Genomic DNA, 72,089 nt, shown 5'->3' on the forward strand with positions numbered 1-72,089 from the left:
ACTCTACACTGACACTCCTCCTCCTCAAATTCTACTTAGAGAGACCTTGGAGGACAATTAGCCAATCACAGAACACCAATTAAAACAGTTTATACAGAAGTTCTCCCTCCAAGGATGAATTCACTGTTTTGTCAGTGAACTTGGCAGGGAGAATATAAACTACTGCAGGTGGCTGGGGCCAAACACAGACCAAAAGTATCAGCATAAATTCACCCTCTTACAGCTCTGGTGGCCTTAGCATAGGTGTCTAATAGCATCTTGTAACAGGCTTTGGATCTTTGCTTCCACCCAGTCTAGCCACTGATTTAGAACTTAAGAATATTACAGTTATTAGAAGGAAAGAAACAAATGACCTTTTAGAGTCACTGGTGGGTGCTGTGTGGGGCTGTTTATGAGACCGGCAACAAAACAATATATTAGTACATGAAGTGATTTCTGAGTGTTCCAGCACAAAAAACTTTCATAGATAAAACCTACCTATGGAGCTATAATTACTAGTGCTTTCAGAGCAGTGGTAGTACTGAATACAGCCACTTTCTACAGAAAACAATTCCGAATAAAAACATTTTAAAGTTTTTTAGAAATAAAGTCCTGTAATTAGAGTAACTACCAGAAAATATACTACAGTAAAATAGCAGGTATGTTAACTTTTTTCTTTTACTTGGCAACAACATCGGAATACATCTTAACTATGGCAGAGGTAGTGCTACCAGGGGAAATGTGTGGGGAAAGAAAAGTATATTATGGAAGCTAAGCATTTGCTTTCCATCCTTGGTCAAAGCTGAGCACAAATAAGAGCAGAATATTGTCCCAGTAGGAATGACCAGGTTGCCCAGAAACCCAGGAGTCCACAGCATCTTTCAGTAGCTTAATTATAGAAGTGGCTGGCAGCACTCAGAGAATTGCAGGTCTGATACTTTTCCCCATGCATTGCCTTGATTAAGACCACCTTTACTCACCCCAGTGGCTTCTTCTAAGTGTCTATCCATGCCATTTGTAGGGTAGATGTAGTAAGCATTTTCATTCTTCATGCTCTCTCTGCTGCCCATTTGGTTCACTCCTTGCTTCAGATCAAGCCTCAAGTCCCCCAGGCATCTATGCTGCATATGGCTTTTGGCTTCTTCTTTAAGGAAACTTGGACACTGAACAGAGAGCTGTTCCAAGTCCCATTTCCTATAGGCTATATAACATTTGAGCTAGCTCATATCACTTGTTCAGAGACCAGAACTTGCTCCTTGAGTCCCAAAGGCAGTATAGATTAATAGATTTATCCATAAATTCAAGATTGTTTGTAGCATGTCCCCTTGAATTCATTTGCTGGGAAATCAATATTAGGTTATAACTTGTGGTGGGTCTCTGCTTACAGCAAACATCTGACAAATTCTTCACAACAGAAGCGTGGTGAAAGCATCTCGCATGACCTCTGTTACTTCCCCAAGTTGGTGGTGGCAGTGCTGCTCACTGTGCTTGATACTCTCTCTCTGCCAATGCCCAGACTAGCAGAGGACCCTTCTCCAGCCATTGTGAGAAGAACTAATGCTGCTGTTTGTTAGTCTAACAGTTACCAAGATCATTGCAGAATATAAATGGTAATAACATGCTTTTGTGTTCAGTTCCTGCGTATTGGGAAAGTGTCTGTGGTTTGGTAAGGCAGAGGAGTACTTCTGTCTAAATTGACATGAAAAATCTGTGAGAGGAAAGATGAAGAACGAACTGAGAAGATTTCAATTTCTGGAATGCTTCAGGGTATTTTAGGATGCTTGCAAAGTGAGTATGGACCACATGAACAGTATGAGATATGATTGTGGGGAATGATCACATCAGCCCTGAAGAGTTTGTCCTACATTGTTAACTATCCTATCCACTTAATTTTGGAAGCTTAAATTCATGCAGGTACATACCCAGTGTTGTAGGACTTACTGGCTGGCTGTGGATACAACTCCATATCCAAATGCTGAGCAAGATAACAGAGAAAAATTACTTTAAAGAAAGTAAAGGCGAGGGAATGCCTTGGCCCATCCCCACTGCAGAGAGATTCTTATCAGTAAGACAAACAGTGAGGTGTTGCTTCTTGTGCAAGAGTAGGTGAAAGAAAAGATTTCCAGCACTAAAGGTTAAAGCAAGTTTGAAATTCCCTGGACTCACAAATTCTGTTGGGCCCAGAATCCAGAAATATTAAAGACAAATTGGGGAAGATTTCTCCAGAAGGTGGTCCAGATGGATAAAAAATGAATATTATACGCATTGAATTTCAAAGGAAATTATTTATTATATAAAAGATATGAGATAACTGGCAGGAAACACCCTGGGAACTGTGCACTTTGCCAGGGGGTCTGTGTGTTTTATATATGGTTAAGGATGAAGCTATTTCCTGGAGAGGAGACAGCTGGAAGAGAAACATGGTAGAAGAGCTCTTGCAATATCTTACTGCCAATCTAAAAACAGAAATTGTAGCCTATCAAACCTTCCCCTTGACACCTACCTCCCCTTAGTTCATCTCTGATGAACCCGGGTTGCTTTATCCAGAGATAAAAGATGGACAGATGTGATCTAGTTTGCCTTGACCACACTATTTCCGTTTCTTGCCCTTGAAATGCACCTCCATCATACCAGTTCACTCGCATTCAAAACTTATGGCAATCCTCTAACTGGGCTGTTGAATGTTGGATATAAAGACTGTAGCAGAAATACTCCAGTGCGTGGTGCCAGAACAGAGGCAAGCTCATGACAGAAAGTATTCAGATTGCTGGTCGCACCTGAGTGTGGTACTGGGGACTGTGCCTCATGGCTGCAATCAGAATGAAGATATGTTTACATGCAGGGATGTCATAAAACTCCTTTTTATGTGGATATATTAAAATGATGATGAAGCCAATTACCCATAAACCATTTACCGAAGGGTTACAGTGTTAGGTACAGTTTTAGGGATAGCAACCTAGAGCTGTATCAGTTTAGTCACAAGAGAATCACAAAGTAACTCAGGTTGTTGGGTTGCTGGTGAGGTCTCTAGTACAACCCAATGCTCCAAGCGAGGCAAGCATTACCTTAGATCATGTTGCTCAAGGCTTTGCTCAGTTGGTCTTGCAAACTTCCAGCATAGGCTTTTATTCTACAAGGTTCCAGTTTCCCTTAATGCTTTGGATGGATAATGAAATAAGGGAAAGGGTGATGAGAGGTATATGTATACTTCCATGTCTAAGGCCTGGGACCAGAACCCAGAATTCTTGGCCCCGGCACACTTTGTCTGTGATACTAGGTAAAACTGATTAAAAACTTATAAAAGAAGCTCTGGTTAGTATTGCACAGGCAAACTTCATTCTGATCTGACTTGAATTTGTTAGTGATTAATTTTCTTGTCTGCATGCTTTTTCAACGATATTTTTGTGTGGAGTTTTATAGATAATAATATAGTTTTGTCCTACAGGATCCCAGAGTGCTTCTCAAGTTATACACCTAACTGGCCAAAGCCTGCTCCTGCTGAGGCCAATAGACATTTTGCTATCGATTTCATTTGGGGCAGGATTTGGCTGTGTAGAAATGGAATACAAGCAATTCTGTATGTCCGTATGGCCTTTAATAAATTCTGGTTTCCCACCTGAGCAATAAATCTGCCAGCAGAAGAGTAGTACAGAATTTGGTGTCACTTACTGAACAACTAAATATTTTAATATAAATTTTGAAAGGTATCAGTAGGCCATAATGGCAGTTGCTCTAAAAGTATCAATAACATAATTTAGACACAGAGGCAGATGATGTTGTGTGTGGATGTGGATACGTGTGTAGAAACTCTGTATATGAAGCAAATTATACATGTAATTTTAAATCACTTAATAAAAGATCAGCTCTAGTTGGTTGCATAATCTAAAATTCTGGAACATTTTTGCTGTCCTACGTCTGCAAAAGCTTTTCATTTAGGAACACACACGTTTCTTGTCAATGTTATTTCTACAATCACTTAGTTAGAGCAGGGCATATTGTTCTCTCAATTTCTTGTTAAAATGTTTCACTTAATTAAACTTTTACAACCAGTTCTGCTCTGTGTCTGATACTTGCTGTAAATTATAAAGAAAAGCCTCTCTGGCATTTATGAGAATTCAGATGATGAAGACTATAGGAAAAAAAAAGAAAAGAAGCAGTGTCACTGAGCCCCAGATAGTTACTGATACCCTGTTATCTTCCACACAATTCAATTTAATGAAATATAGTATTTCCTATTATATAAACAAGACTGAAAAGAGGCCAAAATAGAACTAATAATATTTGAAATTACTGTATTGCAAATATTTCATAAGTGGAATTAATTGCAACACAGTTTGAATAACTGTGGGTTTGTCCATATTTCTGTAACATATCACATGGAAAATAAGGCTAAAATTTGCTGTGTCCTGGAAGAAAACAACAACAACCAAACAACAAGAAAAGTTATGGAAATCAAAGCTAAACCTGGTTGTTCATGCTTGTGGGACGTACACACGCAAACATGAACAACCCCTTCCTGCGTCAAAATATTGCCTGAGTTTTCAAAGTGATGCTTGGGATGGCCTCTCTGCTGTGGGGATTTACAAAACAGCTAAGTTCCAGTAAGACCTCATTTTTGAGAGCAACGTTGTGCTTCCAGGCCCTCCCCAAACCAACTGTGGGATGACTGCAAGATGGCTGTGACATCGATCACTGCACCGAGAGCTTTAATCCAATTGGCGGCAATGCTGCTATGAGGCTTGGAAATCTCCTCTAACCTCTAACCACAGTTTAGTGTGCAAACTATTGTGTTTGCTCTTGGGAAGCTTCACTCTTGCCAAAAAGAGCCAGTATTTATGCTATTTGGCATATTCATTTTTCAGTTAACCCATTTCTTACACGTAAATCCTTTTTTAGAATTAATAATCCTTCCAAGAATTATGGATGATGGACAGAAATAAACAGCCATGAGGGAAAAACAAAAGAAAACAAAACTTTAAATCTCTCTTCTCCCATAACTTTCATAATTTATTTAACTGTCCTTTGTTTCACAGAGCTGTTTGTCATGACGAAGGGAAGCAAGAATCGGACAGTGTCTGAGAAATCTGGTTGTGCTTAAACATTTGTGAAATTCAGGGAAAAGAGTTGTGCAATCTGACATCAAATAAAGATCAGATGACCCATAGGCTTCAGTTTCCTTGTGAATGAAGGTGAAAGGGCTCTGCAGGCCACATCTTTATTTACTGGGATACTCAACGGAACATGTAAACAGGGATTTTTATACCTTTAGGTCCCCCAGGCAGGGTGATGTACGTGGATTAGTTCTATTCAGAATCAAAACTTCTTATTTTACAGTTCACAGGGGACTGTTCTATCTCTTATTCTGAGAATTATTGCTGCAATTGTGATGGCTGAAAGCTCTGAGGAGGAAATGGATTTACCTTACTTTCTAAGAGATGCCCACTCTGCTGACACCTAGATAGGTGTGTGTATCCTACCATGTTTGTCAGATTCTGATTTTGGGGTTCATGTACCTTATCTGATAAGAATCATTACTGGCAGAGTTACTCAGATAATAATATTCTTTATCAATAGGGATGTCAAAGTCGTGGTGCTCCATTCTGCCATGTATGTACTTCATCATACCATGGGATGAAAACAGACTGCTTTCCCATCAATGAACAAGTGACAACCATATCACAGAATTGAACTGATTGCATCAAAACAGACATGTACACAAAATTTCTAGTGGTGTTTGTCAAAGACTTTATTCTCAAAGAGGCAATACTGTTTCAGCCTTAGCAAGCCTTTCTCAAGGACTGTCTATATAGTATTCCAACAGCTGAAAATAAACCATAGTAGGTCCACATATTTTCCACTCAAAAGCAGTCCTATTTTGTGAGTGACTTCAAAATTCTCTAAATTCATCATTAAACTGAGAATTCATTTAAATGAGGTTGAGGTTTCAGCCTAGAAGGGGAAAACTTTTTGACTTCCATTATACATGATGCCAGTGAAACTATGACAATTAACTAAACTCACAATAAGTAAAAGATAGACAATTTGATGTGAAAACAGAAATATCATGGGGAAACAGGTGAGAAACCCCTGTATTTCTGAAACATAAATTAGCCAGTAGAAAGAAAACCCATCTAAAATTCTTGGCATAGTTGTTCTGAAAACTGATATAGGCATAAATTAACTTTGCTTAACAGAACATTGATATTATTATCTGGAGTTTTCCAGGAGTCAGATTTCTACATATGCTTATATTTTTATGTTATTTTTCAATTTTTTATGTTTTTTCCAGAATTTATGTTGTACATGCTCTTTTCTTTTTCTCTCATATTTATCTCTGTAGGTGTTTCTATGCTGCGAATTAGATGTGTTTCCAAGTCTTTCTTCAACTGGCTTATGAATGTGACCTTTATCTTAAAACCTGTTTATTCTATGAACTTCATAGCTTTTGTGACTATTTACAATATGTATTGCACATTATTGGCTTGATCCAACATACAATGAAATCAAAGACTTCCCATTGACCTTGACAACTGTTGGATTAAGCACTATGGTCCAAGTAAAAGTAGCTGTAATAAATGACACAAAAATGTAATAAAGAACTCATTTATTGGCTTATTAAGCTTATTAAAATAACCTAGTGTAGATTATTAAGTTTTCATTTACAAATTCAGATTCAAACAGTATCTACCTGAAGCCCCAGTATACTGACTGCTGGTTTTTTTAAATACATTGTGGTACAAACTCGTTACTTCTCCTCTTCTGCATGTACATTCAGTTCTTCATGTGCTGCCGAATATTTTCTATAACCTGCTGAAGACCAGTTGCTCAGTGGCAAGTTGTTCATCAGTGAGTTGCTACATTTCTTCCCATTCCCTGGAGCCTTTCTCAATGGTTTGCTGAATCAGTATGTGCATCATTTCCACTTTGTTTCTGAGTTCCTCTCTGCTGTTTTGGGGCATTTGGTAAATTGACTGCCAGTCACATGGGCACATTTATTCTAAGCTCTCCTTGACGAACAGCTATATATGGCTTTATGCTCTCAGCTGTTATTTGCTCAAACCAATGAAGAAGCTCTGAGATATATTGCAGGAATGCAGAGTAATTTTCTATAGTTAGATCAATTAACCTTTTGGCCTCACTGATTAGCTTTTCTTGGGAATGAGTAAGCTGCCCATAGATCTCCCGGAGCTTTTCTTTGACTTGCTTGTTATGTTCATCGATTTTCCTTTTAGCAGCTGCAGACCAATATCGGATTTTTTCCTGAAGAGAAGATGAGAGTTCTATGACCTTCTGTCTTCCTTTTCCTTCCACATCAGTTATAAGGTCATAATATTCCTGGCTGTAGTTTTCCACCAATTCTCTTATTTGGTCTGTCAGGCGTGTAACCAAGTCAGCAAGATCTCCAACATTCTTGTTGTGCCAATCCACAAGAACATCTATTACATTCTTCAGCCATCCTAGTACCTTGTCTTCCACCTCATAGTACTTCACTGACTGTCCAAGTGTAGTTGGATCAAAATATTCCTCCCGCAGTGACTTTATATAGAGGAGCAGCTGGTGCAGCTTTTCTGAAAGGTCCTGGAAAGTCTTCTGACTAAAATCTTTGAATTGAGAAATGTATTTTTTAACATCTTCTGTCAAGGATATCAGTTTCTGTGCATAGTCTGAAGCCACTGCATCTTTGTACAGCTGTTGTGTTTGGACTTTGATGTCTTCAAAATTTTTGGATTGCAAGCTTCTAACCATTTCTTCTACCTTCTGAAAAACTTGTTGCACTACTTCTTTCAGTTGCTTCAGTCTTCCTGCAAAGTCAGCTTCCTGAAGAGTAGTAAATGTCTGCCTGATTTTGTCCTGTAAATCTTTCAGCATTTCTCTAATTTGATCAAGTACATTATGACCTCTAAGAATTGTTTCAGAAGCAGGAAGTCTGACTTCCAGTTCATTGATAGCTGCAATCAAGGCATCAAAGTACTCTTGAAGTTTTGAAAGGCATAAATCAGCATTTTTTGCTACCTTCTCTGTAGTCATGAGGTATATTTCTTCACCACTGTACTTTTCAGACAGCCCAGGGACCTGGAATTTTGTGGTTTTCAGGAATTCAATGGCTGAGTCAATTAGGTGTTTAATTTTCTGGTGATAATCTTCTATTATGTCAATTGTGACATCCAAAAGTTTTGCTTTTATTCTTTGATAGTTGAACTGTTCAGCTTGATCTGCTGCTCTTCGATACAGCCTTTTAGCTTTGAACTTCAACTCCTGATATTTGCCAGAGGCCTCGTTGGCAGCTGTGCGAAGCTGAGAATCTATTTCATCTATTTGTTTCACAGCAAACGTGTATGCTTTGTCAGCATTATTCTGCATCATGTTCTTCATCTTTAAGGTGGCAGCACTAATTTCTATTCCCATATGCTCCTTATGATACCGATTAACATACCTGTAGACTGCATTTGTCATTTTAGGCACTTTTTCTTTCAGACCCAACAGCAAGTCTTTGGCAGCGTCTTTGTTCCAGTTGAATTTCATGTGAGTCCAGTTAGGTTCCTTGAAGGATATCTCACTTGTTAATATGTCAATGTCCTTCTGAGGAGCAGACTGAAAATACAAAACAGGATAAGAAAAATGTAACTTGTATATACAACAAATCTAATATTATCTCTGAGCATATTTCAATATTCTCATTGTTGCATCTTTAATTTTATCATATATTAAGACAAACTACTTTGAGCTTCTTCAAACAGCAGGGCCAGAACATAACTTAGTCTGGTCTTTTTTAAAATTTGACTTTAAATAAGATTTTTCCTTCTTTTGTATTAAATGCCTATCATGTCTCATAAGGTAGGTGAATTACTTTGGAAAATGAGCTTTTTACTCATTCCTGAAATGATTTAAAGTGAATTCAAAAAGAATTTTTTCATATAGAAATATTAAAAGATTTAATTTAGCAATTATTTAAATAAATGAGACAATTTACAGAGTAATTAAGAAATCCTCAAATAAGAATCTATTTACATGTAAAATTTTACCATTTTTTAGTAGTAAATAGTGAATTATGAGCCACTTGCGAACCCTAAATTAGTATATCATTTTGGAAGGTAAGATTTTGATTCTGAAATTCTTGTAGTATGACAATAATAAGAAGTATGTTTTGCTAGCAAATCTAGTAAGGTTTTTAATTCTCATTATGTGTTTTAACATATTAATGGATTAAGAAAGGCACTTCACAGATGGTCTGACCCCTTCCATTGGCCTGATTCCTATAATGGCCACTTAGTTCTTATTTTAATTCTAAGTAGCCTGACGGCTACATATTAAACCTGATGGGTGGCTTATCTAAAACTGACTTTGCACTTTCTTGACTTTCAGTGAGTGTGTCTTCTTGACCATAGGAGAGGATAAACATGACTGTGTGGAGAAGCTGAAATAGCCTCTTCACACAGATGTTACTTTTAGTAGCAGAAAGGCCAGGGTGGGAAATAAAAACTTTAATTACTGATGATATACTTTTTATTTGGTGGTTAATTTATATCTCAACATAAACACGCACAAAATTTAAAGGAAACTTTTCCTCTGACCACACCGAACCTTTCTGCTTTTTATTGCTTCTATCAAGCTTACCTGAGTTTGGTAGTAAACTCTGCCAGTGAGAATTTCGTCATCCACTTCAATGACATAACCCAGGGTCCCAGCTGAGGGTGAAGATACTGAGAGGGATGACCTCCTTTCATTCTCATGGTAACGCATATGGACATCTGTGAAAGCGGGGCTGATGATATCTAGTGATGCACTGTTTTCCATGGCTCTACAACAACAGTAAATACACAGCTATGAAGGAATGCACAAAGTACAAATCCAATGCACTATGTCTGCATAAAATACCACCTATTACTTTATATATATGTATACAAACAATGTCTTTATCATGAAAAGAAAATGTAGAGTTTTGCTATCCACATCTCTTAGAATTTAGCCTGACACATTCAAAAGTTCATGTCACTCCAAATTTCCTGTTTTAGATAAAACTATATTGAGCTCTGTTGGGAATTTTCATTAAATTACAGCAGCAAAACAAAACCTGTAGCTGTACCACCATCAGGTTTCTATAGATTTCTACAAGCTAATGCAATTTTTTTTACCAACACAAGCATAGGCACTACTGTTTATCTGCATTTGTACTTGCCTTCACAGATTCTGTCCCTTGGATGTATCAACAAAATACTTGCAGATCAAAATAGGCAGTGAGAAGGCCAACTCTGTAAACCCTAGTGCCAGCGTTTGTGAATAAAAATTACTCAGTAATGGTTTGTGATGACAGAGGGATCCAGTGGGAAAAAAACTACGTTGATGATCAGATCTAAAACTGCTCTGAATATGAACTATTGTGTTTATATCTCAGCAGCTTTCTGAAATGTGGCTGCTGAGAAAAGCTGTTCTAGGAATGCTGAGAGAGAACAGCTTTCAAGCTAACTTGAGAGGGAAAAAGACACAGCCAATAATGACAGGGTAGCTACACAGATTCTTATTAATTACAGCAAAGCCCTCTGGGACATTAGGGATCAAAGTAACAACACATCATTGGCAATTATATCTATTAGAAACAATATTATTAGAGCAAATCTTTACCCAATTTCCGAAAGAGTAAAATCTTCCTGGTAGTTTGCACTCATGTCACGATGAGAAAAGCTGCCAGTGGTCTTCACAACAAGCATATCTTCCTTGTATTTATAGTTTGAAACAACTGTGAAAAAGATTTCAAATGTGTATTACCAGAACATACCAGCAAACAATACAAACTACATGCATGTTGGACAGCCATTTGTGAGGTGTTTCACTGGTATGTAAAATTCTGCTTCAAGAAACTGAATGCCCAAAATGTCCCAAATGAAAAGATATGAAAATATTTGTTCAACTGGAGTATTTTAAAATTCACATTTTTTTATCTCAACATGGATACAATATTTTGCATTAATGCAGATCATAAGTGGGTATTCTAATTTCTTGAGAGTTTAGAATTTTATTCTGATCTATATTTTTAGTATTATTATAAAGTCTAGAACTCAATGCTATATGGAACTTCAATTTTCTGGCTTGAAAAAAATTTTGAAATCAAATCCGTTTAGTTCCTAAGGAAAAAAATAGGTATTTCTTCATTTGAATTGAAACAGTTAAAAAGTCAACCTGCCTTCTCTTCTTTACATGTATTACCATAAGTAATGGGGGAATGCTATGCTGTTTTACAATTTAAAGTAAGAAACTGCTAGGAAGATATTTCCCATTTTTCCTATTTTTTACAATATGTAATTATATCTATATCTATCTCCTTCAAGATGACTGACTGAGACTCTGATAATAATTTATGAAAAAATGGTGTTGCTGCTAAAAGAAGTATCATCTAATGTCAATGCTAAGTAGAGAACAACACCTTCATATGCAAAGCCTGGGGAAAAAAATAAATCTGAAAAAGTGCAGTATACAGTATTTCCCCCCAAATCATGGTATATAGAATTTTAATGCCTTACCATTCAGGTCATATTCCAGGAATTGCAATGTTGAGCTGCATGTAGAGTCAATGGAATATTCAAAAGAGTCCTTCTTGTTTGTCAAGTCGGCTCTCCAGGAGACGTTGTACAAAGGGGAAGCAACTTGGAAAGATCCAGTCAAGGCACCAAATGATGGGATGTAAATTCCAGCAGGCAAGGATATTTTGAGAGGGGGAATCTCAATTTTCTGTTCAGGAATTGTAATTGTAGGCAGTTCAAAATCTGCAATCTTATTAGCTACTTCATCCAGATCTACATGGAAAGTGCCAAGTGAAATACTCTTTGGAAGAGTGAATTGAGACACCGTTATTTGGTATTCAGGTATTGTCACCTCAAAAAATGGCATTTTATATTCTTCTAATGTAATGTAATTGGCTCCTACATCCACTTTGGGGAATCTTAGTTTTGGCAGTGTGGGTAAATGGATATCAAATGGCACTGTGCTTAGCGTCTGTGGAATTTTGATGTTGCGCAGGTCAATGGTGTATGCTGGGACCTGGAGAGTGGTGAAAGGAAGTCTGAACTCTGGAGTGTTGAGAACAGGGCTTGGAGCCTTTAGGTGTAACTCAGGAATAGTGACAGTGAAACCATCCGTCAGCTTATTCACAGGTATGGGGAAAAAGTAACCATCCTCACTCTTTGTGTACACGAGGGATACCGAGCCATTCAAATACTGTTTCCTGTCAGCACTGGTAGTGACGTCCAACTTCAAGATATCCCATAAGCTCTTCTCTGAAATGGGGCACCTTATGTTTCTGAGGAAGTCCATGTATGCTTCCAAAGATCCAGAAACATCAAATTTTGCCTTTGATTTTTCATTTGATAACTGCATATCATGACTGAGGGATAATGACTGAATTTGGCCTTCACCCTTCCAGCCAACTTTCTGGTTTGCGGGACTGATTTTCACTACAACAACCTGTTTAACTGATGCTGTGTCCAGGAAGGAATTTGGCTGAGTGGCTTGAATCTGAAGATCTGCTGATACTTCCCAAGGAGCCAGCTCCAAGGTTGCTTTGCATCTCTGAGCCCCTGTTGTTGTGAAAAGAGGTGTATATCGTGCATAGTTCTTCCCGTTGTGCTCCCAGACTGCATAAACACGACGGGTAGATGCTTCAACTGCAAGCATTTCTTTGATTTCACTGTTCCAGAGTCCATCTGCTTTAGAGTGGGCCTCAAACTTGAGAGCTGACCGAGCCCCATTAGCATTTAGATAGGTGTTTGCCTCATGGTCTAAACTTCCAGAAAATGCATTTCCAGTGTAAAATACTCCATCAATATCCCCTGTTGTAGAAGTTTCTACTGATATGTAATATGTAAGGCTCTCTAAAGCAAATTTGTGAGCAATTTCTCCCTTAGCACTGGTGCCGTATTTGGAAGTATTGAAATCATATACTAATTTTATGCCTGAGGAAAGAGTGGGTTTAGATTTTGTACTTCCAGAAAGTTCTTGGCTGAAATTAATTTTTAAAACTGGTGTATCCATTTCTATATTTGTTGCCACTGAAGCTTCCATGACCCTCTTTAAAAGAGTAATACTGCTATCATGATTTCCTCCTAGATAATTGTTATTACTCAGGGACAGTGCTGTGGCCAGCTTCAACCCTCTTTTTCTTGTCAAACTTGTTGAACCATCCAGCTTAAATTGCAGTGCATCAATGACAGAAGAGGATGAGACACTGAGATGTCCAACAACATCTGACTGATTGAACAGCCCAGCATTTGCAGTTAAAGTGATCACGCTGGATTTAAATGAGAAGTCGTAAGTAATGTTACCCATGGCAGGAATTAAGATTGCTGGGCTGTTGATTCTGAATCTAGGAAGCTTCAAGGTGCGTAGATCCTGTGGGACATGAAGGACTGGAAGCTCCAGAGAAGGTAAGACTAGTGTGTAAGATGGAACTGAAAAGCCAATAAATGGGACTGTGAATCCTCTTGTGCTTATTTCTTTTGGGAGCGTGTAACCAAAGGTTGGCATCTCAGCAGTGAAAGGAGAAACTTCAATATTCACAATTGGAATGGTGTATCCTGGAATTCTGAAAGTCCGTGGTAGTTTGTTCAGTGATGTTTGTATTTTGTATTTGTCAAATTTTGTTTTGGCTTCATTATATGACTTTGTGAGAAAATCTAAAGCAGCGTTTCTTCCTTTCTCAAAATGCTTGTTGAACAAAATGATGTTTTTATTAAGTACTTCTTGCACTGCTGCTAAAGGAAGGGTGATTACATGCATGTCTTTGTTTTTCTCATACTGAGTATTCAAATTTAAATCAAAGGATTGCCTTGTTGTCTTCAATAATTCCTTCAGGCCTACCTGTTCCCACAGTGAATAATCTTTTAGCTGAGGAGTTTTGAGTCCAGTGTAGGGAATCTGAATCTGAGGAATGGTTAGAGGAGTATTTAGGAAGTCCAGGTTGGCATCACCATTCATTTCGACATGAGCTTCAATTCTGTCATCATTGTTGCCAGCAGACATATTATGGGAATATCTATACTGATTGAATCTGCCAGTAGCTTGCCAGCTGATCTGCTGAACAGATGAACTGAGGGCAAACCTATAGTTATTCAGGAAGTCAATTTTGCCAGTCACTTTCATAGGGAAGCTGATTTTCACATTTCCATCATTGTTTGTTAAAAGGTGAATTTCAAAAGGCTGTACCAAGAAGGAAAGCTCATTATTTACAGTTCCAGTAATCCGTCCATGGAGTCGAGCATTGTGAGAGCCTGTTAATTCTCCTTTCATTTCTCCAAGCTGTCCCGTGCCTTTCACATTCAGAACACTACGTCCCACGCGCTGTGACTCAATTTCAGACTGAATCTGAAGTGTTGCATAATTTAGGAAACCACATTCAAATCTCATAGCTTGATTGACTCTCAGGTGTTTATCATTTATTCTGTTGTTGGCAGAAAATGTAATAGTGGGGCCCTCAACCTTGAAAACAGCATGTGAATCATGAGTGCCTTCATCAAAGAAAAGAGGTGAAACCAATTTCCAGTTTCCTTTACCAGTGGAAGTAAATGATATGTGTCCTGCTTCTACCTCTGTTGTCATATTACTGAACAGATCAGCATGGCTGTAGGAATCAGCTTGTGGAATATTCAGTCTGTGGGAATACGCTGTTCCACTCTGCATCCAAATTTTTCTCTGCAGCTTGACCATTAAATTATTCTGTAGTTCTATCAAACTTTTCTCTATATGTAAGTTTGCTCTGGTTTCAGCTTCACCTACTACTGAAGTTCCTAGAAATACCACTTCATTTGAGTGATCAACTTTAAGGAACCTATGGTTGACTTTCATGGCATTTTTAAGGTTCAGTTGCTTCATGTCAGGGGCCAAGAGACGTGAATCTGCAATAACACTGAAAACTAGGAAGTCTAATTTGGACGTTGTTTGAGCTGAAATGGAGGTCACAAATTCTGGACTGTTTGCAGATGTTGTAGCATTACGAAGCTCAGCTTGTGTAGACAGCGTAAAGAACGGAGAGGTAACTCTGAAAGCACCAGACAATTTGCCAAATGTAGGGACAGTCACAGTATGTGGGATACGTGGAAGCTGGAACTCTGGTATCTTCACATTAGGAATCTGGAGCTCATTTAGATTTAGTTTTGGAATCAACAATTCTGGTATTTGAAACTGAGTCATTTGTATTTCTGGGAAAGTAATGTCGGAAAAAGGTATATCTCTCATCTTCAGATCTTTCAAATAGAAATCAATAGCTGGTAACTGAAATTCGCCAGACATGAGTTTGTCTATCGTTCTCACAATCAGAAGCTTAATCTCAATCAAGTCAATTGTAAAAGAAGGAACTTCAAAGGCATTTAGAATTTTAAAATCTGGGGTAGTAAATTTCATTGGGATTTTCATATCCTTTAATTTCTTAATATTGATCTCATAGGAGGGGATATGCAGATCAGTCAGTGGAACAAAGAAGTCCGGTGTTTGAAATGTTGCTTCCCGAAGACTTCGCAGGCTAACTTCAAAGGCAGGTATAGTGCCTAGAACAGTCCTGATTTCAGGGACTATAAATCCTGTTTCAACAAACTGGTTTAAATTTTCAGCCCAATTTTTCAGATCATACTCTTCAGCCAAGGTAGTAATTTTTTTTAAAGCTATGTTCCATTGGTCAGATATGTATATGACAACAGAATTGTAGAACTGGCTTATCTTCTGAAGACACCACTGCAATTCCTGGGAAATATCCATTTCAGAAATCCTATCTCGCAGGTCTTCCAGATGTTCATTTATCTTGGCTTTCAGATTAGCAAATGTTGTTGAGTTTATGAGCTCCCTGAACCAGTTAATTAGCGCAGTGAGCTTGGTGTCCCTTAGTTGTTCCATGTATTTTGAAATCACAGCTCTAAAATCTCTCATATACTGTTTCAGTGCTTCTGCTTTCTGTGGAAGTTCTAGATTTCTGAGTTCCTCATTTATTTTCTGGGTCACTTCCCGGATTTTTTTGTTTGTGTCATCAACAAATTGGTTATAGTCGAAAGCCTGGAGCTTTTTAATAACGATGTCAAGGAACTTGTTGACTTCTTTTATCATCTTTTCATAATCAAAGGTTTGCACTTTCTTGACAGCATCATCAACAAAAGCAACAACTTTATCAAAGCATGACTTCACATCAATATTTTGCAGGTAGATGGTCAGTTTCTGGACGGTTTCTTTTATTCTGTACTTGTTAAGCAGTTCTATCATTCTGTCAATTAAAAAATATATCTGCTTATCAATTTCATATTTTACAATCAGTTTGTGCATATGACCTCGGAAAGCGCTGATCTTCTCAGATACTTCATATTCCTCTATCCAATTTAGAATAAAGTCTTTGATTTGTTCAAGAATTTCATGAATTTTTTCGATTGGCAAGGAACGCTTAAATTTTTCTAAAATTTCTTTAGTATCAAATGTTTTAATCTGCCGTTTCAAATTTTCTGCAATGCTTCTGACATCAATATTCTGAATCTGAATCTTGAGTTGTTCTAGGTTTTCCTGTATCCTAGCTGTAATCCTGTACTCATCATCTACATTTTTAATCCAAGCCAAAGTGCTGCTTCCGATTTTGTTAGGATCATATTGTCTGAAAAAAACCCGTAATTTTTCAATGATGTTGATTACAGTTGTTCTTACCTTATATTTGTTATCTAGAGCTGTCATAGTTTCAACTATTTGATCAAGAAGCTGTACAATAAGTGCTTTAATGTCATACTGCTCATAACAGTCTTTGATGTATTGTTCAACTTCTATCAGATAGATCTGCAGCTGAGACAGTATTTCTTGAAGATTTTCCATGGCTTTTTCCAGCATAATTTGCATATCATCAGATGTTATTCTGTAGTCCTTTGTGAAAGCAACAAAATTATTTTTCATGCTGCTAACTCTGCTTTTCATATCCAGTTTGTCCATATAATCATTAATGTCCTGTGGGAGTTTATCCAAAGTTGCCTTGTATTTTCTCAAATGTTGTTCTACGTCGATGTTCTTCAGGTAACTTTGTATGGCCTGCAGCGTGGATAGAATGGTGCCTCTGAGCTTTTCAAAGTAAACTGGCAAACTTTCCAAGAAGGGTAGGTTAATAAGATGCATATCTTTATTTTTGTCATACTTCACAAAGCCAGAGATGCTGAATTCCTGAGGCTCTGACACGCTGCTCCTGAGGCCCAATACATCAATTAAATTAACTTCTTCAGATGTTAATGGCAGTACGATTGATGTGTCCATTACAGAGAGATCTGCTAAAGCTCTTCCACTAAGTTCCACACCAACCTTTTCTGCATCATTGTAAGCACTGAGATCTTGTGTATATACATTATTGTTTAGTTGACTTTTCAATTTCCAAGCACTTGACTGCTCCGATGGAGTAAAAAGCACATGAACTTTGTTGTCAAGCAGCGTAGTGTATCTTCTGCTAGACTTCAAGGTATGGCTGGTAGATCCTCTGTAATCATGGGAGAAAGTGAAAGCAAGAGGCTCTGCTTTAAACAGGAATTTGCTGTACAGGTCTCCTGTGTGTTCGCCCATAGCAAGCAGCTTTCCGTTAGCATTGGTGTGTATGTCAGCGGTGACAGCAAATGGGGCCATAGTGGAACGCAGAGCATTGCTGAAACGGAGAGATTTGGAATCACAGTTTGTGTTCATAGTAACTGAGGAAGAAAGTCCCGCCACATCCAGGTTAACTCTGTGACTCACCGCTGCGCCTTGAATATTTGCCACTGTATCTGTTTTCAAGTCTGCAGTTAGACCAGCACATGTAAGGGTGTAGGTGTGCCTTACTTCATCTGCTCCATGGGCTCCTCTGACATTGCCACCCAAGGTCATCTTCAGAGGCTCAAGAAGCAGTTCTGCTTTGTTGGAAACTTCTGTTTTAGTGTATTTAAGATTATTGGTTAGTTTAGCTGTAAGTGAGCTAGGCTGCAGTTGTAGGTCAAAAACATGCCTGTGGAATTTGTCAGTGCTGAAGCTGTTATCTAACTTTGAAGCAAATGTTAAGGATAAGCCGGGAATATTCAAGTCATTTGTGTACTCCAGCTTAATATCTTTGAATGATCCTTGCAAATTGTTTGAAAACTTGAGTCCTTCTCTATTAACTCTGAAGTTTAAAACATGTTTGTTGTCCATACCCAGAACTGTACTCTGATATTCGCTTCCCAGAGTTATTTCTCTCAGGCTCACTCTCCCACCTAGATTGAATTTTGCATTGTTTTTACCATAGCGCCCAGAAGAGGACAGTGACATGGAGCCTCCCGCATTGTCAAGCTTGGCATTCATTTCACTCTGCATTGCCAGTGGACTAAACTGCACGTTTGTGGTTGCGCTGCTGGCCAGACCGTACCGATTGATATTGAGTGACGACTTATGTGCAGCTCGATTTCTTTGATCAGTCAGGGATACATCCGTGTTGAAAACAAGATCCTGAGAATTGAGAGAACCTGCAAACAAGGCAGAATACTGGATTTGCTCGTAATTGGCTTGGTACTCAGATCGAAGTGCTGCCAGCTTCTTTGACAAAATTATTTCAAGCTTATGGACACCTGCAGTATACAGATACCTCCCATTGGTTTCAGATGACATTTTGAGCTGGCTGTTTTCATACTTCAGTGAAGCTGTGTTCTTTAATAGTCCGCTTTGTACATCAGAAACTGAAGTAATGGAAAATGAACCATCACTGTATCTGCCAGACATCTGATTGGTAGCCTCAAAGTAAGAGGAATCCATCTTCAGATTTGATTTTCCTTCTAAAACCCGTCTCTTTTCATTGTATGTGCTTGATAGAGTGTAAATGCTTCTTGCAAAGAAAGGGGCCACTACCAGCTGCCCTTCCATTTTGACGTTATTGATATTCATGTTATTTATCTTCTCAGAAATAATATCACTGGAAAATGAAAGCTGAGAACCCAGAGTACTTGATGCTGTAAGTGATAAGGTGTAGTTTGCAACTGGATCAGGTTCATAACTCTTTCTGCCAGAGAACTTCAGAACTGATGTTAAGACTCTGTGTTTTAGGTGATTTTCATATGCACCGATGAATCCATTTTTGTTATATGATGCTTCTCCAGAACCTGAAATAAGAAAAAGGAGGTGAAAGATGTGTCATCTATACCATTTTGTCTCTAACAATTTGTCTGATGCCACTGAACTTCTATGCTACTGCTTGAATTGCAATTACTGTTACATCATTTTGTTTTAAAGGCCTAAGTGTTTTGATAAATCCTGAATAGTTCTGTAAAAATGGCTATTTTTTTGATATTTGAAGCTAAGGTTTTGAACTATGAATAAATTAAGTCCTTACATTACTACATATAATGTTATAAAATGACACAAAATTATGTCAGTATTTAAACCTAAATTAAGAAGACGGACTTTCAAGAATAGCCCATTCCTGTTTTTTAATGTTTCCTTTATCATTCTTCAGTTATGGTGAGGAGTTAAGGAAAAAACTGAAGTCAGTTTGTCCTCTGGCAATTTGAAAACTCAAACTGCAATTTTAGGGTAACTAACTTAATACCATCTTACGGCAATCCATGGACATAGATCAACTATAAGACAATTATATATATATATATACATACATACACACATATGTATACATATATATGTGTACATATATATATCAATATATACATATATACATATAAATAGACTGAGAAATAAATTTTGGGCATATCTACGCATGCACATGTACACCTGTTTTTGAAAACACTTGACTTGTCAGCTACACAAGTGTTTGTAGAATCTTGCCTGCAGTTTTGAAGGGCATTATCTTCATTAAGGAATATCCAGAAAAATGTGGACCTTAAAACACTTTTTGAATTAAATTGACTTCACCTTTACTGCCTGAGTAAACAGACACACATAGTATTTTTAAAAACAAAGTGATTTGAGATTATGCAACACCTTTCTTTAAACAAGCATAGACAAATTCATGTGTTGTACCTGATGCAGGGAAAACAAAGCAATTAAAGTAGTTTTGCCAGTATTGCAGTATTAGCACAGATTCTTACCTTTTACACTGTAGGAAAGTAGATCAAAAACTGAGTCAGCATTCATGTTATAACTAGTTTTTGTGCCGGATGCTCTCTCTGTGGTGCTGTTGGTCAAAGTGTACGCTGCTGTCCAGTTGTAATAGTTGCTGTACACATTAGCAGAGACCTCCAACTTGCCCAGTAAAGGCACACGGAAGGGATAGGATTTTGGAATACTAAATGTTGGAATTCTGTATTCCCGAGATGGCACACTTATTCCCATTGACTCCATTACCAGAGGAGGTGTTTTAACAGTCTGTGGCATCCATATGTCATTGGATGATCTTCCACCAAAGGGCAATGGAATATCAATTACAAAACTGTTTTTATTTAAGTAGTGTCTGATCCGGCCTTCACTAGAAAATAAAGATAACTCTGTTAGAAACTGTAAGTTCATAAAGCATATACAGAAAATTCCATGATTCCCTACCCTGCCCATTATACTGAGCTTACTTACCATGATTATACCAATGTCCTGACTTTAGTTTTAGAGAGAAATGCAATGATATCTGTTATCAATATTTTTAAGCACTCGTTCATCAGAAGACGTACTGAAAGCATTTTTGGTGTCAGTGAATTCTGTCAATGTTTTTTCCCCTCATTTCATAATCAGGGAGACTTATAGGTCAAGTAAAAAAAAATTCTCCAAAAACACTGCCTCACTTGTAGGATGCTGAGTACCAGAAAAAGGCAATTATAATCTTCCTAAAAAAAGCGAGGCATTCTTATAGAAATTTAGGAATTTTTATTAGCATTAGATACTGTAACAATCTAAATTATTAAAAAATTGTCTTTCTGGTTATAAGTGTTTCAAAAGTTTAATCTGAATATTCAGCATTTATTTTATTCTTAGTAAGAAGTAACAAAAATCTGACCACTTGACTAAGAGCAAGGACTGGAAAAAATGGATCGTCAACTGGAAAGTTTGTGGGGAAAAAGTGTAATTACAAAAAGGCAAAACAGAAGGAAACTTGGCCTTAATTTGTGAATGAACAATAGGCTGGCAAAGATACTTTTCTTGTTTGCCTAAGTGGTCTTTTGTATTGCAAAATCTTCTTTTTTACACTTAGAGCTACATCCTAGGATGAAAATTAAGTAAACACTTTTGAAATTTGTTCCTTTACATAAAAAATTTAAAAAGCAACATAACTGAGCAGTAAAAAATTCTATTATTATTATTATTATTATCACGGATGATAAGAATATAGGAGAAAAACAGTTTCTTCCTTGCTTATACTTAGCTCAGGAACACAATGGAAGCAATAGAGTTGTGTGTCATTAACATACATTAACATTCATATTACCATAATATAATACATGGAAAAACAGACCTAAGGCAGACAAAATGCAAGTCAGACAAGGAAAGAGGTCAGGTGACTCTACTGGAGAAGGTTAACCAGTATGTGTAGGGGATGGAAGAACTGTCCTATAGGACTGCACAGGAAAATGTAGAGCTACTAGGGTTATGGTCAAAGATAAAGAGTCTGTAGAGCTGCAGGACACAGATTTATAGGAAATATGTCTTCAGTAGCTCCGTGACTTAAAGTCTGTTGAATGCTGCATTTTCATTTAGTACTCTTACAATATAATACAATACTTCATGTTATATTCACATACTGCATAAGTGACTGCTGTAAAGTCAAATCTACATTAAAGACATGCATTAATTCCTCCCTATAATTTAATTTCTCTGGTGTTAAAATTCTTCATTATGATTCCAATTTTATCCTCTTGTTTACAGCAATTCCATGCTGTCTTATAAAAACAAAGTAAAATAAAATAACACAAAAATATGAGCAAATAACTATTTTAAATTTCCTGTGTCACTATCTCAATTTCACCCCCCACCTTTTCAGGAAAAGTTCTTCAGGAATGGTGATAACAGGCAGGTTAAATTTCTGAATGTTCAGTTCCTGCAGTCCACTTAGTTTGTCTTGCAGAATCTGGGCATAGGGGACATCTTTTGATGCCTTTTGCAGCCAAGTATTGGTTGCCTGCAACGAGAAAAGTTTTTCAAAGTAAATAACAAGTTTTAGGACTTCCCAGTAAAATTATCTAGAAGTCATTGTAACTATCCATACGCTGAGCCCTAGATATCTGATAAACTGGTTCAATCCAAGTTGGAAATGTACAGCTTATTCAATCTGATGAGTTCTTTTACAAGTAGCTCCTATTTTGGTTTCCTTGGGGAGGCAAGAATTCAGCAGGGCTATGTGGTGGAGCTGCAATATGTACTGTAGGTTGAACCATACCACAATAAATTGTGACGTAATATGTCTCAATGTCATGTCCGTATGAGCCACTTTCCGATCCAGCAGTTCGTTGGCGTGCTTCTCTAAAGTTTTTGGGTAGTCTGAAAAGTCGACTGGGAAGCCAGAAGACAATTTTTTCACAGCAGCAGTGGCACCTGAATTCCACTCTAGCTCAACTTTCTCAGAATCTGAAAATCATGAATTTAAAAGGAAAGGGTAAAATCAGTCATATTCTTATTCTGTTGAGAGATATACTATAAACCAATGTAAAAATACATTTAAATTTATAAGTTGTATATGTGGATCATGTTTTTGCCCCTACCATATCTGAGAAGAACTCTTTCTGAAATTGAGTTTCCATGAATTGTTGCAGCTGAGCTGATCTGAACATATGCTTTGTTTGGTGAATAATTAGCCAATGCTTCACTTCTAAGTTCAGTTTGCAGGCGAGGAATAGAAATGGTGCCTCTTAACATTGCCTCTTCCACTCCAGCATATCTGTGAAAGAAAAAAGCAAATGTGAATAAAAATATTGCACCATACTTTTTTACTTATGCTTCAGGAACAATTTCAGCATACAAATCTATAGCAGAGGCATAATAGGTGTTATAACATGTTGAATCAAAATCATAAACTCTGTTCCAATTCAGTGGATGTTTTCAGCTTCTGCTAGTTACTTTGGAAAACCTGTGGTAAACTATTATAATACTACTATGCAGATACACACAATATGTTAACTTCATAAGACTGAAAAGGATGGAAATATGTACCTGTCCTGGTAATGTTGTACCAGAACCACATTCTGAAATGCCTTACTCTAGTTGAATTCTCTACTAAGGATACAGACCGTGGCCATGAATTGCATAGAAACAAAACACTTGACAAAATATATTATGCCACTGGGCTTCATTTTCCTTTATTCCCATATATTTTATATCTCTGTAACTTTGTTGACTTGAGCAAACTTCTAATATTATGTTAGTGCAAATGAAAGGGAATTGAGGTCCCTGACATCTGTCCAAAGCTCCCACTGATATCAGAGGCAATTCTGCATGAACAGCAAAGACAAAGACTCCCTGGGGCACCATCAAGATCACAGAATTCCATGGAAGATTGAGGTTTATTAAAGAATGTGATCAGCCCATTTCAATATGGGCTTGTGAGGCAGACAATTTTAGAAACCCTGGCAGGCTGAACATTTTTGTTAGCTCCCCTGTAGGTGTTCCCGGAAATATTCTCATCATGAAGCGTGGGAATTTTTACAGGAAGCTCTCAGTTATTTTTGGTTTTGTTTCTTATTGAGTGCCATTAGTTTTCTTCATGGGGAGATGTAATAATGTTTTTAGAGCCAAACACATCCAGTAAAAGATAATACCTCTCTGAACAAACCTTGCCTTGTTTATATCCTTGGATATAACACCTGCAATAACACTAGTACAATGCATTCTTGTAGTCATGTGTGTGCAAATATGGAAGAACTAGCTCAAGGAACTTGTAATACAAATTATATATATGCATATAGTAAGAAAGATCAGTTGGTGTATCATATATATGTATTTGATCTATTATAAATTAAATATTTCAAAGTTTTTTAAAGAGGGGTTTAATGAGAAGCTTATATGTTTCTCTGTTTAAGAAATTCCTCCAAAATAGGATAAAATTTCCCCACATTTCTACATTCAATAAAACTTTCAGTCTTATTCAAAGGCAGCTGTAAAATTCTAAATGGTTTTCTGTGTTACCTTATCTGGCCACTAAGAGTAACTTCAGGAATCTTCTTGTTGTTAAAGTCTAAGACAAAGGTGTATGCTTTCTTCCCAGGAATGGATTCATCAGTAATTCTGAGGTTTGTACCAAAGTCAACATCAACATCTGGGATGTGGACATCACTGGTCAAAATCTTTCTGTCTCTGTTGTACCTGACGGTCAATGTGGCCTCATGTTGATTTACACCTAGAAAATATAATGCACTTTGGTCATTCACGACTATGGAATCTGTTTGGACTTTTCTTAAAAGGAGAACAAAAAAGGATCAACTTAAAATTATATCACGTTAAAGATCTAACACAACATTTGATGAGTCTGAATCAGAAACTGGGTCATCCTTTTTCTTCTCATCTTCTTAAACACATGATCCACTAATGCCATCACTATTTTATTATTTAAATGATCCTACAGATGATTTGTATGCTTTACTTTCATGTTTTTCAGAAACAGTATTTTTCTCTTCCTTACACAGAACCCAGTAACATCTCCACTTCCTTGCTTCCATTCAACAACTTCACACTTCTATTTAAATTATAAAATACAAAAGCAGTGTCTCACCATGAAAATCTTGCACTGGGATTGTATATATATAAGAAAATGGAGTTAAAGTGTTGGACTGTTTGGGTGTGAAAATGGTATTCTATTTTATACTGTAAAACATTCTATTATGATTTATTAATAAAAATCTCTTTCCTACTAAACGACACACTTCAAAACTGAGCTTAACTGTATTGGTTTGTTCAGATTCTTACCTTCTGCCTGGACAGCAAACTTTAAGGTGTCTATCAGGTCACTTCCCTCTCTCTGTAGGTCATAGTTTGCACTTGCAGAGTATTCCTTCACTTCACCTGTGGACACTATTTCAACTTCAAATCTAAAGAAGGAGCAAACAAATGGCCTGTAAATAACTATTTTGTCCATGACCTCAAATAGATGAAATCATATCATTCTCAACAGCTTTCTGATCTGTTGACGTTAGTCTGTTTTTAAAGATTTTAAAAGGTAAGCTTTACATAAGGAATACTAGGCCCTGGGAATGAAGAGCAGTTAGCACAAAATAAATGTAGTTTAGGTTGACACGACTTGCCTGGATTCTCCAGTCAAGGGGAAATATGGAGCTGCCTCTGTGGAAGTGGCATTAGAGTACAATAATTTGGTGCAGAAGTTTAGACCAGGCATGAAAGGCTCGCAAGAAGTTGAGGTTTCTTGGTTCTCTGTCAGAGGTGGAATCTCTTCAGTTTTGGCTGGAGACACCAAATGCAGTGTATTGCTGGAACAGAAAAGTCAGTCATTTATTCCCAGAACAGGTGCTCAGACATTGTCCTCTTAACAAGGTTATTTCTAAATAAAACTCACTTATTAATGTAGGGGTTAAATGAAATAACATTTGGTGGTTAAATGATCAATGTGTTTATTAAGTATTATTGATAAATATAATGTATTGAGCCATTGCTTTCTCTAAAATTAGTGTAAGTAGTCCATTTAGATTCCATCTAAAATAATATTGCTAATATAATAATTTTATGTGAAAGAAAATAAAATAATAGAAATGGTAAGTCTTGAATAAAATTTCAAAAATAATGACAAATTAAATAATCTCTAAGCCATGACTCCAAGTAGTCACTTATTTGGGCTATTTGCCTATCTTATGAAAGAAGTTATCCCAGTTTTACAGTGTATGGGATTTTTCTGAACTGAAAATTTCTCCATGCCTGCCCTATCATTTCAATTCCACCACAATAAAAGCCAAGAAGAGAAGGAAGAGCACAGCCTTGAAAGTTCTCATTACCTGATACTGAGGAGCTTTACTGGAGTCTTTGGAGCAGGAATGCTGAATTTCAGTTGTCCAGCTTTTACACCAACATGTGCTTCAATTCCAGATTCATGGAATATATTAGAATTCATCTCCACACCACTTCTGGCAAATTCAGGCATGTTTATTCCCAAGTGTGTTACAAACTCAATTGCTACTGAAGGTTTAGCAATGAGGTCTGCTTGCATCTATTTAATAAAAACAAAATGGATTATTTATTTGCCCAATACAATTCTTGATGGTTATTTAAAGCAAACACAAAACTCTTTATAATCTTGAGGTAAGTTTTCCATAATTGATTTTGCTATTCAAAAACTCTGATTCTCATATCACATAATCAGAGGGACCACATATATCATAACTGTAATGTAATGAGTACAGCAAGATGGTAATGCCAAGGATCCTTACCTACTTTAATGTAAAAATACTCATGCTTCAGAAAGATTTTCTACATGGAGATACTTGCATGTATTTTTAAATCTGAAGACAAGAGCCAGTTTTCCATTGTAAAAAAAAAAATTAACAATTTTTAAAAACAATGAGCAAACTATTTGACAAAAAAAGAAATGGATCCAAGATCTGAACTTCTTTAAACACAAACCAGCTTTTTTGCAAGCTTTTGTTTTGGCCATTACAGAAAGAAGTGACAGAATGCAAAATTCTGGAAAAATTCCAAAGGTAACTAAGGGCAACCAGTGCTAATTTTCAGCATTTATTTTTTATTATTATTTAAATCTTATGCATGGTGGAAAATTGAAAGTTTAGATGAACTGAAACTGCTAAGAAATTTTTATGAAATATTGACTAAATTAGAGAAAAAGAAATTACAGAAGTGTAAAACAGAAGGGAAATATTTAACTTTTTAAAATTTTAACTGGATAATTAATTTTGTGTCATATGCTCTTTCATTGTTACAATTTTAAAATGTTTCCTGTCAGGTAAAGAAATGTTTCTCTTGACTCAATTTTCATTATTTCTCTGAACTGATAATCAAATTTTTCACTTTGAATTGGCCACAAAAAATGTTTTGTTAATTTTTTGGCTTGAACGGCAAATTCACAAACTGCAGCTTTTTTACCATTGTAATTTGAGAGCAGAGAGAGAGAAATTAACAGAGATTAAAAGGATTATTTTTTAAAGAGTGATTTAAACACTTTAAATTAATAAATTTTATTCTGTCTCATACTTAATTTATTATATGCATTACTTCTTAATTTAATCTAAATGTCATCCACAAATTAACCAAAGACTTCTAATGAGGGTTTTTTTCATATCAAGAACATTTTGTAATCTTTAAAACTTTTACTGTTGTTACAGTTTTAGCCATAAATGAGATTGCAGATTATTAGGAGGAGAAATAAATATAGACAGCTATTGAGACTTACACTTTTTTGTTGAAGCTTCACAGCTACTCTGGCCCCGGGTGTTGCTATTCCAGACAAAGCAAACTTCAGTTGAAAACCTGCTCCAGTTGGAAGCTCAAATTCATTGTCCATGAATATGTAGTGGACAAATAAATCCCTGTCAACACCTTTTGAGATGGCTTGTGCAATCTGTGAATCAAACAAGGAAATGAACAATAACAAATACACACTTTGGAATATGAGCATTTTGTACTTTAAAAATTTATCAGGGAATGGTTGCAACTCTATAATCAAAAAGTTAATTTCATATGGAGTAGAGAATCTAAATTCTACAGATTCCTTCCTTCAAAAAATGTACTTAAGACTGTTTAGCAAAATCTGAACTTTAAATAAATACGAGATTTTTTTACCTGCCTCAGTACACTGGTATTATCTACCTTTACATACACATATAAAGGCGAATTCTGGTTTTCCCAAAGTCAACGGCAAAGCATTTTTTTTACTTCAATGAAAGAAGAGCTTTACCAAATATTCCTAAACTGTACTACATCTTCTTTTCTATTTAACATGACAAAGATGAATTTTTAATATTAGCATATATTTTCATAATTAGAAATTTCATAGTATAATAATAATGCACATTGGTGTATCAGAAACGTACCATTTCGGGAATAATCTGAAGAGTTTTAGCACTCTTTAAAATCAAGCTTCCCAGCAATTTGAAATCATTGAGTTTCATGTACCCAAGTTCTTCTCCCAGGATTCTCAGATATGCTCTTCCCTCAGGAGCTTCCTTGTTGCTCAATTCTTTTATCAGTTTTTCGAGGTTAAGTATTATTCCTTTCATGATATCCTGAAAATTCAGTCAGAAAGCAGTAAAACAGATTTATAAGAAATCTGTAAGATCACATGTCTAGAACAGTTACTTAGTGAATGTCAGCTACTCTGCATGTGCTCTTACAGATTTGTCTCCAGGCAAAGACCCCTCCCAAATACAATTAAGAAAACACATTGTTAAATAGCACTAAGGGTTTGTATTTTAGCTCACCAGAAGACAAGAAGGCAAATATAGAAAAAAGAGGGAAATGCTGTAATTACTGTGTAAAAATGCTGTGCTGCACAGAAAATATTTTCAAGCTGTACCTGATCCTGCTTGCCATCCTGGGAGAGACCAAAATAGTCAAAAAGTGCCTTGGAAACCTGCTCTGGCACTTTGCCATCAACCCAGTACAAGGCCTTGGTTGCAGTGTCCGGGAAAAATCCCTTCTCTCCAAACAACGCTTCCAGTGTTGGTTCAAAACCCTTTCCATCCAAGCCAAGCTGAAATGAATAGGAAGGACAACGCATAACTGAGACACTTCCCTCACTTCTTTGGAACTTTACAACAAAACAGACTTTCTTGGGAACAAACAATGTGTTTAAAGTGTATCCTGTAGTCTATGACACTTAAGGGAAGATATGGAATACTATGTCTTATAATAATTACAAAATAATATATTTATTATTATTATATTAATGACTTATAATTATAATATATATAATATATATAATATATAATATATAATATATAATACATAATATATAATATAAAATATATAATATATAATATATAATATATAATATATAATATATAATATTATATATATTCATTTTTTATCTCTGATTTTCAATAAAAACCCCCCACATAGGTTGTATCATTTAATCTACTATGAGTACTTCAATGTGCCAGTAATGATTCATTAGCATGAAGTCAATTTGTTACAAATGGGTTTATTTTACCCTAGCTGAGCCCTTTAATAACTTCAACAGGGTCGTCCATCCAGTCAGTGGCAAGTGACATCACATAACAGATGGCTTGCTCTAGAGCCCATTGAGATCAAATCAAAGTGCCCTTGTAGTCATAGTTATCCTTAGGTTTCTCCCAAAGCTTGTAAAAACAATACATTATTCACAGAAAGTTGTTATAAGAAAACAGAAAGAAGAAATAAAACAGTTGAATACTAGCAAATGTTTTTGATAATTGTACCTCAAAAATATCACTTGGGTGAAATCCATACACATGCAGGGTGGTTTTTAGCATGGTCTCTTTTGGAACATAGCTGTTTGGGTCAAATACCACATTTCCCTCTACTTTGGTAGAGATGGGGTCAATTCCAGGTACAGAAACTCTTTTGGAAATCTGATAATTTTGTGAGAATTTTCTGAAATCTTTGGCTGTTGGAAACTCATTTCCTTTCAGAGCTTCTTCAACTCGGCTTTTTAGACTAGGGAAGAGGATAGCAATTAAAACATGATTAGTATATATTCCAAGCACTCATTTAGTCTTAATTTTTTTATGCCACTTGCAGTCATTCATACAGCTGAGGTGATTACAAATGGCTAGCTCTCTGCACATATTAACAGAAAACAAGGTTTAAGGGAAAGACTATAATCTGGTACTGCTCTGACAAAGTCATAGTTTACTCAGTTGATATGTTTATTCAAATAAACCCAAGAAAAACTTCATGTCTAGACAGCTACCACTGCAGTTATGGTTGGAACTTTGTTTTTCCTAAGAGACCAATATACAACTAAATTTTGCTTACTCTTCAATGCCTATTTCTTCAGAATCTAGGATGTTGGCAATGTGTGAGGCAACAAAGCTTTTCACTTGCTCATTCTTCTCCTTTGTGAGGATTCTCAAAATCTTTGCAAGATCACCTGGGGAAGGATTTTTCATCAGCATGAGATAGGCTGCCAGGCGTTTGTCTGTAGGTACATCCAACTCTTGGAATGCTTTGAGAAGTGCTGAATGGTCCTATATAAATAGAGAAAGGTTTACAATGATGAACTGGCTCACTATACTGAGCTGAAGTAGTCTGTATAATTACACCCATTCTGTAGGAGATGCTGTAATGTCACGGTAATGTAAACATAAATCTAACCAGTACTATTAATAATGGCAACAAAATATCAGTATAAAATAGAGACCTGATTTTTTTCCTAGTTAAATACATTTAAATCTGGAATAATTCATTAGTTAACACCACCTTTGAATAAGTAGATTTCCATTTAAGACACTAAAAGGAACAGATCAAAACTTCCATTTAAACTACCTATACAAAGCAACTGCTTCTCAAAAAAACAACAGCCACTGAGTCAGAAGACTGCAGAACTTCTCAGATATGTGTATGGAAACTAGATAAAAGAGTTCTAAAAAAGCTGGAGACAGCTGAAGCGGAGATATCGGAACTATGAAACAATGGGAATGTTTTTGCATATTCAGTAACTTATGTGAACAGCCAAGGTGAACTGAGGACAGTTTATTCTGGTTCTTGTGACCCAATTTACCTCTTCAGTAATTGTCATTTTCCTGAATGCCTGGATGGCCGCTTTCTGCACTGAAAGTGATGCAGCTTCGTTTCTGATACATGTCTTCAGAACAGATTTCACGTTGGGTTTAGCTTTTTCCATTACTGCACCCATGTTTCCAATAGCCTGTCAGTGATGAAGACACAGAAAGGTGACAAATATTTTTTTTTCCACCAAGAGAAGCAGAATGCTCTATGCACTACAATTTATAATAACGTCCTATATAAGGAAAGAAGGAAATAAAAATACCCGAAGTGTGAGGTATGTGAGTTCATCTTCCCCGGAACAATCAGTGCCAAGCAGTGATACCATGAAGTCTGCAACATCTGTGATTTCCTCTGTCACAGTCTTCTTCTCATCGTAGAACCTAAAGAAATACAGAAACACATTAGAAACAAAAGGAGAAAATGGGAAATGTCTATATTATGTTCCTGAAGAGCAACAACATGACAACAACAAAAAAATCCTTGAGAGGTGAGCACTCTTAGGGTGCTTTAAGCATTGCAACCTTGAGGTTATTTTGTACAATTGCATGCTGTCATTACTTACTTAGTAACAGAATGACTCAAGCCATAAAAAGAAGCTCTACTTGGCTGATACTGGGCCATGTTAAGAATTTCCCGTATTCTCTGTGGAGTTGGAGAAGGCAATAGTCCCAGGGTGTATGTCACCAGGTCTGCCACAAGTGGATTCACACTTCCAGTTCTCAGGATTTGAAGGACTGCACTGTAGCACTCTGGAGTCCCGCACTGGGTCAGGGCCTGAACAGTGATGGAACTGAAAGGAGAAGAGACGACTTTGACTAATTAATTCCCTGTTTGCAGTTTTTGCTGCATATTGACTGTTTGAAACAAATGTTTGACAGGTTTATTAAGGTGCTTAAATATGTATTCTTATGTTTTACAAGTTATAGTAGTAACACAATTAAATAAAAACAATAAGAAAGTATTAAGAATATCACCATTACGCAGGCATACCTTGTTGTTTTTTCACAACAGACGTTCCCACAACTTTAAATATTATAAACTAATATAATCAAACCAGACTGAGGCTCTAGTTCCTCTACAAACTGAGGACATAAAATATGTGTAGACTGACTCGAGTCCAGACAGAAGAGTAAGGGTGGGGAGCAGAGGGCAGGGTCAGACCAAAGAATAGTGTTCTTCCATGTCTCCCAAAGTCTCACCTTCAAAACTCTATTCTTTGCTATAAATCAAACTTGGGAGTTTGGAATTACAGCCACTGTCCTTGAGCAAAACTGCATGAAAGATCTTTGGCTATAATAACTATCCACAGGATTGCTCCTAGCACACACACTTGGGATGGTGGAGGAGCTGTACTGGGCTGTATTATACTCCAGTTCAACTTCTCCAGTAAATTTGGAATATTTAATGGGGGAATGATATAAACAATATTAGTTTTTTATAGAAGACAAAATTTCAGATCTATTTGAATTCTTTTACTTTTCTCATATATTTAATATTCAAGCTCCAATCAACAGCTGAGCATTTCTGATAGAAAAATGTAAAATCCACAGTTTTATTCTCCCTTCTTTATTTCTCTCTCTGGATAATACTGATGACACTTATCTTTCTGAAAGACACCCTATATATCTAATTCACCTCTAATTTAAAACCACTAAGCAAATTAACTACAGAAAGGTTTTGCCACAACATTGACATGTGGTGTACTTGCACAATGCACAGTTGTACCATACCTTGAGGTTTCCATCATCTTTGGTACAAGAGAGCCAAGAGTGCTGTTATGTAAATTTCTAAGCCCTGAAACAAATTTGTAAAAGAGTCTTGCTCTCTGCTGGTTCTGCTGAGAGGCTGTGAGTTTCTGCAGTTCCTGAAGGGTTTTCAGAACAACATCACCCTGCTTGGGGAATTTGGCATCTGTACTTTCCAGTGCAAGTCCCTTCTCTTCCAGTTCATCTAGCAATTAAAAAAAAATTGCATTTGTTATCAAGGAGCTACGTTAATTTTTATCATCTATCTTACATTCAGCATAAATACAAAGTTTGTAGATTATTTTATATGATAACTGTTAAAGTTGAACAGCTGAACAGTTAACAAAAATAATGGAATGGAATTTAAATATAATTCCCCAAAAGTTGAATATTTGCATAAATTGTTTTACATTTTCATGAAGATAATTCCTTAACACCTTTTATATTAGCATAGTTTGCTTTTTCAACTTTTAATTAATATATATTTTAGGAGAAATATGTTATGACTAACAATTACAAGTCAAAAGGTAGGTTTTAGAATAAAATATACGGTAATAATGGATTGCTTACATTTAGCAGTTGAAGATAAAAGTTGCATAAGAAATTATGGGTATAAGAAATTATGGGTATAAGATATTATAGGTAGCAGAAATGGGTTCGTTAAACTAATTTCCAATAAGATTAGAATTTCTTTTCAAGCAAATTATACATTTTTATTTATTAAGAATAATTTTAAAATTAAAGATTATTTTAATTTGGAGGGGTTTTTAAAAGTCTCAGGTTTTCCCATTTTCTGCCCAACCTTTTTCCTCACTTAATTTCTTTAAAAATTATGAATTGATTTGGTCCCCTCAGGGGCATCTTTAATTAATTCACTGTTTAAAAAAATCATCTCTGTATTTGTGTTTTGTTCCTATGCTTGTGTAATAGAGAACTGCAGCTCTACCTCCATCAAAATTTTTGTTATTGATCTTCGGGGTATCTTCAAGCCTCAAGGTCTGGTTGACCTCTGTCATCACACCATAGCGATTTCTAGGAAACAAAGAAAAATTCACTCCTTTAGTTGAGTCTAAGTACCCTTGAGAGGTCTTAATATGTCTCCTGCCTTCTTAAAAACAAAATGTACATTTCGAGATGAAATCAGGGCAGAATGTAATACATCATCATTTAAAACAAATATTTATGAATAAAGGATAAGGATAAATAGTGAGCAACCTACTTGTATGAGGAAGGCAGAAACAGGTGTTTTTCACTGCAGACAACATCTCTTATATGCCTTTTCTTTGCATCAATATTGTAATGACAGAACTGAGTGCTCTTTAGAAGGGTAGATAATGGGCTGTTCTGTAAAATAAATCGTTTGGCAGTCATTTTACTGAGTAAAATAGGAAACAATCATAGTTTTAAAGGCTGACACAGTTTTACTGTAATATTAAAAATTAAAGCATATTGGAAAAAAAGGTGAATAACTGGAATTATTCTCACACAAAGACAAAATTGTGCCAGTAATAATCTTTAGTCTTAAGTCTCTTCACGGGCAAAAATCCCACCAAAATTTTCCCTCAGGTCTAATCAAGATGTTCGGGTTAGTAGTTACTTCGTGATTGATCCCCTGCTGCCTACAACAAAGGACTCCTTCATAAAACCAATTCGTAATTTTCAGAGTAGTTCAGTCCCCTTGTAACAACTGATGCTCTTTTTAATTTCACTCTTATTATACAAATTTTAAAGACTTCTACAAAAAACTGTAGCAGTGGTAGAAATTATAAAATGTGTTTTCAGCATTATATGAAACCCTATCTTTTTTAAGTTAAAACACTCTAAGGCAAAAATGCCATTATACCAGAAAGAAATCTGACAATTTCCATGCAAGTAACTGCATTTGATCATTGTGGATTAACAGGTAGAACAAACAGTGTGCTTAACCACATTTAGACTCCTCTCCTCCTGCACATCACACACACTTCATGGTATGGGTTTTTTATGTTTTACATGAAATTGGAATTTTGAAAATTTTGACCCACAGAACTAAAAATTTGGCTATGATCTGATATGTTACCATGTAATCAATAGTACTAACTTCATCTATGAAAAGCTCTCTGTATTTTTTTTTTTTTTCTCTATTGACTGCCAACAAAACCACAGTCTGATATAATGGAATAGTGCAGAAAAACCATTTAAATTTTTAGCAAATATAAATATATACAAAACTTAGTCATTGTAGTAGTTTTATCATTTTAAATAGTGGTGAGAAAAATCTTATATCATATAATCTTACATCATATACTTACCAGTCCCTTCACAATGGCAATAGGGCTGACATGATCTCTGATGGGACTGAACTTGTCACAGCCTTTCAGGTACCTCGTAATTGAAATATCTTCTGCAACATTTCCTTTTCTGGACTTGAATTCAACTTCACTGTCACACTTTCCATACACAGTATCCTGGAAAGAAGAAAGAAATCAGCATCTCTGCTCATGCTGTCAGACATTTTCTGATCTAGTTAAAAGGCACCTTTTCTTATGAGAATTTCCAGGCCTTTTGGAAATGATGTTCAGGAGTAACTCTACTCAGGTGAGCTTTCTTCCATTGGTCAAGGAAATAAGGGAAATACTTTCAAAACACCTACCATTGAAATTGTTTTTTCATTTTCTACTGTTTCTGTTGGCACAAGTAGAGCTGAGATGATCCCTCTCTTGAGATTCAGTACATTCAGAGGTTCGTCCTTCTCTGGATACAGCTTGACTTTTGTTCCATCCTGAATACTAAATTTTAGCTCATGCCTGGCACCCAAAATAACAACATTAGAATGAAATATTAAAGAAACACATTAAAGAACATTATCAATAAACTGCTGGGCTATCATTATTTAATATTCACTGCTGTTACTAATAGGAAGTATTGCTATTAAAGCAGCAAAATTCTAACCAAGGACATTATGATATCACCAGATTACGTTATCTAAGGACAAGCAAATACCAAGAGCAGTGGCTGGAAGTTTGGAATTGCATAAATTCAGAGAGGACATAAGTAAATTTTTAGAATGAGGTAATTATTAACTACTCCAATAGGCTACAAAATGATGGGATGATTCTCTAGCAGTTGCAGTCTTTAAATAAAACCTTGATGGTTACGTTTTTTAATACTGTCTCAAGTTGTTTTTAGATTTATGGCTTGTGAAACAAGATGGATACTAAGGCACTGAAACAAGCATGAAGATGCATGACTAAAGTATGCACTGACAAGCACTAGAGACTAGTTGGGTGGAGGGAGTAGTAGCCATTAGTCACAAAAGCAGATAAAGAAGGAAAAGATAAACTGCATAGGTCATTAAAGACTGGGATTGGAAATCTGGACTTCAGTCTCAAATGCCTTTCTATTGCACAGTCTGCATCAAGTTAGCAAAGGAAAGTTATCTTAAACTGCCTGCATGCAGCCATTTGAGAATGTGCTTACAAGAAGGAACATCACACTTGCAATAATCTTTTGGAGACTACACAACAGTTTCCTGATATAGATGATAGAAATGACAAAAACATTCCAGGTGAAAATTCTGTGTCTAAAAAAGCCTTCCCTACTAGCAATTGAGAACTATGCCATGTTAACTGTAAGTTGTATCAGGGAGAATTTTGCTGTGGAACCAGCTTTCAAATCTACCATATTATCATGAAATGTGTTCTATGCCTAGAAAACACAGTCAGGGTAGACTGTAACGCTGCAGTCTGTTCCATTTAAAGGTCACAAGTACTGATGATAATTGATATTGCTTACCTGGACATGGCACTTGCAAAGTCCTCAGAGTTCTTGGACTTTTTCAGAACAGCCCTTCCCTCAGAGTCAACACCAAACGTCTCCCTCAGGGAGCAATGCATTGTCCTCAGGATGAAACGGCACAGCTGTGGTACCTCCAGTTCAACCTGAAAACACAAATATGTTTATCTTTTTTCATTATCATGTTTCCAGGATCATCCAGTTACCACTTTGAAAATTCTTTTGATTTTGTAAAGTGTCAGAATCCCCCTGCTAGCAGCTGTTGGAAAAAATTCCTAAGTGCTCTAAGTAGCTTAAGGTAACTCAAGGGAGAAGATATGAGAACAGGTATTTGCTTGGCTAATGGCATGGAGTATGTGACATACATGGTAAACAAGCAACTTAGTTTCTGAGAATTTAGAATGTTAGAACTGTATGAAAACTTGAGCCATTACACTGATCAGTGTTTAGACTCTATTAAAACTGTGTGTGCTAAAAAAAAAATATTTTTCCCAATTACTCAATTTAAAGAAAAAAAACCCCCCACAACACAATGATGAGAAAGTTTTGGACAAAATGAAGGGACACTGAGTAGTTTAATGGCCTATGGGACCTTTTACTCCTACAGTCCTGGCATTGTCTTGACTGCCACCATCAACAGGCTGTTGTGGTCTTCATGGCTTCAATGCACTGTTGTTATTGAACTTCTAGAATTTTTTGATGGACATCGGTAGATTCAGCCTGGGAGCCAAGGAAAACTAAACTTCCAAGTTTTGCCTCTCTCTCTTGTAAAAGTACAGCCAGGTTTGAAATGCACTGGTACAATGGTGTGAAGGACTTCTGCCATCCTCAGTGCCTTCTGTCTAGGACAGGAAGGGCTTAGTCTTTGTGTGCCTAAGTCAATATGTGCCTTTCAGAAGAATGGTCTTGTTTGGAAAAACATTGAAGGATGCTCCCCAGCTGCCAGCTCCCATGTTGTTCAGTATACAGTCCCAATCAGTTGTATTTACTCTTCTTTGCCTACCTTGCAAGTGATCTTTGAACCACTTCGAGAATCTGCGGTTCCTGTGATCCCATTTGATGTTTCTGCTTCATATGAGTAAACATATTTTCGGAGGGGTTTAAATCTGGTTGCATCTTCTGCAATCGGGAAAACGAGTGGTTTTATGACTTAGGTAGGATATGCAGATGTAATCCTTACAATACATGCTTAGTGTTGTGTAACTAAAATGAATGCCACAGATAAAGGAAACATGAAGACTCATCCTGCCACTATTTCCTTTTCCAAAATAGCTTTCAGAAAAAAACGTGATGCCTTTATATCAGCTGGATTAATTCTGAAGCATAAGACCAAACTTGTGGGGCAGCTTAAATTTTGGGGTTCACTGCTCTGTTTGATGGGATTTGCCAATATAACCCCATTTGGCCTTCAAATCATGCCACATTAAAGCAAATGACAAAACCAGGAGAAAACTTAAGGTGTGGAACTGTTTTAAAAATTACCCTGTTGCTTCTAAATTAAGCCAATCAAATGGTAGTTTTCCAATTGGTAATAAAGTGATTCATTTCAGCTCAGATTTTTCCATCATAATGAAAATGCAAGAAGCTGCTTTACCAGTTACATGATTGAGACTGAAAGCAAAGAGACAGAACATCCAAAATAGAATTCCTCAATACCATTTCATTTGAATCTACACAGGATCTTTCCGCTCCAGACTCTCCTGAAATATGATCTACTCTAATTCATTTATTAGATCAGAAAATTTTATAGAGTAGACTATTTTTAATGGAGATAAACTTTAGTTAGATGAAGAGCATCCAACAAGGGAAAAGCTTTTAATTATGACTAAGAACAAGGCAGGAGGGAGTATTTCAAGAGGTGTTTCTCTTTCTATCAAAGGAAGCCCCAAAACCTAATAGGCTTCCTCAAAGGAATGACCTTCACCTGTGTTTAATCTCTCCCTGTTGCCTTCATCTGTAATTTTAAACTCCACAAGCAGGAATGAGTGGGGTAATAGAGACATTAAGAAAAAAAACAGTCTCAGTGTCAAATACAGAACTATAAGATACTATTTTGGTATCTGGAATGCATAAGATAGGCCAAACAATGCCCTCAAACCCAATTCGCTTCCATTGCAAGTGCAGGCATCATTTTAAACTAAAAAGGATGATCAGGTACTCTAAGTGTCTGTGATGAAGCAGTTTAGGTCAATCTGAACCAGAAATTGCTGTTCCCTCAGTTTAGGCTGGGCAACTCACTGGGTCTGTGGCTCTATTGTGATGTTGAGTGAAAAGCAATTTCCTAAACTGCTCCTCTGTGGTTATTTAATAGAGTCCTGATCTATTTTATAGAAAAAAAAAGATAGGTAATCCTGGTGTAAATCCAAATGCCCACTATTAAATCTGTATGATTTTGCCTGCCTACACCTGCATGAATGCAGATTACTCTTCTTCTTTTATAAAATATTTGTTATGTCAGAGGCCAATGACAATATAACCTTGCCTGTCACAGAATTTCATACTTAGAGAGGGGAACAAAATAGTGCTATGCATATCTTATTTCCTCATTGAACTATCACTTTTATAAATTTTACATACTTTAATAATATTTTAGCTATCACATTCATGTAGTTGCTAAACAGAATTATTATAATTAATACTAGCTGTCATACCATAATCAACATCTTAAAAACATTTGAAAACTTAATTAAATTATGTATTTAACTCTAAAATTAAATTTTATTAAAAAATTAACACTATTTGTGTCACTTTTGGCTATCCTGGAAAATAACTGTACACTCTCAGAGAATTTTGCAACACCAGTATCTACCATGCTAAAGTAAAAGGCTAATTATTGCTTCATATCCTGCTTTTAAACAGAAATTAATAGGGAAATTATAAGATTGGAAATGAAAATACCAAATAATTTACTGGATCAAAAATAGACAAGTAATTGACAATGAAACTCAGAAGTCTTTGAGTTGGTTCAGGCATCTGAAGTAAACCCAATTGCCTGGAGATGGTGCTAAAGCACCCAACAAGGAAAAAAAAACCCTGAAGACAAAGAACAAAACAATTCATTCAGTACTTTGACCCTGTGGTTGAACATTATGTATCTAACCAAGCAGTCAGGGCCAGTCAGAGTTCATTACAAAGATAGGGCATAAAGTCAGCATTTCCTGAGTCTTCACTTGTTTAAAGAAATTGCTGTCCTTGCTAACAGAGCTGATGATTTATTCTACAGGTATTTAGCTAGATATCCAAGTGCAATTCTGTGGGCTTAGCAGTCACTGTGAAGGCTAAATAAGATGGAAAATTCAGGCCACAGTAAAGTGTAATGTACATAACCTCACAGTTAAAGCTTCACATTTGATAAATAGGGATTTTCAGATTAAGGAATTTGCACCTGACAATCAAATAAATAAAAAAGAAAAACCAAAAACCTAGCGGAAGGTAGTTTCTTAATGGGAGCTTTAAAAAAGTTCAGAAACTCATTCTCAGCTTGTCCAATCTTGGGAAACTTTAACAATTACTCGAATCAACCCTTATGGATAGTCAAATACCCAAAATAAAGGGCAATAACTACTTGAAAATATTGCCATCGCTTTCATTTCAGTTATTTCAGATGAAGAGATTTGGAAAAGTCAGGCTTTGAGAAATGAATTCAGTTAAAATAGTGATATAACAAAAGCAAATGCAAGAAATCAGTTACTTGAACATCCTGGATTTCCACTTTCAGGTGTTTCTTCTTCTGTAAAAAAAAAAAACAAACCACAAAAAACCAAGAATTAAAAGCTAGAAAAGCAGTTTATAGCTATACAACAAAGCAGTTTATAGCTATATACAATATATTCAATGGCTATGAATATATAAATGTAAATACTACATTTTCATAGTAAGACCTTTTTAATTCATACCAACTTCTGATGTAGTTTGAAAGACTGATGTAAATAACAAAACTACTATTAACATTTGCAGTACAGAGTTAAATCTAAAGGGAGTTACAAGCAGTTGCCTTGATACAGTGAACCAAAATCCCATAATAGGGTCTTTAATCACAGAATTAAATTGATTTGATTTAAACTGAGAAGGGTCAGCTTCTAGGTTGACAAGTATTTTTTAAAGCCCTGTGTTAGGTAAATAGACAGTTTGCAAAGGATAGGCACAAAATGTAGAGGTAGACAGATGAATGTACCACATAACACAGTTTACTTTTAAATTTTAGTCAATTTGAGCACACAAAAATACTGTTAAATGGATGAATGGCTATACTTTGGGTTTTGTACATTTCAGAAAGAACACCTTTGAAGATTAGTACTAAAATTCTCTGCTATGAAATATTTTCTGAATATTGAGAGTGCATTCTTTGTAGGAAAAGCCTATTCGAGTTAAGAAGACCCATTTTTTCTAATCAATCTTAGGTATGTTCCATATGACTCTATTAAAAACAAAATAAAATTAAACATAATCTAGTAAATTTGCTGCATTCATTAGATGCTATATCATTTTTTGGGATATCACATATGAAGGCCAGCATTTTTCTCCACACACTTTCCGAATATTCATTCTGGGAATTCTAAGGTAGACCACTCTATAGAAATAGACTCTAACATTTGTCACAGTAGCACCAATAGCAACAGAAATACTACTATTACTATTAAAATAATATTAATAAAATTATTAATAACCAATAAAACAAGGTTTATTGCATAACAATAAATTTGTATAACATCAGCCAACAACAGAATACTAGTTAAACAGAGATATATTTATGATTAAGTAGATCTACATATAAAACCAGACCTGTACAATTTGCCCAGATGCACTTTTGTCCTTAAGCTCCCTGAAGCCTTAAGTAACATTACAGTGTCCTGTTCTAAAAAGCCATTTCTTGGGAAGCAAGGATAGCTCAAAACCCACAGCATCATATCGATCTCGGCTGTCTTTTCTGATCTTACAAAAAAAAATCTCTACTGACCTAGTTCTTTTATTACTTTTATTGATGACTATGTCCCTTCAACACAAAACTCTATTTCAAAGGCCAGTATTGCCTGCCAAATACAATCTACTTTACTGCTCTCTGTCTTCACATTTGTCACAAAACAGGTTAGCAACAGCTGGACTAAGTCTGCATGGTATCTCCAAGCTACAGTAGCTCCACGAGTGGGCTTAAAAGCACAAGATTACAGAAAAATGCCATACAAGTTGCAAAATATATTAAATCTGTACAAAAGACATCAGGCAACATTTGTGACTTTTTCTACACTGGGATCCTCCTATGATTGCCCATTCCTGCGAAGGGAAGGGATGATATCTTTGCCACACTGAACTTTTCTAATTCTATAAGCCAATGTTCTGTTGATTTTTTTGCAACATTATTGTTTTAACAGGTTCATAAATAAAGCAGGAAAAATCACTGATATAAAAGGCAGTACTTACGTGTGAGAACACTGCTGAGCAGCAGGGAGAGCAGCAAGAGCTGCACAGGGCCCATGGTGAGCCCTGAAATCCCTTGCTGCTCTTTCTTTTCCTCTTTTTCCTTCCCTCTTCAAATCTTCCCTGCTGCCTCAGAGGAAGAATGAGCCTTCTGACTTGGACCTACATTTATATAGTCTGTAGCAAGCAGCTGAGTCAAATAGTTTAGAAAGCTCAGAGCAAATTGCCAAAGGTCCAAAGGTGAGAGTCCCAGATCCTCACTGTGCTCCACACAACACTCTGCTTTGGATACTGGGAGTCATAGAATCATTGAGGTTGGAAAATACCTCTGAGATCATTGAGCTAACCTCCAGTAAACTGGGAATTCTCCAGTTAGTCAAGACTGCTCATAAACGACTGAAATTGTCCCAGTGAGTATGTCTGCTACTTCCCCATCCTCACTCCTCTGAGAATCGAAAACTCTGTCATTTCATGAACTCTATGATTTTGTAATGGACCAAAACACTCCTAACATACAGGGCTATGCCACTGCCTCTCTCTTCAGTTGTTAAAGTCATCCCACCATGTTCCCATGATGGCATCTACATCCCATTGCCCACTGGCTGCTGGCTCCTTCTGTTTGTTGTCCATGCTGCGTGCACTGGTGTAGACGCACTCCAGTTGTGCTGCTGGTTCTGCCACCCACTGAGGGGAGAAGCTCTAATTCCTACATGACCATTCTCAGGTGCATGGGTTGTTTCTAACACAGCAAGAAAACTCTTGTGCCTTTGGTGCCTCAAAAGCAGATCTCCATTCCCTACCTCCACCAAGAGGGTAGATCAAAGGGCCTTGGTAGGACACTGTCTCTCAAACACTGGCATGCTGCCCCAGGCTTATCTGAAGGCAGAAGACTGAGCATGTATTGGAGATAAGTCACTCTTCCAGTTCATTTTTTTGAAAAATCAACTTCCAGTTGATTTTTTTTTTTTAAACAGAGTTTTAAAAGCAAGATCCCTCAGCTACAGACTCTAACAGTGCTGTCGTATAGATGTTGAGAGGCTTAAGGGCATGAGTACTTGAGAAAATGAGAGTATTGTGCAATTAGAGGAAGGAGAATGAAAGCTGGGTTTTTTCCTTTGTACCAAAATTTGTCATATACCTTCCTAAAAAAAAATTTACTTGCAGTATTGAGGTAAATCAGGTCATGTCCATGTTGAAAGTAAGTTCTGTATAATTCTTTTTTTCCTTATTTTTATATTCATTTTCATATGTTTGCTAATGCAAAAATACAAAAAAAAAGACTAACTTTTCTCTGAATGAAGAAGATAAAAATGATTAAAATACAAACCCCCCCACTTTTTATGGATATGGAGACTGGGTTTATATCATGAGAAATGTAGTAGTTTGAATTCTTTCTCTATTTATACCTATCAAAACTAAAGGCAGTAAAAAAAATTGACTGTGGAAACAGTTAAGAACATTTTGTTCACCAAATTTAATTTCCATATATCTGATCAAATGGAAATGTTTTGACATTCAGAAATCAAAATATTTTCCCCTAGCTTGTTGAATCAAAAATCAAATTTTGGCTTAGCTAAGCAGTAATTTCTTTAACCTAGCAATGTTGCTATTTTACCATACACCATTGGTAGTTATCTTTTAAATCTCAAATTTCTTCATACCCTTTCTCTCTTGGACATGATAGATGGATTACGTTTCCCAGGATGCACTGTGATCATGTAACTCCTAACATCAGCTCAAACAAATTGTAAACATTGATGTACAATGGGATGCACTTTCCAATAAGGAAGGCATCTTCCATGCAATCAGGATTTTGTCTGATGACATTAACAGGAGTATGTAATTTCACAGAGATTTCTTGCAGAAATTTCTTTTGTGGATTCATCAGTGTTGGAGACACCAGGAAGAAAGCATTTCTTTGACCTTATTTCAGTTTCTGTCCTTGGCTTATACCAATCACAGATAGAATAAACCAATAAGAGATTATTATTTTTTACTTCAAAAAAACAACATTGTTTTCTGTTTATTTTTGTGTCCACAGCTGCCTCAATATGCACTGTTATATGTAACAATTTTACTTTGTAGTATGATTCTGCTAAAGAGACTGCATGAAGATATAATTTTGCCCATAGCATTTGATCTTTTTCTGCATTCAAACATCAAGGTTTTCTTAAAATCTCTTTACTTGTTCACTGTAGCACTGCAGATAAATAGAGTTCTTGAATGCTCAGCATTCAGAGTTGGTTATTTCCCTATTTTGCCTGTGTCTCCTCATTGCCTTCAGGTGGTTATTTGGGCTGAAGTTGAACCTGAGTGTATTAATATCACATTGCAAGGCTATAAAGATTACCAAAATTATGAGTCAGCTCATAAGCTCAGAAGTAACATAAGTGCACCAATCTACTGTGACAGATTTATACTGCTGTATTGCCCAGTGCCCTGGTTTGGGCCGGGATAGAGTTAATTTTTTTCTTAATAGGTGGTACAGTGCTGTGCTTTGGATTTAGTAAGAGAATAATGTTGACAACACACTGAGGTTTTGTTGCTAAGTAGTGCTTACCCTAAGTCAAGGACTTTTCAATTTCCTATGCTCTGAGAGTGAGGAGGTGCTTAAAATTTGCTTATAAGCCATATTGTTCATTAGCAATTTTTTGAAAAGTCTTAGTTGTAGTTCTCATGAAATTCAGACTCTAGATTTGATTCTACTAAGAACAATTTATTTTATGAAACTCTGTTTTCAGACTTCACCTTTTTCCACAACCACACAGAGAAATCGGCATCAAATCACTCATCTGAAACTGGACCAACTCCTTCCTACATTTGTCTTTTCCAAAGAGGGATTATTTTTAGTCTTTTACTCTGCTTGATGACACCGATTTTCTCTCACTGGAGACTGGTCAGATGTTTTCACAGTTGAAGGAGGTCATTGCATTGTCTCAGGATAAGATCTTCTTAAATTAACTCATTTAGATACTTTATTAAGTTTTGCACCTCATTTTCATCCAAACACTTTTGCAAGACAACAAAACAGACAGTTCATGGAACCTGTTATGGTTGGTACTAAGCTACTTATATTCCAAAGAATCCTTTTACTTTTTCTCCTGTCCTCTCCCTTCTATTTTTCTTTCTTCTCACCTTCCTTCCTTTCACCTTCCTTTCTCCTCTTTTTCTCCTCCTTTCTTCTTTTCTTTTCTAAGAAATAAACCCACTACCTGATGTTCGTATTTTTTTAATAACTCATTCGGGTTAAGAGCCAGAACTTCTGCTTGTTTGGGAGCTCCTTGGTCTTACTCTTCTACTGTGTTACCCAGATCACAGTGTCATCTGTTTAGGTCTTAGCATGTCTCTCATCAGAGAAAAATGGTTGTATTTTCTGGTGAAACACCTATGGTGCAAAGTATAACCCAATGACAACTGGGGGTAACTGTCTCCCAAAGGAGGTGTTGGAGGTGCATAAACATACCCTCTGTTTGTCTAAGAATCACTGCCAGAAGCCTGCTGAGGCATCAAGAGTAGAAAAATATTTGGAATAAGCCATCTCCTCCAGAATTTCTCTCCTTGTAGGTAGTGGAAAATGTTTCCTTTTTACATATTTATTTAGTTCTTTTGAGTATGTTCCTGGGAAAAGGGTCTGTCTTCTTTCAACTCTAACAAAAAAATGTACTAATTCTGTTGAACCTTTTATTCATACTCTCCTTTCAAAGTATTAAACCTTCCCAGTTCCTTCATCTTGTCTTGTCCTTAGGCAAAGAAATGTACTTTTCAACTGCAGTAGGTTGGATCTCTAAATTCAGTTTTTAATTTTGTGGTGAGATTCCTACAAAGATGTTGCAAACCTCTACTTTATTCTCTCTCATCAACAAGGTGACATGGTGAAGTGCTTGATGTATTTCTAAACCAGCATTTTTTTCATTTTTTTTTTCATTTCTTTCTTATTTGTCCACACTTTCCATTCAAACACTTTCTTTCAAGCTCACCATTGGAAGACTGATCTTGTACTGTATTAATAATACTGTTTCTGGTACAGATGTTCACTGCATCTGTGAAAAAGGTAAGACTAAGAAATAACCCATTTACTTTCACAATGACAACCTGGGGATTTCTGTAGCAAAATTACATGCTGCTGTTCCATTGAACCAGCAGCATTTTGTCATCCTTTCTGTCCATTTGTAACGTTTCAATATTGCTTGCCCTGCCAAAATACTGTATTCCAGTTGAGTGTCATGACATAAGGGGTTCAGTGAACCATGGTTTTTGAGAACTCCAGCTTGAAACTCTGTGCACCTTTTTACTTCATCTCTCCCATGGTCTCAACCCTCCATCATCTTCATACTGCTAGAGTTCATGCTGTCTCTAGAGGCTTTCATGTGCACAGGATACAATCTCTGCCTGCAAAGTTCCAACTGCTTTCCCAAAATTAATTCACACCACCACTGTGCTTTCTGTGATGCTCTTCCTCATCTCCACATCTGGCCACTTTTCAGAGGCTCAATTTGTTTTCCAGACTTACAAGTTGAATTCATTAAAATAGAAACAGTTTCTTTTTTTTTTAAATAATTATTTCTTTTCAAATATTGATCCGTCATATCTTAATTTTCTGCAGAATACTGTATTCCTCAAAGAAACACACTACAGTTAAACATTTAGCCCTCTGCACTTCAATTAAATGTAAGCTTTGAATGTAGGAATTATCATTTATAGAACTACTGTTTTTCTTTTTGCTGGCTTCTGCTGCTCACAAACACACCCAGGAGTAATGTTTAAATATTTTCCAGTTGTTCTGGGAGCTCATTTTTTCCACCACTCTGAACAGTTCATTTTTCTTTCTGCTTTTGAGAGCTGTTCAATAATCACTCAAAGTCAAAGAGTCTGACAGGTGGCCTTCACTCTCTCTGAGCTGATTCATCAATTTGATCCATCAGCTTTAACGGATTGATATTGTGCAACACCAATTTCTACACAATAATATATGGAATTTTACTAGATCATTCCTGAGTCTTTTTAGGACACTGTTCTCCTTAGAGAGGGAAAAAAAAATCCACCTTCATAGTAGCAATAGGGATAAAACCACAGACTAACTTGCTTTCCAGAGCATAGGAAGCCATCACTTCTAACTTCCTCCTAATGTTAGATAATTAATACTGCAGAAGATGCCCCCTCTGACACTTGAGATGCTTGAAGGCCACAAGGAAGTCTCTGTGAACTAAGCTCACACATGACAGTTAAGGAAATAGGTTTGCCCGATGTCTCATCTGAGGAGGAGAAAGAGATATCTATATACATTTTTTTGGTTTTACTAAGGTGCTGATGGTATACAAGGAAGAAAAGAAAAATGAGTCAGTACTATGCATGATATTACTAGAAACGAAAACAAAACCTACCAAGCCATAAGAGTGATAGTAGATATGGCTGTCAGGTGGGGACTGAACTTTAATCTACATATTGACCAGGTTATAAATCTCATTACTGGATGATGAACTGCACCTGTTGGGCTTGAGGTTTTGAAAAGTTAGAAAGAAAGGGGATATATCCTTCATCTTATTGGTACTGACATCAAAGGCTTTTCACTTTCTGGTCACCTTTGTAAATATAGCCTTAATGAGCAGTGGGTTGTTTCCTTCCCAGGGTAAAAATGTTTTCAAAATTAGAAACATTATTGTAGTGGTTGTGATTTTAAATTCTAGGACAGGCCAAGAGTCACAGAGATTTCAGAAAAAATCCTTCTTTTTATTCCTAAAGATGGATTGTATCATTAAAATATCTTCAGTTTACCCATATACCTGAGTATTTTGCTGATTAAGCAGCACAATTCTACTGATGATATCCAAAATTCTTCATTTTTACAAGCTATCTGAGAAGAAAGGTCTTTTTACCCTCTCTCTGAGTTCCTTTCAAAACTCAATATACCAGCCTAGATCAACATACAACTGATGGGAATTAAATTTACATTTTAAAGATGTAAAATGTGGTGCAGGGAAATACTACATACTTCCTCTTCACAGGTACAAGTCATGTAAAATGTGCTGTCAAATCTAAAACATTTTCAATGTATGTTTTATGTATTTTTTAAGTAAAGTATTTGCTGTATTTAATGAATTTTTTATTTTACTGGTGTCATCTTTCCTGTTCTTTTTTAATTTCTTATTACTCCTTTACTGTCCAGAAAAATTGCAGCAACAAATATTATCCTTTTCATGTATTGTTTTTATTCCAGAAACTTTGATTTGAAGTCAATCTCATTGTCTATTCTACTGTATTATCTTTTTAAGGACTTTATATCCCTATAGCATAATTCAATGAACTCTTACTTTTTCCTGAGTACTTTTTCATTCCTTTCATTTACTTAAGAAGGCAGCTTTTTAACAGTAGATACCCCTGTAGTTGATAAGGCACTAATAGATGATGATAAAAATACAGCATTAATAAGCAAAAGGGAGGAAATGAGGGGATAAAGGAGGTAAGCAAGGAGGACTAGATGAAGAGAGAAAGGAAGGAAGGAAGGAAGGAAGGAAGGGGGGGGGGAGGGGAGAAGGCTATTTTTGTCATCTGTACTCTCTGTGGTGGGTCAGTGATGTATACCTAAATCCACACCTGCATGTGACCATAATCAAAAATAAATTCATTGTTCTCAGCAGAATGAGTTCAACACCACGCATGAACATATGCCTCTCTCAGAAAACTAGTGACAGGATGAGAGGAAATGGCCTCAAGCCAATCCAGGGGAGGTTTAGGTTGGACATCAGCAAGAATTTCTTCATTGAAAGGATGGATAAGCATTGGAATGGCCTGTCCAGGGAAGTGGTGGAATCACCATCCTGAAAGTAACTGGATGTGGCACTTAGTGTTATGGTTTAGTTGGCATAAAATCATAGAACTGTAGAATCACCAAGGCTGGAAGAGACCTTTAAAATCATCAAGTCCAACCATCAACCTAGCACTACCACTGTAACCCCTAAACCATTAAACCATATCATCCAGTGTCAGATCCAGATGCCTCCCTGGGCAACCTATTCCAATGCCTGACCAGCCTAACAGTGAAAAATTCTAACATCTAATCTGAATCACCCCTGTTTCAGCTTAACATTTCCTCTTGTTCTCAAATGGACCTGATGGTGTTCAGTCAAATGGATATGGTGGTGTTGGGTCAAACATTGGACTTAATGATCTTGCAGGTTTTTTCTAACTGATTCTGTGATTCTATGGTTCTATGATATTATCAATTAGGATTAAAAAAAAAGTATCAATCTTATAAATACGATGAGAGGTTTTTTTGTTGTTGTTATTGTATTGCTGAAGAAGGAAATGTGTTTTCTAAAATCCACATTAGTAAGAGTTATGTGTTTGCAACTGAAATTCAGTTTTGAAGAAATGTGACTGTGATGGAACATAAATCAGCACAAGAGAAGTGTGTTTATTCAGAATACTAACTTGTCCCTATTATTTCACAAAGCAAATAGGAGTCCTGCTGTAAACATCTTACATATGGAATGGTTATTTCCTCACTTGTCTATGGATACACACTTTTATGCACTGATTCCTGTCAAAATCAAGGAGGTTCCAAATCTGAAGTTTTGGTTAAAACTTATTTCCAATATTAGTGCATTTTTCTTAGTAAAATCATGTTGTGTTTTTTTTAATCACACAGTCAGAAAGAACGGTGTTGGCCACATGCATGCTACCCCTTATTGGCCCTGCCTACGTTTGATGATGTCCCAGGGACTAGATTGACATCACAACATGATTCCAGTTTTAAGTATCAAATCATGTGGTCATAGTCTCACATTGGGCACTGAATTCCTTCTGTATAGAGCTTTGATTTTGGGGACTGAGGGTTTGAAAATCAGTCCATGACATCTATTGAAATTATGCCTCTCTGGATAATAATGGGTTGCAGACAGTTGCCACTTAAGCTAAAACTTCTTATGTAATGGGTTCAGTGAAGATGGAGCATTTTGTTTTATTTTTGTACATGACTGTCCAATTTTCTCTGCTATAAACAATGTAATGATTCATTATGTCAATCACTCAAATGAAACCAAACCTCTTTAAAACTAAGATAAGGTATAAACTCTGAAAACAGGTTAAGGTTAATCTTTCAACAGCAGCTAGGGCTCAGAAAAAAAAAAAGGAACATCCTGTTGTTCAGATAATACTAAGTTCAGATGTTATTTAGTAACAGAAAGAAAACTTTCAGAAGTTAATTTTTTTTAAGGTTCTTTACAAACATGTAAGTACTTAGTTGGCAAGAATGAAGATTTCTGAATTATACTTTTTAGCATAACCCCCCCCACAACAACACAACAATTATGACATACTTTAATGAAAAAGGAAGTGTTTCCTAGAGACATGACTAAGGGTCACTTTATCTGCAAGAATGAATTGGTTGACCACAATGGAGTTATGTTAATCAACCTGATATGCGGACTTGTCTCAATTCTAAAGCCACCTCTTTGTTGCCATTTGATGTTCTCAGACACTACTGCTGACTGCTCCACATATTGCCTTTCTATTCCTCAACCTTTCACCATCTTTCCCCTTGTATCCAGTATGTCTTACTTTTCATTGCTACAATTGCACTTAAAGAATTTTATTTTCTAGTGTTATTCTTTCATTTCTGCTTCCTATTTTCTGTTTCAGCATAATACCTATACACCACACACACAGGGCTTTACTGTAGGGCTTCCTGAAATAATCCTCTGCCCATTTCCTAAGCTCATGATGCAACGTTTGTGCTGTTTCCTAGTCTAGTGAGACTTCAGGCCTAAAATGTTCAGATGTTAAATTCAGATAAGATGTATTCCCCTGTAATGGTAAAGATTTGGTGTGCAGGGAATGTTCATGTAGTTGAGTAACTCAGGATTATGGTCAAGGTGTAGAGGTGGGCAAAAAAGCAATAAGTAACATAATGAAGGAAGAGAACGGAGAACAGTATCAAAATATCCTAACAGTACTATAGTAATGCAAACAATGGTGTGTTCTCAACAGTAACAACAATAATAATAGAAGAAAACAGAGCAATTATTCAGTTCCTGTGGTTCCCACTCAGAGAACATGTAGTGGAAGGTAAGAAGGATCAGAGAAACACAGGTCAGAGCCAGACTGTAATTGTGTGCTTTGCAGAGGAGATAAGAAGAGCTAAGATAAAGGCACACAATCCAATTACAAACACCAGGAAAGATGAAAATCACTGAGGATCTACTTTGCTGGCAGTACCAGAAGACATTTGGAGGGTGCCTGTGTTTGAAATCCATTCCTGACACAGTGCCATCCAAACGTATTTTCGACTCCTTGGCTATCAAGGACATTTTTACGGTGATGGGAGATAATACATGGATCTTACAGGAGATTTGCACCCTTTTCAGCTAGCAATTGAAGCTCAAAGAAGATAACCCACCAAGGAAAAAATTATACTAGATGTCGAGGTCTATTTAATCTTGCTTTCAATGAACTTGAAAGTTGGCAAAATATCTGAGTGTAATACCTAATCTAACTAAATAAATACAAGTAATAAACATCATCCACAGGTAGCTTTGGACACCTCTGGTTTAAGTCTATTTATTTATGTACCTTCTGGTTTTGCTTATCTCCTGGATATCCTATTCCAGTTGGACTGTGACAGTATCACAGTTGCTTTTTACAAAGATATAAAAGAAGACTTCTTTCCTTGACTGAGCTGATGATCTGAATATAGCCAAAAGACACTGAAACAGGCAGACACAATATAAAAATACAGAAAGGATGCAATTTATATATTTGCCAAAATTTGGACATCTTAAGTAATTTCATATACTAGAGTATCTTGTCTTATTTCCAGCTGCCACATCAAAAGGTTAAGAACCACTTTTCTGTAATACATCATAACTGCCATTCCTTCAGGAACATAGGGAAACTCAGATAGCATCAGGCACTCATCTAATTAAACATTTAGATCTCCACAGACTGTGATGGAAACTTAGACATTTAGATGACCTGCAGATACCCATATCACAGACAAGAAAGTTTTGAAATGATCCAAACTTTCATGCTTAAGCATGTGAGCTAAGAATTTTCCTTCATAGGAAGGTAATTCTATAGCTTCTTCTGATAGATTCTAGCATATCTTTCTGAATCACCTGACATTGCTGGGGAAAGAATGTAGCAGTTTCTGTAAGTCTATTTTATATTCTATAAAAAACCATCTTTCAGTCTGAGTACTAATTCATGAGGCATGATTCTAGTGAGTCTAGAAAATAAGTCTCAAAGATTCAATTATGTTCACACATAGAATTTTCTCTCAACAGGCTTACATAGATAGACATTTGTTTTTCTGTATGTTAAGTAAAATAATTACTGATGCACCCAAGTAAGAGTATAGAATATAGATTAAGGAAAAATGTGGAGTGTAGAATGCGGTTACTTGGTAATGGATGGTAAAGTTTAAAACAGGTAAAGTTTAGAATGTAAAACTCCAAGTCTTTGAAATGGCAACTGTGCTCCGAAATTCAGGTTAACATTTTTATTATTCAGTTTTATTGGATTAATATCAAACCTAATGTTGAATTTCAGTTACCTGAGATTTATGTTGGGAAAGTGTTTGAAATTTTCCCATCACTTTGTGCTTTGGTAAAAAATTATTCTGAAATGAAATCATACACGGTCTTACCAGCTCTTAGCTGAGTCGGTGCTGGAAACTTTGAGCTTTTAATCACTGCTCTGGACATCTAACTCAGCCAAAGCACGAAAGTAGGATTAGATTGAAACACCAAATGGTCAGCAGTCAAACAGACCACAAGCAGGCTACTTTGGATGGGATTTTCCCCATTTCTTTAGAGTTGAGAGAGAGAAGATGGTGATGGTCAGGAGAGAGTAGCTCCAGAAAGCTAGAATGTGTATTATGTTTGTATGAGGACCTGGATGACACTATGTATTTTATAAAGTAGAATATAAGGGGAAAAATATCTGAGGAGTGGAAAGGTGGTGTTCAAAAAGGAATGGAACAGATAATTTAGGAATGTGATGCTCAAATATTCACATACCTAAAGATGTTCAGAAATGCAGACAGTAGCTTTCATGAAAAGAAATTAAGACACCACTTGCAACAGAAAGGTTTATTTGACAAACAAATTTGCTGTAGTGGAGAATAAAAAAGACACAAACAGAAAATTTCTGGCAAAGAAAAACAGAAATTTAACTAATTCCAGGGAAAAAGGGTGATGAGTACAGTTGGTTTTGTTTGTACTTGAGAAATAAAATAGGCCAAGGATAATTTTCTGGGTCAGAGTCCAAGGGTCGTAGCACAGTCCATGTCCATCAAGTTAAATTCTCTCATGTCACCAAAGTGCTCACGTGCAATATGTGTGCTGAGAATGGTTCCTGACTGGAGAGAAGTCTGAAGCAGTGCCTGTGCATTATTTGAGAAAGTGCTTGCCAGGCTGGCCTAAAACCGTGCTGTTGACTCTGCTATTTAGCTGTGAGAAAAACTAAGGCCCACTTGCCATAGTTCTGTTTAGTTTGCTAGCATAGGTGTAGCCTGGGAGAGTAGAGTCCAAGGAGACACGAAGATAATATCCAAAGAACTGCAATGGAATGCCATGACCTAAGGACCGAAGAAAAGCAGGGAGGAAAAATGCTGGGATTCCTCTCAACTCCAGGACAGGTCAGACCTAAAAGCCTGAGAAGTACTTCACCAAGAATTAGTTAATAAGCCATCAAAGGCATTATATTTTGTCATCAAAATATATGCAGTGAACAAAAGTATGCAATGCTAGCTATAAGTAAGATTATGAGATATGAATGTGAGGAAGCCTGAAAAGCTTTCTATTAATTTTTAGGCAGGATCTAGCTGCTGGTCTAGCTGATCCTGCTTCTTCTACTGAAGTAGGTCTAGATTATGGTAGTTTAAGGAAAATAGTCAAGAAAGTGGTGTTATTTCCAGTGATTCCTCTTGTGGAATTTCAGAAATTTTTAACTTCAAAGGAGGAGGATAAACATTTAACAGGGGAAGGAAAATAGGTAGATTACTGATTATTATTCCCAGGAAACTGAGAAATGATCACCCAACAACTAGCATTTATGAAAAGAGAACAGTTCTTGGGGGAAAAAAGATCAAATTCAGAGTATGATCTTAGACATGTGGAAGAAGAATGTAATTTCTTTAGTGCAATGTTACTTTGGAATTTCCATATTAAACAAGAGGACAAAACCTGAAATGAAGAACTCCAAGCCTAACTGAATATATCAGTATGTCAGAAAAATACTATTAAATAAGCAAAACATTAGCAATGATTAAGAAAAATGAGCATATCAGCAAAAAACTTAGATCTTGGAAGGGTTAAGGGAGACCTGCCAAAACCCAGAGGGAATGTATGAATGCTGCAAGGAAAAACGTAAAGCAAAGCAAGGATAGGAAATAAGGAGTTGATAGAAAGATACTGTTAAGCTTGGTCTGAGAATTAAATTGATAACAAACTCAATTCTCGCTATCAAAGCTTGGGGCACACGCAGGAACAGAATTGCTGCAACACTTTCCAGTGATAGAGGGTGGTACTTTGCAATGACACTGCCATCAGAGATGGGGAGCAACTCAGCACATACAGTGAATCTAAAACTTTGACTGAATCCTGTCATATCTTTCTGTGGATCTGGGATATAGCCAACACAGAAGAGATCAGCAGGTCACCCAGGAAGGAACTAAATAATCTTAAGAATTAGAACTTTAGGAATAGCATCGGTGTCTGCAGTACAAAGGGAAAGGCAATTCATTCAGGAACAGATAGAGGGAACTGAAAGTATTGTACTAGTGGTAAGGATGTATTACTCATTAGAATATAGGAGTAATTACTGATTATTTTACCTGGTACTGCTGGAATTTCAAGTAAAACATTCTAAGCACTTCTTTATATTCAGCAAACAAGAACTCAAACTAGATGGGAATGGAAGGACTACCCAAACCAATAAGGAAACAAAAAGTCTTTTTTTTCAAGACGAGAAAAAACAGCCTGACAATTCTGTCCTAGAAAAGTCTGAGAGGGTTATGACTGATCCCTGTAAATCCATAGGAAGAGAGAAAACCACACAAGCTTAAGGGTTATGATGTTACAGGCCCAAAATAAAGCAGCCAATGGTGCATCAAGGCCGAAGACTGGAAATTATACATCAGTCTATGAGCCTTTGCAGAAGAATAGTGGTATTTAAGGAACCAAAACTACACATTTTGAGAGCCTCGTTTAATACATTTATGACCAAGATAAAAAACCCACAATTGCTTGTGACAGGAGGTAAAACTATGATCCTAAGGATTTCAATAGTCCTTTCCAGTTTTCTGCTTCAGAAATGCTGCAGAACTTTGCTGACCAGCAATGAATTAAGAGAAAGATGAAAATACACACTGGTCACTCCTTAGACTAAAACTACAGAGTTCTTACAGAAAAATTTTTCTGTTTGCGTACATTTACGCCTAAGGTTAAACATTACACTGAAAGGTAAAGCCCCTCATTGCAACATCAGATGGTAGTTTTCCTCACACACTAATGGGTTTAAAAAAAAAAAAAGACAAAAAATTAACTAAAAACCTACACCAAAGATGTCAGGAATGCTTCTAAAATAAGAACCGCATCAATGACTGACAATTATGCAGAAAAACACAGATTAGTAATGTCTTCTGACATAAAAGTGCTCAGGTCCAGTATTGCACTTCCTGTATTTTCTTATTAGATACATGACTATGTCAGGGAATGCACAAACATAGAGGAAGATAAAAAGCAAGACCTTCAAAGACACCAAGAACCACTTATGAATGGAAATTGTGTGCCTAAGTGGTATCACCCCTTTGTGTATAGATTCCATAATTTCTGCAATTAAGGGTGTACATAGGATTACCACCATATACAAAAATACATGAAATCGTAATAAATCTGGGACTTCTGCCAAAGCAACTGCTCTACAATTGGATAAATTTTTTTTTCTGAGAAATTATTTCCCTTAAAATCTTTAGTCAAATCTTGCCTTGACTAAATACATTTGCCTCATTGTACCTGCAACAAAAATAAATGCTTTTATAATGCAAAAGAATATTAAAACAAACCTGTTCTTCCACAGTGACTGGAAATGGTAGAAAACAGCAGTTCTCAATGAGGTATCTAGTTTAGTGTGACAATGTTATTCTTCCAAATTATCTGATGCACGCAAGTCAGCCTGCTCCCAAAAGCTCTGCCTGTATAAAACACAGTTTTTATTAAACATTTCATTTTATTAATTAATGTAGAGGAATGATGTTTAACACAATTTCCTCTAAACTATTTAATAAGTAAGTGGTGAGCAGGATTTAAAGAGACTTATTCCCATGGATGTAAATTACAACATTGTCAGAAGCCACCCATGATCATCCCAACTCCCTTCAGCAGGAGATTTGGCCACCTCTCTTGACACTCACACCTTGCCAGGTCCCATTTTACCTTTCACTGGCTTTTATCTCAAAATGCTCGTAAAACTTTTTTCCCTTCACTGGGGCTTTTCATTAAGAAAACCAACTTTTTTAATCACTGCTTATTAGAATATAATTTACACCATTCTATGGCAAGAAAAGAATTAGAAGGAATATAAGGTATTTCAATGAACTGTTGAATGACAGCAAAATTCACTAAACTCTCTTCGAACTTTAATTTATTTTTCTGTTCTAATTTGTGAAATGTGATGGCCAGGCAAATAAAGCATTAAATGTTGAATGTTGATACTTTACTGGTATAAAGTAGTGACTATTCTCATATTTGTGTATATGTGTGTGTGTGTGTGTATGTCTATTAATCTATTATGCTGTCATTACTCATGAAAATTTTTATGAATATTTTAAAGATTTCTTTCCACTGGCTTACAGTTAGCTACTTATATAACCAAGGAATGAATTCCAAGTGATGTGGGGGGAAAACACGTACATTGTGTTTCACTAGCACAGGCATAAATTCAACAGTGAAAAAGTCATTATGTCATAAACACAGTTAAAAGAGAGACATTCTTAAATTACGTACTTATTGGTTTCGATATAGACAGTCATAAAAGTTAATGACAGAAAAGATCTGAGTGAAGATGTTGAAAGGACAATGATTAAGATGAGGTTGTTAACTGCTAAATATGATTGCCTATTTAAACAATTAAAATAAGCACCACGAAAATTTTTTTTGTCAGAACCTGGTAGCCCACATTAAATCTTAAAAAGTTGATTGAAAAGTTAATTGAATGAAAATCAGCCTACTAGTTTTCAATACTTTATACAGACTTGGGAGTCTAACTTTTTAAAAAACGTTTGGCGCTGTTAGGGTAAATGTTGAATGACTTCTTCACTTTTCGTGGTAACTTCTATTCTTTTTTAGGGGTGCATTTTAAAAGGAACTGGTGAGCTGCTTCGTGTTCACTAATGTATTTGGAGAACTGTGGAATAAATCAGTTCTCAGAGTTCTAAGCCACAATGGTGAAATTTCCTCAAGTATCTGAAATTGCTTAAAGGTAATAATTCTTGACATACCATTTCACTGCATGCAAAATGTTTGCCGTGTGTTTACTGGGAATTCATCTGAAACCCTGGAGCGAGGCACTGGCTTAGAACAACTGCTTCTTGGACAGAGCAGTAGCTGCTTCCATGGAAGCAAGCTTTTCCTAGAAAACAAGAGTGCCATCAAGAATGCTTTGTCTTAGAATATGCATTCATTTTAGCACAATGTATTTCTGCAATTACAGACATTAAAGAAATACACAGCATTAATTATTTCTGCATCAGTAAAGCTGCTAAGATAATAATTTCCTAGCATCTTGCTACAATCCAAGTACCAGTTTCGGGTTTTAACAGTAAAATAAAAGGAAGGGCAATTTGAGATTTTTCTCAATCATGATAACAAAGCAGCAAAAACCACTTTCGGAGCTGGATGAATGATTGGCAGCAAAGGTACTCTGAGCTCTGCCTTGCTCTGGCTCTGCTTGAGAGCAGAACCACTATTACTGAGTTCAAGATCACCTCCATGCACTGTAGTCCTTGCTACACAGACACTTGCCAAGCCAAGCTCAGTCTGACTGAGGAAGGGGTCAAGGAGCAAAGTGCATTACATAAAAAGAAGAAAGATCAAAGTAAAGAAACGCAGCATAAACTTGTTAACCTAACAGAAAATCAAGGCATTAAAAAAGAAGAAACTACACAAATAATATTTTGATATTAGGGAGCTTGCCATGTTATGGTTGACTGACAGAATCTGTTTTACTAGTTAAATAAGAACTAGACCTGATGGAAAAAACTTGAAGGGATATCAAGGCAGGCTCCATTACAGATGACACACTCTCATCACCCTTATATAACACCACTTCCTTGTTCCATAAGTAGATAAGGATATTTTGTGCCCTAAAAAACTCCCAAAAGGATAACTAAGTGCCTTATTATGGTTCTTCACCTACTAACTTTTGTCAAATGCACGGCAAGCCTAACTAAAGTCTCTGCACATTGTTAAGTTTCTGAATTATGGGGTTGTCATTTGACAAAAGCACAACCTGAGGACAGAGAAAAATCAAAGCCAATAAGTGTGACCAGATTCTTTGTTTATTTAATTAGTTTCCTCAGTCCCATGCGTCCTTGTGGTCCTCTGCTAAAGGTTAACCTGGGAGGGTATTTTCCTACTGAAGTGTGGGTATTTTATTTTCAACTACTTGAAACTTCCTAGGCTTGTAGAGGGACATCTTGCACCAGAAGATTCCACATTATAGCAAGACACTTTGCTAAATAGTGTATAGCAAGGCACTATACTAAAACACCTCCACTTTGCTATGGCTTTGTTTTCTTTTGATTTGCCACCTCAGGCAATATTTTAATGGCATTTAGCTATCGGTAGGTATGGAATTAAAGCAGGATTATTTTCACCTAATTTGGGATATCTATAATTTATATTTGTCACCTAAATTATTCTGACCAAACATTTATAACAGAAATACATGTATTTCATCTGGAACCTAGGTTCCTCTCATAGCTAATGTGAGAAACTCATCTTCTCCTATAGCTAAATCAAAAAAAGAGCAGGTGACTTGTGCTAAATATGCCTATTTATTTCCACTGAACATTAAGCTCTCTTGGACAGCTGGTTCAGATTTTAATGCTACACACTAAATATTTATAAGATGCACTCTCCCAGATTTCAAAGTATAACAATATTTTATAAAGTCTCAGAACATGCTTATTTTCTCATTTTGGTGTCTAAGAATTTTTACAGTCTATCGCTTAGGAGCTTTAAGTATTGCTGAAATTGAATGAGATTATAAATACCTTAATTATCTAGGAATTATTTAATCTAACTTTGTACATCTAACCCAGTGTACCTTTGTTGAATCACTTAAATAGACCTTAATCACTCAAAATAAGCACTGCTTGTATCAAGGGCAGTGAATTCACTGCAAACAACTATGCAGTTCATGTGTGATCTTCCCAATCTTAACATAAATTAAAACAGAGAGGATGCCAGTGTTTGCTCATGTTTGATACCTGCAGTACAAAAATCAGCATGGCTCCAAGTGCTATGTCACAAGCAGGTGTGGGAATTTCAAGTGGCAGTCTTCTGTCTTGCTATGATTGTACAAACTGAGAAAAATAGTTTTCTTAACCAAAAAATTACACAGCAATGAGTGCAAAGAAAATTTTTTTTACCAAGTACCTCCTTAACTTGCAAATGCTTTCATTATAGGATGGCAGCGGAAACGATTAGACAAAAGGTGATTACTTCACCTTCAGACCACTGTGAAAAGATTGTTGCTAAAACCCCTGGTTAGGTTCACCAGTCTTGCAAAGATAGGATTAAAAAAAAAAAACAGGAAAAAAAGCCTATGTAAAAGACTTTTCTCCCTCTCTCTCTCTCTCAAAGGCATGAATCATCTTTTCTGTGGCCTTTACAGGCAGGAAGAATATTTTCAAGACTCCTCTTTGATAAGAAACACTAAAAAGTAACATGCAAATTCAGCTATTTTATGAAAACTTTCTTATTTGTATCAAGTTAATTAGCAGTTCCTTTGAAGCACAAAGAAAATGAACAGACCACTGCACTCAGTCTCAGTTACACTCCTTACAGGAAAGATGTCCCCATACTAAATCAAATCTATTGAACATATATGACTTGGGTTTTTTTGTAGAAAGCAGTCAATAGTGAGATACTCTAACTCAAACATAGACATAAATGCCAACTAAATTGTAGATATAGCTATAACATGGAAAGTAAATTAATCAAAATCCTCACCTTCTCTGATGTTTTTAAACCGCAATTCTAAAATTTCCTGACATTTTCATATGCACTCTGTTAACTCCAGTTGTTACTTATCACTTTCTCTTGGAAAAAGGTAGAATAAGGACTGTAAAAAAAGAATCCAGCTCTCACTTACTTAAACATTAGCAAATAGCTCATAATCACTATAAAGTCCTGTGCCATTAGATATATAGCACCACTCTGCCACTTTTTCCTTATTAATTATTTCCTTTTGAATAGCAATCAGTGAATCCAGATGTCTGAATGTGAGAGATCTTAGTTGTGGCATCTGGATGCTTCACAGATTCCAAAAGTAAGTCTGTTATTGGCATTTAAATTGAATCACACTCCATCTAAGTATTTATACTGCCTTTGGCTTGCCGTGTTATTGTGCATTTATTAATAAGCCAGCGTGCTTACATTTTGACTTGGGAATACTCTGTGCACTTTGGAAGAAATCCTATTCCCATTGAAGTTCAATGGGAGTTTTGCCATCGACTATGAGAGAGCCAGGATTTCATCCTTTGAGTTTTTGTTCACAGAGAGAAATAGAAGGCCCTTAGGAAAGGCCTTTGAGAATCTTTCAGTCCTGTGGGATTTCATTACTTATCCATTAAAAAAATCTGCTAAAGGAAGAGGTTAAGCCCAAAAATCCCGGTTGTTCTGTTTTTCTATTACCAGCACACTCCTAGATCTCTGATTTGGATGAGGGTTGGCACAGATCATGCTCAGATTGAAACTCTCAAACAAGTCAGGGAATAGGTGGACAGCAGGTAAAAGCTACTGAAATGTAAAGATTTTGGCCCAAAGTAACAGTCAGGGTCTTTAGGGATTACAGCTCTCCCAGAGTGCTCTGGCTAAAAGCAGTCATGTGCCATGTTGCCATGGACGCTCCCAGTGGTGGATTTGCACTTCTACTCCCTTCCAACAATTATACGGGAGCCACAAATATTTATAGTTAAAGATGCATCATAAAAAGCCCCAAACCAACAACAACAAAAACTAAACAAACAAAAAAACAACACACAGAACTCAAATATTTTAAACTGAGATTCATCATGTACTTTGTGAGTTTTTAAATGCCTTTTAAAGACAGAAAACTTTTCCTAGAAAACCCTCCACAGACTCAAGAAGAATTTCTCATGAACAAATACTAATAGAAAGCAAAGTATTTTGAGACTGGAGCTTTTTTTCTTGAATTTTAAACTATTGTTTTCCATAAAAAGGCAATGAAAAGTGCTGGGAAAACTTCTGTGTGTTTTTCAGTGTCCTGGTTATTTTGCCAAAGAAATCCAGGGCAAATTTATTTTAGTTAAACATTTATTTGGTGACCACTGTTTCTACAAAGCTTATTTTGCTATCCTCACCATTAACCATTTGTTTCTCTGAATGCCAGTGAGTGTGCCATACTATTCATCTTCAAAGGGGTGTAGGGAAGCACGGCCTGTTAAACATAAATTGCAGAACTAGTTTTCATTGTATGAAATCTTAGGTTTTGCAGCTCAATATAATTTAGGTCATGAACCATTCCTAGTGCTCTATAGTGAATCATAAAACATATAAATCCCTTTTACCTCAAAGAAAAGAAATAATATGCAAGGTACATGGCTGCATTTTTTTTTCATATGGCTGAATGCTTATCCACTAGGAATAGAATGAAGGTTTAGTTGAAAAGCCAAGTTACCAGAGTAATTCTCCATCTGCTCAATCCCAGCTTGCAGCAAATGCAACTCAATGTCAGGTTAAGTTCACCTCTCCATAGGGTTAAGCATATGTATGTCGACAGCTAGATCAGCTTAGCTGACATGAAGTAACTTCTGAAGCCAGAATAAATTGAGCTCATATCTGAGTTAAAAGTCGAACACTAATATTTAGATTTTATTTATTTTTATTTTAATAAATATGGTATTTTGGTCATGGATTTCTGAAATGGTCCAGAATTTGGTTACAATCCTTACGATCTGTCTGCACTTTACATTTTCTACTCCTAAAAGCTGCATAAGTGGTAACAAATGGTCACCACATTCCTACTAGGAAAAAAAATTAGGTGAAGGCACAACAAATGCTGAAGAAAGAAATAACTTCATATTAATCTTCAAATTACTCCTAACTATGGTACCCTTTTGGAACTGAACCTTGGCTTTGCCTCACACTGACAATAAGGAGCTGGAGGCTTGTGTAGTGGCTAGTGCCAACGTAGAAAAAATCCTGAGATTCACTGAGCTTATTCAGCTTCCTGTTCTTAGGCACTGACCTGGCAAATCCTTCCAAATTCACCTATAGACATCAGAAAGGTGTACTTTCTTCCTGAGCATTTATCTTGCTACACCTTCACCACCAAATACTGCATATCCAAAGGAGTGGACAAGCGGAGCAGAACTGTTCATGCTGAAGACCAAGTAGCCATGGCATGCATGTTTTGTAGACTTCAGACTAGTTTTCATCAAGTCTCACAGACAACACAAGTTAGGACTGGAGATCTTAAGGTGGACTCCTGGTTTAACCTCATTTCAAAGGAATACAGCCTGTGCACTCCAAGACAGCTCTGTGATGTGAATCAAACCAGAGTAAGCAGGAGGTTCGCTTTAGGAGCATGTGTTGGATCCAGATTAAGAAGTGAATCTTCACAGTTGCATCTTCAGATTGTCTGAAGTGATTCACTCCTTCTTAGAGTAGCTACCTGCATCACAACCCACTTCCATTTCCCTATCTCTTCCTCATAATAGAGATAGCCAGAAAAATAGCCTAAAGGAGTGTCTTTTATCTTCTTTTACCCCTGCAGCTGCCAGCTGTCACCAGGAAGTTTAGCTGTTTCTTAACTTCCTTGACCATTCAGTGATTTGATTGCTTTTTTTTCTTTTTTTTTCTCCCATTTGTTTTGATTGCTTCCTTTTTATTTCTTTACTTTTATTTTGTGTACTTTGGAAAGTAAAAGAGCTACAGTGTCTCTTCCACTAAAGAACAAGTAAAATGAAGCATAACTTCTCAGAAAGTGGTATTTTAAACTGAGGATATTTAAGGAATATGTTATCACTATTATTATCATCTCCCTAGAAATTAAAAAGATGATGTTAGCCTGTCAGTGTTCCTTTGTAAGAAACAGAGCTTAGCCTTTGCTTGCTCAGGATTCCTTATCTGGGTGGGAATTTTGACTCAGCATGCAATTCTGGGCTATGCTACACAGACCTAATATCTGAGTAAAAGTAAAAATAAAATGTTATTAAAATTTATCTACTAAATAATTGAGTAAGAGAAGAGGTGACTGGTTTGCATTGCATTGCATATTTGTCTATCAGCTAAGGGGCTAAGCAGTCACCTGAAAGCTGAGCAAAGTCAGAACATATATGGACTGAGTTGAGTCTGGAAACCTTGACTTCCATTTCCTGGACAGTTGGTTTAATCTCTAGACTGTTATACACAAGTCTGATGCTTCCTCCAGCTGTACTTTTGGATGAAACTGTCTGTGACTGCTGTACTTCGTGTTGAAATAAATGCTGTCCATGTGTGTTAGAGGTGCCGAGAGACCACTGGTTGAACTGACCTCCCAGAGGAGCTGACTATGAAATGCCTTGTTGGTAAATCATAAACAGCCTGAAGGAGAGAGCAGCACTGAGAAGCCAAGACAGTGATGCTTCAGGGAACATAAAACATTTTGGCACCAAATTTAGTTTTCACTATAAGAATAAGCACTCATAAGACCTCATGTGCCCAAATAAGATTTATATAAACGACTCTAATAAGATCAGCTGCCTAAAATCCTAACTGCATTCAATTTCATGCGCTCAAAGGTCTTTTTTTTTACCTCAACCTTTGAAAGCAAGTTGATAAAATCCAAGCTTTGGGTTAGTCCAATGCTTTAGTCCAACGCATTTCCATGAACAGAATTCTGCATTATCTCCCTGTAAAACATGTATGTTAAAAATAACAACATAAGTTTGAACATTGGGAATTAACAAAAAGAATAGTCTTGAAATTTACACCTGCATTACTTTTTTAAAGGAAAAAGAATATTGATTTGCTAATAACTTGCATTGTTGTTCTAATCTAAAACAATTAAACCCAAAGAAAAGAGAATAATGTCTACAGCCAGTTTACAAAAGCATTTAAGACTCTTGTGATACATAAGGGCACCTAACAGGAATAACAGTTTAAGTTTTCCATTTATGTCACTACTTCAACCATTCATGTCAGTTCACTGCCTGGATGCCTTAAGAAATTTTCTTCCAGGGCCAGTTCTCTTTGAAATTCCAACTCTTAACAGTAAAACTATAGGTCTTTTCTCTTGACTGAAAAATGCAAAAGGAAAATTTATGAAAATCCCACATATATTTTCTTTGCTTTTCCCAGGGAAAAAAAAAAGTTTGGGTGAAAACAAATACAATACTATTTGAATTACTTATCTGGTTTTAGTTTTCCAAAAAGTGTATCAGCATACATCTGGCACTACAGTTGGCACATATTAAATGCTTTCTCTAGCCAAAAAGTACTTTTTTCTTTTGTTTATTTATATCTGACTTTCGTGTCTGAGTAAAATTCAAACATTGCTATAAAACTGTTATTAATTAACAATACTGAAAGACAAAAACTTTTTTCCTCTATTAAGGTATTTCCTTTATTCAAATAAATTAAAGCATACATTTGCTGTAAAGCTGTGGTTCCTTCTGTGTTTAAGAGTAATTTTACATGACTAATTTCAAGCAGTCTCTTTGTTTTTCTCTTACTAACTCAATGAGCTCACTGCCACACAGCAGACATATTTATTGTGCTGTGCAAAGGTTACAGCCAACAGAGATTTGTTACGTGCAAAGTCCAGGTATCTGGGATCTCAGCAATTAAAGCATGGAATTCCTTGTTGCTTCTTTATAATCCAAATGAGTTCAGGTAGAACAGCTTCTTTATAACTTCCCTGATAAGGAATGGGGTAAATAGGAGGTACAGGCAGTCACTGGTTTCAGGCTTGAGTTCGTTCTGTCAGTGACACCAGTTTTAACCTACATGTGCAATACTGATAAACAGTGGTGGACTCAGCAGTAGTGATAAGAGTCCTGCTCCCTGTACAAATACTTCACACAGGCCTTTGCAGTTGAAAAGATTCCCAAGGCTGCTTGTTGAAGTAATTTTCTGTGAAAAACCTACTGTACTGCCCCTGCATCTTCAGAGTCTAACCTGCCTGAGCACCTGCACGTCCACATAGTAGACAGGAAGTACCAGGAGATAGTGTTGTTGTCTTTTCAATGAAACTGAATCTGGACCATTATATCTAGGACAGTTTCATTGTCTACCATTAACTAGAGGTCAGAAGTATTCATCCCACCTCATACTTCACAGAGGAAATTGTAAAATCCAGTCAGAAAAGTGAGATAAACAAGTGAGTTTATCAACAACTCATCAAGAGTTGTTTAAATGCACATACTCCTAAGACAGTACAGAAAAGAACTGACTTATGTTCCACTCACAGATCTTAGTGTTATTGAGAAACAGTTCAAATTTATTAAAATCTAATTATTATTGTGCCCATTTTCCAGTTTTTAGAGCTGTCACTGTTATGTTTGTTAATGACCCGCAAGACCATCATACACTATACATAACTGGGACTGAAGTCTTTCTGCTTCCAAAGAATAGGTTCCCTTTAACTTCTTATGACAGCTGGTGACACAGTGGTGGCTCTGCCCAGTACTGTTTCATGGCTCAGATATGTGCTGATGTATAAGACTATGACAGGTCCTAACCAGATTTCAGTTTTGTTTCTTCCCCAGTACCAGGTGGCTTTTTTTTAGCATTACACATAAGTAGGTTCAGTGCATGTTCATTCCTTTCATCCCCAGGTGGGAAGGAAATAAACAGAAAAAAGAGAGCAACAACACCTTGGCTCCACCTAACCATAAGATCAGGCAACAGGCTGCTATTGGAAAGGGTCAAAAGCAAATTACCTCTTCTTCCAGAACCAATTCCTATGACAGGCAGTCATTTATCATTTCTAAATTGAACTGGCAGTGAAGAACATTTGATCCCTGAAGCACTTAGGATTTTAGTAAAGATACAGTATAAATACCATATCTTTGGATTGGATATTGTTATGTTACATTGGATATTTTGGTTAAGAAGCACTAAGATGAATGACAATGCTGTTAGCAATATCAGAGTTATTGCTACTTAAGGTGAGAAGGTATTTTCAAGTCTGAACTATATTCTTTTATTACGAGTGGAAGGAAATGTTTTAAAAATGGTTTCAGGATACAGAGGCCTTTCTGTGACATTACAGGAATTTAAAAGCATCCAATTGAGACAGCTGAAGAATGTTTTCAAAAGTTGGATCTTTCAAATCTAGACCACCCAAATAGAAGATATTTCTTTCTTATATTTAATACCAACTTAGATAAAATATTTTGTAAATTTGTGCCATTAACATTACATTTCTTTCATAATTTTGAGTGATCTGTACTACTTATGCAGTTGAATTTTTAGTTTTCCTGTTTTTTTCATACAGCAAGTAAATTATTTTTAAAATTATGGATATCTTACATACATTTTGTCTTGATTTGTGGCAGTAACAATCCTGTAATTCAAACTGTGTACAGGAAAGTCCATAAATTATGGGAGTTAGGCATTGAATGGTTGATCTCTCTTACTGGTTAGATCATAGAATTGTACAGGAAATTAAGCTGGCAGAAAACTCAGGATGCCATCTGGTACAATCACTTCTCAGAACAGAGCTGACTTCAAAGTTAAATCAAGTTTCTTAGGGACAGAGTCATGATATCAATGTGTAAATTTTTAGGGCAACATATATGTTTTTAGCTCCATAATACCCAATTGTGACAAAATAGAAATACTGTATTGCAATTAATAGAAAGTATTTAGCAGTCTGAGACATGGTAAACAAAGAGGAAAAATAAAAATCAAATTAAATAAATGATAAAAGATCTATATCTCTGACACAGGGAAAAAAAAAGGCAAATTAGAAATTACCAAGGCTCAGGAAGAAAATGAAGGTCATTAACAGCATCATTAATTGCATGGCAATAGTGTACAATCAATAGCAATGTAGCAATCTTCAAGATAAATTCAGGATTTGCAGTTTCTAGATACTCACAATTTCTATTGTGAGTTGACTCAACTAGTCACAGTGTAGGTGTTTACCAAATTCAAGGGACGATCTCCCAAGTTTTAAGATTCTGCTTTGCAGACTGAGCTATCTTCATTTGTTCTGCTTTATCATTCAATCAGGCATATACTGCTTATCTTCAGTGAGTTCCTCCTGTGAAATTACCATGACTGTGACTTATTTTATTGATTCCAAAGAAAGGTTGATGTAAGAAGTCACATTACCTCTTAGCCTATTTTCTGTAGCCTGGTTTGTGAAGCTTGTCTGTAAAAGTTTGTGGTTTTCTTTCCTTGAAAATTATCAGTACATCCTTACCATTCATTTGGTTACAAGGACCATTTTCTTAAGTCACTCTTTAATCAGATATTAGAACAGTCTCCAAACGTGGCCTCAGCCCACCCAGGCAAACAGACTTAATTATCACACATTATGTTTCATCATCTCCTATGAGGGAAAACTAAAACAATCAGATAAATATATACTTCTGAAGCAGCTTTGAATCTCTTATACAGTAAGACTTTCCCAGAACAGGCATAATTAACAGGTGTCCATTATCAAGTCTTCCCCAATTCTGAAGTAGCTGGAAAAGAAGATATAGAACTGGATCTGCCCATCCCAATATTGCTTTTAGCTTGATAGAAAATGACAGTCACAGCTTTACAAGGCACTAAGTATCTCGTCATTAATTCCATAAGAATTTTTTGTATTCAGGGTGAAATAAAGCTTTAGAGACAAAATTTCAACTCAGTTCATGAAAGTGGAAGCCTTGTGAATTGAACTGATCTTAAGAGAACCATTGGTATCACAGCACTTCCCTACCCGTCTTTAAGTCAGATTTTGGGTTAAACTCCAAGTATAATTAGAGTTCTTTGCTATATATTAAAAGTCTAAATGGCAATAAATTTATCAGAACTAGGTATATTAATCTGCTTAATAAGAACTGAAAAAGGATACCATGAAGACAGTTTGGCATTTAAAATGCAAAATAGGCAGGATTTATTTACTTAAGAGAGAAATCTGGAAAGTCTATACAACCTCAAAACCCATTAAGTGGAGATTTTTTATGCAACTTCAAAACCCGTTATCAGTGCATTACATACATTATGGTCACTTTTGTCCTGAAATTTCTGTGTCCCAGCATCAAAGCCAAGGACAAAGACACATCAGGACAGAATTCTGAAAGAGTCTCAGAAGTTCTCAGCTATTTATCACTATTCAAGGAAAATTTAAAATTGGAACAAAAATCCTACTACAGATATTTTTATTTTATTTAGCAGAAAAATTCTTGAGTCTGTTAAAGTTCTCAGTAAGTTTCTGGATTGTAAAGAAAAATTATTTTTATACTTGTGTTTGATTTTCATTTTTAATAAATTCTTAACTGTTCCCAAATATGTACTTATGTTATATTTGGTTTGGTTTGGTTTAATTTTGTTGAGGTTTTTTTTTTTTTGGAGGGGTGGAAAAGCCTCCAAAATGCCAAGATTGTTAAGAAAAACATAAATCTTCAAAATGATATTTCTCAGTGAAACAATCCTTGGTTCCAACTTTTTTCCTTTTTTTTTTTTTTTTACACATTCTTTGAATACTAAAAGAGCCTAGTATGTAGTTTGACTTTCAGTCTTGAGAATTTAGAGCAGTTTTTCTCTGTGTCTGTTGACACTGCAACGAAGGTGCCACTGCATGGGGGAATAAATAGTTTGAGGAAGCACCAAACACATTATTTGAAGACTGTGAACGTCAGAGTAGGAGAGCAACTAAAGCATATGCCTAAGGTTCTACATGCAATTGCACAAACCATGGTGAAATCTGTGCAATCACCTCTTTCCTGTTTACCTATGGTAGCCAGTTCAAAGCTACCACTTTTATAAATTCATTATATTCAATACATATTTATATTCTGATATTTACTTTGCTGGATATGTACTCCTAGTGGTATATAGTTCTCCGACAATGTTATATTTTGTCAATTACTTATTTTCTTGCCTTTACAGACTTGACTACTCTTTCCACAAAAGATTCCTGATAAGACCTTCTGAAGGTATTTCACATTGTGTAATTCTTGGTGTGTGGGAAGGAAGGACAACAACACTGACATGGATAATGATAAGAATTAAGCAAACACTTTAGGCCTCAGATCAACAGATAATGCCCAATTTCAGAACAAACTGACCTGTCCAGCTGAAAGATCACCCTGACACAGAGCACATGAAAGAAAATGAGTCACTTCCATGAACTGCTTGATCATTTGAACGAATGTGACCATCAAGCTCCTCCTACCTTTTCCAGTCCCCCACATTATCCCATGAAACAAAGAAAATCGCAGTAACAACCTGTCAGCTAAGCTTCAGATCGATTCTGTTTGGACAAAATGGAAATTGCTTGCTTTCTTCTAATAAGGATGTGCTTTCCGCAGAAACAGAGGAGAATGAGTAATTTGTACTTTCAGCAACCTTTCTTTTATATTAGGAAGTGACAATGTAGTTTATCCAACGAAATATCTAGAAAGTCACTATGTACCATTTCCAGTGGGAACGAAGGCAGGTTCTTAGAAAACCACACAAAAAACCTACTTCTGTGCCCCAGGTGTTCCAAACAGGACCTGGGATTATTCTCTGCTCCTTCACTCAACTGGTATAATCTAATTGCACCCTCATCATTAAACCTCTTTATTCTCCCAAACAAGGTGAGTGCATCCAAGCCTATTGCAAAATAGTCCCCAAGAGAAGTTGTAATCATGGCCAGGAAGTTTTCGAAGGTTTGCTGGCTCAAGACAAAACCATGCCAAGGAATACCCAATACATAAGAATTCACAGAATCATAGAATTTATTGTTTTCTTTCTGCTCAAATCTCACATAAAATAGAATTCAATGGTAAATCTGTCACTGACTTTCAGAAGGATATATTTTCCTATTTACCAATTCATTTCCTATTTTGAAAATAACCTATGTGCAAATTTCACAAAATGTTATTTAAATTTAGCTTTGAAATAACTACTGGTTATGGTAGAGGTAATGAAGTATTTCTTCTTTTTGTTTGTATCTTGTTTTTAATTCTATCCATAGATTATGGAAGTTGATGCATGAATTAACAGTCAACATTTCATGAAGATTGTGAGGGATCAATTGTACAAAGCAACTAACAAACACTAGCACAAACACAAACATTTAATTAAACTCAACCTAGGAAAAAAACCATTAGAACTTAATTTTTTATTTTAACAGTCATTCACTTTTTAACCTACAAGAACTGCCTGAAGCATAAGTTTGGGTTTCACAATAGCATTATTTGGGAAATAAATATTCAGGAAAGATATATATATTTATTATACTGAATAAGATATACATATGAATAAGATTCTCATTACATATAAAATATTTGTAATTTGTCGTCTTAAATAAAGTATCCATAAGAGCACTGTAATGTTACATTCATTCTCAGAAACAGAAAATGACACAGCAGGCACCAATAATGATTTGAAGTAGTTAGACCTGAAAATCACCACTTGTAATAAACACAGACCTGCTCTTCCTACACAGATTAAGCATCATTAGGTTGAGTGCTAATTTACAAATACATTGACCAATAGAACAATATAATGCAGCTTCTATTAACTGGGAGCTCTTTAATAAAGCTGATAATATATTGCAATCAAACACAGGACAGGAGAACTTCCTTCTCACAAATCTCACCTAAAATCCAGACAAAAAATGTATACTAAAATTATAAATACCATCATACTTCTCTGATGGAGGTAGGTTTTTTAATGGTGTTATAATGGTTTTGTGCACACAGAGGTTGTACATGAGCTGTACATTGCTGCTTGGAAATGATCTCGTTCTGAAGATGATCGGCTGCCTCAGTACTTGGAATCCGTTCTTAACATACAAATTTGTTAACAACATCCAGCAATTCCTTATGACTTCTTAGTTTAGAACATTCCCTGCCACTGTATAAAGAAATCTACATAGAAAAAAAGTATTGTTATAAGAATTTATATGGAAATCCACAGGGTAATATTTGGAACCACGTTTATTTGGCCTTTTTATGTACTCCTCACAGCGCGTCTATGTAGAGCGTAAGGGGACTCGGTTTTGCACCAAGGCAGTCGAGCTGGTACCAAAAACTTACTGTGCACAAGGCCTGAATGTGTTTTACATGGCTTATACTGCAAGTAGACATAAAGTATATGAAGCAGAAATCTCCACCTGCCCAGAAATACCACTTTACATGACAGAAAAGGGGAAACAAGAGTGGTCTGAATGCCGGGAAAAGAGCTTAGCACAAAGTCTGGATCGGGAGGTGCAACTTACATAATCTGCTGAACATGCCCAAACTCTGGGTCAAGTGGGAGTGTGTTTCCAATGAAAAATCAGGCTACTGAGTGTGTTCTGTCTTTCAGTTGTGGCACTATCATCTTTAGAGTCTTGATCCTACAGTCAAATTCACAGATGAAAGTTTCAATGAAATGCTGACAGGCACATGGCTGCACTTTTGAAATTCTGACTACGCAGTCAGATCCCAAAAGTGAAAATGTTTTTGCTCTGGGGACTTGAGAATAAAAACCAATCTGCAGCATAAACAATGAAAATCCAGATAGACACTGAAAATCTGTCTGCTTTTTACTATCCACACAGTATTAGTAACACATGTAAAGTTTTTCTTGTTGTTTAAATATATGGAGTGAAATCCTTGCCCAAGTGAATTCGGTGGGAGTTTTGCCATTGACTTCAGTAAGAACAAAATTTTCTCCCAGGGCTGGTGTGATTTTCAGCCTGTCTTTGCCCCTTTAATACATGTGATGACAAAATCCTGTACTTCGATTCCAAGGATGGATCAGCACCCTGCAGCAATTAAAATTGCTGTAGTATATCATACTTATCCAGTATATTGTCTGGAAGACCATAGTGAAGAAATGTTTTTTGTTTTCTGCTATATAAATAGCTCCAATTTACCAGAAAAAAATTAGTTTTAAGAGATTTTAACTTAAATTCTACTTCTAAACTCATCTCTAAATGGATTACAATGTGTATGCAGATATCTCAGTACTCAGCGAACTTCCTCTGCTATCTGAAGGTAGGATTTGATCGTTAATTAAAAAGAGAACGAGTGCTGAAGCCCACACACATGTGAACATGTGAAGTGCTAATATGAAAGAGTAGGTTGTGCTGGAAGTACGAAAAGCACATGCATGTTGTAATTAATGTTGCCAAGGTTTTCTGGGGAAGGGGAACCACAATCCATTC

General features: G+C 36.2%; 1 protein-coding gene across 2 annotated transcripts; it reads right to left on the bottom strand.

The window, feature by feature from the left end:
* Positions 1–5,700: 5,700 nt before the first annotated feature.
* On the bottom strand, positions 5,701–41,672 carry APOB (apolipoprotein B). Of its 2 annotated transcripts, XM_051809874.1 has the most exons (29): positions 41,505–41,672; positions 39,778–39,816; positions 37,090–37,205; positions 36,087–36,232; positions 34,945–35,098; positions 34,604–34,759; positions 33,532–33,656; positions 33,259–33,344; positions 32,298–32,517; positions 31,130–31,357; positions 30,830–30,947; positions 30,560–30,706; positions 29,815–30,026; positions 29,256–29,493; positions 28,373–28,549; positions 27,891–28,082; positions 27,251–27,418; positions 25,842–26,053; positions 25,140–25,322; positions 24,805–24,926; positions 24,028–24,238; positions 22,608–22,783; positions 22,286–22,473; positions 21,882–22,027; positions 20,013–20,389; positions 11,496–19,070; positions 10,600–10,714; positions 9,595–9,778; positions 5,701–8,571 (listed from the first exon to the last, which is right to left on the bottom strand). In XM_051809874.1, exons 1-29 carry the CDS (start codon positions 41,557–41,559, stop codon positions 6,958–6,960), a joined length of 13,680 nt encoding a protein of 4,559 aa, XP_051665834.1. In that variant the 5' UTR covers positions 41,560–41,672; the 3' UTR covers positions 5,701–6,957. The 2 variants fall into 2 exon arrangements, with proteins under 2 accessions (XP_051665834.1, XP_051665843.1); XM_051809883.1 differs by lacking the exons at positions 5,701–8,571; positions 9,595–9,778; positions 10,600–10,714 and having other exon boundaries at positions 16,039–16,213; positions 16,642–19,070.
* Positions 41,673–72,089: the final 30,417 nt, after the last annotated feature.

This window comes from Manacus candei, unplaced genomic scaffold, assembly GCF_025592945.1.
Source record: "Manacus candei isolate 608988 ecotype Guabito, Panama unplaced genomic scaffold, ASM2559294v1 h1tg000007l, whole genome shotgun sequence".
NCBI lineage: Eukaryota > Metazoa > Chordata > Aves > Passeriformes > Pipridae > Manacus > Manacus candei.

Excerpts from the sequence above, each read along its gene's own strand:
- APOB (XM_051809874.1), bottom strand. The coding sequence starts at position 41,559 with ATGGGCCCTGTGCAGCTCTTGCTGCTCTCCCTGCTGCTCAGCAGTGTT. Across the intron at positions 26,054-27,250 it reads TGAAGCTTCAACAAAAAAGT|ATGCAAGCAGACCTCATTGC; the intron begins GTAAGTCTCAAT and ends TTTATTAAATAG. Across the intron at positions 22,784-24,027 it reads ACTCTTAGTGGCCAGATAAG|ATATGCTGGAGTGGAAGAGG; the intron begins GTAACACAGAAA and ends TTTCTTTCACAG.